Here is a 72,089-nt window from a genome sequence, read left to right on the forward strand (position 1 = left end):
AGAATAAACATTACTGTGTTAAAATCTACTTAAAGAAAAACAAAAACTTTTTATTTATTTAAGTGTGTTTTTCCAGGACCCATCAGCTCTAAGTCAAGTAGTTGTTTCAATCTAGCTGTGGAGGGCGCAGCTCACTGGCCCATGTGGGGATTGAACTGGCAATATTGTTAAAAGCACCAGTGCTCTAACCAACTGAGCTAACTGGCAGCTCAAAAGCTACTTTTATTCCATTATTTCATTTGATCTAACCCAATATACTAGAAAGGACAGGTATTTGTATCTTTATAGTTGAGAATTTAGGGAGGTTAAACACCTTGCCTAAATCACAGAGCGGCTAGTGAAAGATTTAAGTAAATATATTTGTTTCCATGAGTTTGGGTTTAGGGTTCAATCCTCACTGCACTCCTGAGCTGTGAATCTAATCCAAGCCAGATACCTGGGAAGGCCTAACTCCAGCCTAACTCCCACCCAGTCCTTGGATTTTAGCAACTCTGGAAGTTTATGTCCTCTCCAAACCAGCAAAGCACCTGTGATCCCTTCTTCCTTATTCCAATAGTACCCCCACTCCTTTCTTCCTCCCAGCAACCTCCAGAGGTCTTTCTGAAGTTCAGAAAAGTCATCTCCTAAAACCTTCTCCACGCACATTACTTTCCTTTGAACCAGCTCCCTGTAAGTATGTAGGTGATGGATCTGCTAGCAGTTTCTGGGTGCGGGCTGGGATCGTGTCTTGTGAAGCCAAAGAATGGAAACACGGACCAGGGAGAGGCAAAAAGTTTTAAAAAGAAGATAGTTTATTAGAGGCAGGAGAAGAGGTTGCAGCTCCCCAGCGGGAGGGGTTCCCGAATGGGGGTGCCCCAGGACTGAGGCAAAAGCTCTTACTTTTATACCTTCCCTTGCCTGCTTGGGGAAGGGGAGCTGTTTGAAGAAGGGAACTTGTTTGAAGAAGGGAACTGGTGCCTTCTAATGAAATTCGTCTACCAGGTTTGTTCTGCTTGCCCATCCTAAAGGAATTAGCAAAGTAACCCACTCTTATCTATCAGATCAGCTCCATTTGTCAGGCCAAAAGGAATTTTATGATTAACCTCAAGGCCTTGTTACATTATGTCATGGAGCCAAGGAGTGATTTCAAAACCTGGAGTTTTAGGATATGCTCTTTGTTTATTCCACCAGGGACCTCCCTGTCTACCTAGGGACATGCTAACTATCCTGTATCATAAGGACTCTGTCTTCCCCCAGCCTCTTAAAATTCACTTAGGAACTCCGATTTATAAATGGATACTTGTCGTTTTGCCCTGTGGGGTCACAAGTGCCGATGTCCTGTCTCCCAAACTGGCTTCTTTTCCTCACTCAGCGTTTTCCAGATAATCCAGGACGGCAATGGGGGCGATGGGATGGAGTAGGTAGGAGCTGTCCTGACAGAGATAAATCAATACTGGAAGGGCATTAGTGAAAGAGGATTGTGGAAATGCTTGGACAACAAGATTAACAGATCTAGCAGAGAAAAATCCCCTCCTCACTGTGGGAGGACCCCAGCTCTTGCCGTGGTTGTGGGCCTATGATCTTGGTCACGTTCATTTCCTTACTCGGGGCCTTCTCCCCCGCCCTCCCCCAGATCAGACCGCTGGGCTAGTCCTTTCAAGCTGTGATATTCTGGGATTCTCAGGCCTCAGTTTTCCCCATGGCGATGGAGGTATTTACCCCTTCCCTGCTGGGCTCACAGGGAGCTCGGTTGTCCTTATGGGCGGGTGGGGAAGGCTTGTACAGAAGAGTGGAGCCGGGATCTGCGAGCTGAACGAGGACTACAGTGGCTGCACTTCCCTTAACAGCACTCTGCACTGCCACGAGTCGAACCCATTTTTCCTAAACACTGCGCGCTCTGCCATCCACCCCGCCGGTCTCACCCAGGTCCCAGAGAGACGGGCGCTGCGGACTGACTGGCCTGGGGACGATTAGCTGTGGTGTGAGTGCAACCATCTTGGGAGCTCTGTGTGAGTCTGCCCGCCCCCGCCCGACCCCCACCTCGCTGGGAGGCTGGCAGAGAAGCCTGGCTCTCTTTGGGAGGAGATGGAGCTGAGGCAGGTGCTGGAGAAAGAGGAGCAGGGAAACTTTTGTTCCCGGGCATAATAACAGAACCTTCTGCAAATGATTCTGATTCACCGTCTGAGTTCTTCAGCATCTGCCAGGGAGGGGACAGACAGGCAGAATGCATTGCTTCTTTTCCTCCCTTCCTGGTATTGCCTGTGCGGATCCATCAGTTACTCCTCCGGCCTGTGCGGCCTGAGGAAGGGAACAGAGGAGGGTATCCTCCATACCCTGCCTCCAGAATGCTACCCCCACCCTCCGCAAGACACACTCCCTAGAAGATTTCTGTTCATTTCTGTACCTAACAGTGGCTTCTGGACAAGCTGAACGTAGGGATTGCCTCCTTCTGCAGCCCTAACTCACTTCCTCCAGGAGGAGATGGGGTCAAACGTGCTGTTCGGCTCTTAGGCTCTGTAAACGAAATAATCTCAGGTCCTTCTGTTCTCTCTTGTGATTAAGATGGCCTTAACATTTCCTCAGGACAGGTTTCTTCCTGACTCTCGGCCCTGACCTCCCTTTTCATAGAGCATTTACTTTAGAAAAGTTTATTGTAAATCCTTTCTCCTTCCCTTTGAGATGTAAATCTTCTCCCAGCCTCATTCCAGTTTTACAACCCAGGAAAGAACCTGAGAACTCTGTCTCTAAAATGTAAACATCAGGGAAGATAGCGCCCAATCTCCCAGTTTCTGTGAAAGGGTAGGGGCCCAACTTCAGCGGTGGGGGTGGGGAGGCCCTAGCTTCAGGGTGTAAAACTACCTCCTGTCATGAAGATACCAGAAAGTTTACTTTTCTACTGGGGAAGGCCAATTACCAAACACAGAGTCTAAGATTCCCCCCATCCCAGCTCTTAAAAACTCGTAGCCCTTTGTCTCCACCTTGCTAGGTGTCCAGATTTCATCTATGCTCTATGTTCTCTCCTCTATTGCTGGCAATAGTTTTGTAAAATCAACCTCTGTCAACTCATTGTGTCTGGTGTGACTTTTTTTCCTTTATCACTCATGGTTACGATTTCCCTCGAATCCCTCTCTTCTGGTCTTTGCTGTCTTGCAACTTATTAGGCAACCGAGCAATACATTACTGGAAATATGTGTGTGTGTGTGTACTCTCCCACTCTACTAAAATTTTCTTAGGGGAGGAATGTGTCTACGATGTCTGAACCACAAACTGCCTAATAGATCACTGTAGGTGTCCAAGCCCTGTTTGTTGACAAAATGTTCTCCATCCAACCCAAACTATGACTGTTCGTTCTCTAGAAACATGGCAACGTTTTTAAATATTTTTATTTAATTGTTTTCTGCCAGCAGAAAATACTGTGATTTATTTTTATTTTTTTGCAATGGTCATGAAGAGGAACTCTGAATCCCACTCATCTCTTTTCCTGTGAACATACAAAATTTGAGATAGAGGGAGAAGCTGTTTTTCTCCCCCCTCTTTTTCTGTCTCCCCACCCCCCCCCACACACACACTCCAGTTCAAGCCATTGCTTCTCAGTCTAGTTGTGTAGGACACAGCTCCCTGGCCCATGCTGGTAGTATGAGACTTGTGTGTCCCCCCCCGACCCCCCAGGCAGTCAGTCCCCGGTTGTTGGTCGGTGGGCTGCTCACAGAAGCTCACCACAGCTCTCGACAGCTGCCAGCCGCTCACGGCAGCACATGGTAGCCCACAGCAGCACACAGCAGCCCGCGGCCATGGCAGCTCATGGAGGCAATCCGGCTGCTCACTGCAGCCCAGCTCCAGGGAGAGCCGTTGTTCACAATCTTAGCTGTAGAGGGTGCAGCTCACTGGCGTATGTGGGAATCAAACCAGCGACCTCGGTGTTAGCACGGTGCTCAAGCCATCGGGCCGGCCCTAAGAAGCTGGTTTTAAAGAGGAAGCTGCAAGTGGATCTCCTAGGATGAGGCCTCAAGAAGAAAAGTAGGACTCTGGTGTTGTGGAAGACATTTTGGAATTTAATTGGGAGCACATAGGGCTGTCTAGAGGCTCAGAGGGAATCCCACTGTGGGTTGCACCAGGTTTCAGAGCCTGAAAGTGGGATTTTTTTCTTCCTCATTTAGCTTGAACCCTTTGAGGTGATTCCAGTAGCAACCCGTGTTCCTCAAACTTCATCGTCCTTAAATCCTCTAAAGGCCCTAGGCAGTGTCAAAGCTTGGGAGAAAATTAAGTTTACCAGGTTACCACTATCCACATCACGATTCCAATACCCACATGGTAGAGAAACCAACACACAGAGAAACGAAGTGAGGTGCTGAAGGTCTTTCTCTGTGCATGCAGTTTATGACTGTATCAGGATGTAGACTCCAAGTCTCTCAGTCTAGTCTTCTTTCCCACTTACCATGCTGCATTTCTCCTACTGAGTTCAGGAGTTTGTAAGGCCTCAGAGCAGGACCTGGGTGTTGGAGGCAGTACCACCTCCTGCAAGAAGAGGTGGGAATTAGGCTCTTTTATGAAGCCACTGCTGTCAGATCATGTGCTGCTGTGGTGGTGGAGAAAGTCTGCAAAGGGAATGAAAAGGAAACACATCATGCATTTTTGAGATAAGTTTGGGTACTGTGGTTGGTAGACACTTGCACACCCCACCTGTGGAAATGTTTCTCACTGTTATAAGTAATATTTAAAGTTATTAGCAGCAGCAGAAGCATCAAAGAGTCGTGTGACAGGCTTTCCGTTCTTCTCATCATGATGTGAGATTTCTAGAAGTTTTCACCTCCTATTTATTACACTTATAAAAGTATACCTATACTTCCATACTTATTCTTTTCTATAGAATGCTGAGCACTGCTGGAGAAAATTATAAAACCATTGCCAACCCATGTTCTGCACCTTGAGTTCAGCCCTAACATTATTCACTGATTCTGCTGTTAGTACATGTTTCTATTAAAATATTTCTCTTATCCTTTTGCCATAGTGCAATTTCATATCTTTACTAGGTACCCTTTTCAAATTCCCTGCTTCACACATTTAGTGCTTCACACAATAGGAAAAAGAAAGAAACCAATAGGTAGAAAACTCTTGACTTGGTTCCAAATGACCTATGTAACTGTATTCATACCTAGCACCCTTTTTCCTTTCCTCTAATCTCAAAGTTCTGCACCTCTAATTCTTGGCCAAACCCTCCAAAAGTACCTTGGATCTCAACTCATTCTAATTCTCCAGTGACCTTAGATCATCATTCTCCCTTGCCTCCTGAACCATGACCTCTCCACCTTATTGATTCTTTCCCTTCAGCAGATATACCTGCTTAGACCTTGCCCATATATACATGCTTAGACCTGCTAGGAAAAAACAAAACACTCCTCAGAGTCTCTTGACTCCTTTGCCTACTTTATTTGCATAATTTCTTATCACTTTAATATTAATATTTTAAAGCCCTGTCACACAAATAAAAGTACTCTTATCAAAGTTCCAAATCATTATCTAGTTGCAAATCCAGTGAGACCTTTGCATTCTCCTTCCTACTGGATATTTTATGATGTATGTTACTGAAGTCTACACCCTCCTTCCTGAAACAAACTTCACTTGGCTTCTATTTGAAACTTTCTCTTTCTTTCTCTCTTTCTTTCTTTCTCTCTTTCTTTCTTTCTTTCTTTTTTTTTTAAAAATATTTTATTGGGGAAGGGGAACAGGACTTTATTGGGGAACAGTGTGTACTTCCAAGACTTTTTCCAAGTCAAGTTACTGTCCTTTCAGTCTTAGTTGTGGAGGGCGCAGCTCAGCTCCAGGTCCAGTTGTCATTGTTAGTTGCAGGGGGTGCAGCCCACCATCCCTTGTGGGAGTCAAACCGGCAACCTTGTGGTTGAGAGCCCCTGCCCCATGTGGGAATCGAACCGGCAGACTTCGGTGTTAGGAGCACGGAGCTTCAACTGCCTGAGCCACCAGGCTGGCCCGAAACTTTCTTTTTCCAACTAATACAGTCTCTCTCTGTCTCTCTGTCTCTCTCTGTCTCTCTCTCTCTATATGACTGGATATATATGTATATGTATATACACATATATATACATATACATATATATCCAGTCCTTCATGGAATCTTTTGATCAACCCATAAATATTAATGTTTTTAAGGGTTCCTTTTTCAGTTCAACTCCTGACTACGCATATTTTCAGGGTTAATTATTATTTCTCATGCCTTCACCCATTATAAGTAAGGCTTGAATTCCAAAAACCTCTCCTCAAATTCATATATTCATCTGCCTCATGGACTTCTCTATTTTAGTATTTCAGAAGTACCTCAACTCATCATAGCCACATCCGAACTCATCAAATTGTTCTAAACTTGAAAATAGGCAAACAAGATCACCAGATGTCCTTTCAGTAGAGTTAGTCTTGAGTTTCTATTTACAGGGCTATTTTACTACTTTGTGGTGGCAGAGAGATTACCTTGAAAATTTGTGCTGAGTAGAGATGCAAATAATTTCTTTTCAGTGTGACCAGTATTCCCAGAGATTGGAGTTCATGGCATGGTTGGGTATTACCCAGTTTGATAGCCAGATGGGCAATCTCTTAGGGTGCCTGTATGTAACTGGCTTCTCAAATACTCTCTAGACCGGTTTAAACATATTACTAATAGCCTTATTAATCAATGAATTGAATAAAATCTTTGAACATGTTTATCTTATATTTGGATGAGAGTCATTATTTTGTCCTTTTGAAAATTATACTTTAAAATATTTGTATTCCTTGAGGCGGCCAGATGGCTCAGTTGGTTAGAGCGCGAACTCTGAACAACACAGTTACCAGTTTGATTCCCACATGGGCCAGTGAGCTGTGCCCCCTGCAACTAAAATTGAAGACAATGAGCTGCCGCTGAGCTTCCAGAGGGGCGGCCGGATGGCTCAGTTGGTTAGAGCGCGAGCTCTCAACAAGGTTGTCAGGTCAATGGGATGGTGGGCTGCGCCTCCCGCAACTAAAAGATTGAAAATGGCGACTGAACTTGGAGTTGAGCTGCATCCTGCACAATTAAATTGAAGGACAATGACTTGGAGCTGATGGCTCTGGAAAAACACACTGTTCCCCAGTATTCCCCAATTTAAAAAAACACAAATATTTGCATTCCAACTTGTTACTTCTACTGCATTCTGTTCTTAATAAAAGGACATTAATATTCACTTAGTCATCCAAGAAAAACACCTGGAAATTTCTCTATATTTCTTTCTTTGCCTTACCCCCCACCTACTAAACACAAGTCTGATTAGTTCTAGGTTTAGCCACTGTATATATTAAATATCTCAAAATCTCACTCTTCTTCCCCTCCATTCCCTGTACTCTTGTCTTATTTCTGATTATCACATTCTCCTCAATCTTCTGTGGTAGACTCTTGAATGATTTCTCTTCCTCCATTGGCTCCCTATTCTGTCCATTTCTTATACTTCTGCCAGAATGATCTTTCTCAAAGATAAATCTCGTCATATTATTCCTTTGTAAAATCTTAAGTGGCTCCCTATCTTCCTAGATCAAATCAAAATACTTAAAACAACATAGAAAACTTTGTTTCAAAATCTGTTTTCTATTTATCTTTCCTAGTCTTAATTTTGGTCTCTCCCACATATCCCCTTTCCCCCACTAGGCACAAAGTGTAATTTCTGAAGATATTGTGATTTTCTGTTCCTCTCCGCCTTTGAACACATTTTCTCTCTAACTAGGATGTCTATCATCGTCGTCCTCTTCCTCCTCCTCCTCCTCCTCCTCCTCCTTCTTCCGCCCGTTACCCTTTCCCTGTTTGACTCACCTGTCCAGATTTACCTAGAAATGCCATCCTCTGGGAAATTTATGTTTTTATTTCCCTGTGGCATTTAATGAAATTAAATCAAAGTAATTGTTGATTTTCCTGTCACGTCTTTCACTGAACTATGAGACCTAAACATCCCGTGAGTGATCCTGCTTAATCTGTATAATATTCCTCTTGCCAGTGAGTTTATAAGAAAGCAAGCAGTACCAGTGACGAAGGTAGTGAGGGTATTTGGCCCTTAGCTCAGAGGGTTAGGACAGATCCAAGTACAGGTCGTAAGTCTTGCTCTCACCCACAGCTATAGTCTCAACTCCTGCATACTCAGGGCAGTGTGCTTTTATGAAGAGAGCACTGATTTGGGAGTCAGGAGGCCTGAGCTCTAGTTCTGATACTGATATTAACGAACTAGTTGCATGATCTTGCCAAGTCATTTTCCTTCTCAAATAGCCTATATAAGACTTGTAGGAGGTCATATCTCAGAAAGAGCTGTGTACTCACTTGAGATACTTTCTACCTGAAGGGCTGGGTAAGGTAGTGGATGGAGCTGGGGCTTCTGCTCTGCTCACCTGCGGGTGCGATGCTTACACTGCAGTCTACGTGAATGCTGACCTAACGTTGTGCGGCTTGACAGCCTTGGATGGAGCCTTAGAAATCCTGGGACACATTTGAAATGAATAACTCAGGAAATGAGCATTATGCAATGCTGACAGCTGCCTGCCACAGCTCTAAAGAACAGGGCAGTACAGATAAAGGGAAAGCCAAGGAAAAGAAAATACACAGAGGTGAACCGGTAAATACAAATTAAAAAGCCTCCGTTGTGAAAGAGGCTTCTCCCCACCCTACCTTTTCTTAAAGCACATTTCTTTAGAAAACCTGTAAGTTCTTTATTTGTCTCTTTGAAATGTATGTAAATCTTTTGTAAAGGCTAAATACGCCTCTTGCCACCTTTACAACCCAGAAATGTCTTTCTCAAAGGAAGCTATTGCTTTGAAATGTAATCATCAAGGACCATAGCGTCCATATCTCCTGTCTCCACTTAGGTGCCTGGCAACAATTTGCAAAACTACCTTCTGCCATAAAGATGGGAGAAGTTTTATTATTCCTTTGGATAAAGGCAATTTATCCACAGTTATCAGGTGAATCTAGAATGAACTATGTGTGACAAATGGTGTTGTCAAGTCTTCTTACTTGAGAACTAGTTATTGTTTCTTTTGACAACATGTATGCAATGGGTCTTCTAAGAGGGGAGGTTTCTCTCTGTCTTTGCGGTTTTGTTAGTGGATTGCCTGTGAGGTACATCAGCTTCTGGTTTAATGCTTATTCAACAATAAAACTGTTTTCTTTCTCTTATTCCTTTCTGGAGAGGTTTTCTGGGGTAGAAGAAGATTTTGTTTTTAATCATATCTCCCCAACAGGTGCAAAACAACCTTAGTAAGAATTATAAATGAGGCAAAACAATAATTGTCACAGTCTCACAATGTCCTGTCTCCCTCCCTTCTCCTTTTCCCATCTCTCTCTATCCTTCCTATGTAATGGTCCCGCTTCAGAATTTATTTTGATATAAAAATAACTGCCCAGTGTCACCATCTATAAGATGGGAAATACTCTCACTGCCAAGAACAGAGTTGACCATAAAATGAAACCTCCTGTCTCCATATATGATCGCTTCACAAATAGAATATATATTGGCCCATGCTACCTCAGATCTGGTAAAAGAAACAAACAACAATAAAAAATAAAAATAAAAACCTTCTCTTTGGCCTTGCCTTTTATAAATGTGGTAAAAGTCAAACGGTTTAAATTTCAGCAACAGGGCACCAATAAAAGGGCTGTGAATATGAAATTCTTGAATGTGGTGCAAATTATAAAAGGAATGATGAGGGTCATCCTTTCCCAGGAACTTAGAGAAAGAGTAAGACTTCTCTGGCAGTGACTAAATGATGGAGTGGGAAGGAAGAAAGCTGATAGCTGAGGATCAGATCCTCTTTTAATAGAAAAGGTGTCCTTGTACTAATTACAGAAAGGCACTCACCTCCTGGAGATAAATTAGAAAAAAAAAAAGGGGACTCCCTCTTAGGAGATAAAGACCCTTGAGATTTGGGGTGGTAAGCTCAGTCGAGCTGAATTTGAACCCCTACTTGCCTCGTTAAGTGGGTATCTTTGAGCAATGTGAGGACCTTATAAACTGGACACAGCGGCTGGCTGGTCGAGTGCCGCTACCTCTTCCTACCCTTGCTCACATCCCTTCTATGCCTGATAACCAGTCCCAACCACGTGGAACTTGATACAGATTTCCTGGGAGATGATGCTTCTCTAGGAGATAATTACAGACCCTGGAAGAGGCCCAGAGGGGTTGTTTTTCAGAAGGACTGCCCCACCTATCTTTGCCTATGATGGTGGTGAGTGAATTTCCCTCTTTCGTATTTCTCACAGTCTTTAACGTTCCCCCCTTCTTGTGATCTCTTAGAGGATGATAGAAGAGTGGATTGAGAGAGATAGTTCATAGATTTGTGAAAAGTTGATTAAAGAAACTCACAGAAAATTGGAAAGATTTGGCAAACACTGTGATACTCATCTCAGGCACAGATTGTCGTCAGTGGAGATCTCTCATTCTTCTAGAGGCATAAAAGCAAAATTTACAAAATCACTTCCTTATTTACCTGAGAGATTAAGTGCATTTAATTTCCAAAGTTACTGTGTTTCATTGAATCTGATAAGCCACCGTTTGTAAGACTTATAATTATTTTATATTCCACTATGCAAAAAAGAAAAAAATTAGACAATTAAATTGGCTGACGCTGGCTTGTAAGGCCCATTCTGTTTGAGAGATAGTAAAATCTGGGAAAATGTACACCTTAGACTAAGTGAAATAACAGCATCTCTAACCACAATTGCTGTGATGAAATCCCATCAGTGGGGTAGAAAATAGGATCTGGTAGCTTATTTGAATTGTATAATTCCTAGAAATACTTCTTCCCTGGCATAACCGTATAGATTCTGCATGAAGCTCGCTATGCTGAACATCTTGGTATTTTCTTGTGCGAGCCTGACATCTGCTGGACAAATAACACTTGAGCAAAGTACAGTAGTCCCCCCACAACATCTGCAGTTTGGCTTTGCATGGTTTCAGTTACCTGTCATTAATCGCAGCCCGAAAATATTAAATGGAAAATTCAGAAAATAAACAATTCATAAGTTTTAAATTGTACGCTGTTCTGAGTAACATGATGAAATCTCTCCCCATCCCGCTCCATCCCTCCGGGACACAAATCATCCCTTTGTCCAGAGCCTCCACACTGTAAACACTCCCCTCCTGTAGTCACATAATAGTGGCTTTCTCAGTGATCAGACTGACTGTCAGGGTATTGCAGAGCTTGTCTTCAAGTAACCTTTGTTTTACTAAATAATGCCATATTCCCATAACTTTGATTACAGTATATTGTTATAATTGTTCTATTTTGTTATTAGTTATTGTTGTTAATCTCTTACTATGCCTAATTTATAAATTACTATGACTAATTTATAAATTAAACTTTTTCATATGTATGTATTATAAAAAAACAAACCAAAATATGGTATATATAGATTTCAATACTCTCAGTGGTTTCAGGCATCCACTGGGAGTCTTGGAATGGATCCCCCACAGATAAGGGGGACTACTGTGTGTGTGTGTGTGTGTGTGTGTGTGTGTGTGTGTGTGTGTGTGTATAATATATATATATATATTTATTATTATTATTATTATTATTATTCCCTTATTTGGTAGGACAAAACTAAAGTTAAATGATTTCTGTAAGATCATTGAACTAGTATGAAGTATATTATTTGGCTCCATATTTTAAACTTTTTAACCACATATTGCTGCCTTCTGATATTTACCTCTTTTATGAATGACATACTGTATACAGTCTATAAACCTGGAGATGAAGGTAATGGGTAAGAGAGAAATAAAAGAGATAAGGGCCTGAAACCACAGAGAATTAGAATTAAAAGAGTTAGAATCATAAAGATCTCTGTGATTCTGGACTAGTAACACTGAAATTTTGGAGTATTAACCAAAAATGCTGTTGGGCAAGGAAATGCAGTAAATAGTACTAAAACATGCAAAATAGATGAAACTCTAAGCAAGATTTATTTACTTACTTCAAGAAAGGTTTCAGTTCCTACTATCTTGGAAAAATCATTGTCCCTGATGCCATCTTCTCTGTGGTCCTAGGGCATAGGTGGTATAAAGTACAGGAGACCAATTTTCACTTAGCTTAAATAATACATCTTAAGCCAAAATGCTCAAAAGTATAAGGGATGCCTTCAAAAGTGTTAATACTAAAAATTCACATCAAGAGGAAAGACATTTGAGAGAGAGAGAGAGAGAGAGAGAGAGAGAGAGAGAGAGAGAGAAACTGAGAGACTCTTACTTCTTGAGTCTTTGGCTGCAAAAGTCTGGCAGAGGTTGGGGCTCTGGGCCTGCTGGGCCAGCAGCTCTCCTCCTTTTCACTGTCGCACTTCACCTGAAACCAAGAACCCAGTAGAACTCAGTCAGAGCCAGTGGTGGAGAAAGGTGCATGAAGGAGGCTGAGTGTACATGAGGGACTTGGCCTCTTTTCCTGTGGCAGAAACCTGATAGTGAGGAAGGCAGCAACTGAGGTGTAGCTCTACTTGTTTTTTTTTAAATTTATTGGGGTGACAATTGTTAGTAAAGTTACATAGATTTCAGGTGTACAATTCTGTATTACATCATCTATAAATCCCATTGTGTGTTCACCACCCGGAGTCAGTTCTCCTTCCATCACCATATATTTGATCCCCTTTACCCTCATCTCCCACCCCCCACCCCCCTTACCCTCTGGTAACCACTAAACTATTGTCTGTGTCTATGAGTTTTTGTTTCTCATTTGTTTGTCTTGTTCTTTTGTTGTTTTTGGTTTATATACCACATATCAGTGAAATCATATGGTTCTCTGCTTTTTTTGTCTGACTTATTTCGCTTAGCATTATACTCTCAAGATCCATCCATGTTGTCACAAATGTTCCTATATTATCTTTTCTTACTGCCGAATAATATTCCGTTGTGTATATATACCACAAGCTCTACTTTTAATGAGAGGTAACATACATGCAAATGATATTGCAAGTTATCACTGTTTTCCTTTGTGGCAAAGACTGGAGAACTTTTCCAAGAGACCCTAGCACTTGATGGCAGTACTGTACACTCAGGCAAGAGGAGTCCTGAGTTTTTGAGAGTCCATGGGGAGTTGATGGACCCAGGGGATGTGCCCACTTGGACTCTACACTACCCCTTCTAGACCATGCTCTAGTTACCCAGAATCCCAAATATGCTGCTCAAATGGCTCCAAACTGGCTTCAGTGAACTGCACTGGTTTTGCCTCTTGTCTGTTCTCTCAAGGACCGTCCTCTCTCTTAGTGTACGCACTCCTGGGCCTGAGTGATGACCAGTGGATGGCAATTTGTGTGGGTAGGGTGGACACATTTGGATATGCAGGCTGGGGTGTTCACTCACATGTGTGAAGTCCCTGATGGTGCAGGGAAGAGCAAGGGACAGGCCAGGGGCTGGGGAGTGGCTTTGCCTATACTGCCACGTTCTAGCACAGAAGTCTGAAGAGCCTGAGAAGTCTAGATTTGAACCTAGGCTTCCAGGTCTTTGTGGTTACACATTTGTCAAGATAGAAGAGAAGAGATTTTATTTAATGGTGTTTAGCTTAGTGTATAACTGACCTTTACTCTTGTGTGGTTCCCATAAATGAGGGGAGAGGAGTGTTTAATAAGAAACTTCAAGAAGATCAGATCAGAGGAGGAATTAGAAAAGCAGTTCTGGAAACCGGGATGTTCTTAAGAAACCAGGCCTATTTCTCTTTCTCCTTCGACGTTAACTCACTCCCATAGGTTTCTGAATGTAATTCGAGAATTGGCATGGCTGATGAGGACAGGGAGCCTGAATTCCCTTTACCCAAGGACAAGAATCTAGAGCCTTTCTTTGCCAACCTCTCTCTCACCTCGAATCCACTCACCTTCTCCAAGTCAAAATTGTTCCACAGCTGTTGGGTTAGAGATCGGCGCAGGTATGGTCTGTCTTGGCTCTCCTTCCATTTCTGCTGGAAGATGGACAGGTCCAATGATTTAACTTTTCTGTCCATGGGATCCTTCTGAAACAGACTCTTTCTTGCTCTGCTCTTCCTTTTCCAAAAAGTGTCATCCTTGGCTGAATGGGCTTCCTTATTGGTGGCCTGTAGACTCCACAGCTCTCTCTTTACCTGTGCAGGGTCTGTGCTCCACTGTAGATCTGCTCTGGATGGAGAATGTGTGCAGCAGGGTGTCTTGGGGTTAGAATGCAGGGTTTGTGATGGTGCTTGCATTGTGGACATCCCCAGCTGTGTTTCGTCTTCAGGGCAGAGGACACACGGGCACATGGAAGAAGAAGTGGGCAGCTTTGGACGGATGACGGGAGGCACAGGATCTTCCTGTGAGCCTGGCCCAAACTCAGGGTCTTGCTGGAGAACCAGCTTCTCTCCTCTCACTCTGTCCATCACTTCCCACACCACTTGGTCCAAACTGTTCCTTTTGGGGGTATTGTGGGGTGATGATAGCCGATCTTTGGGGCAGGTATAGAGGCACATTTTGGAGATGGCTTTCCGGAGGCGTTCTCTGGGTGAGTGAGGTTCTGGCTCTGGGCCCAGAATCTTGATGGATGGCACCTCAGTTGGGTTGTAATTCCAGAACATGTGGGATGGTGTGAACTTTTGAACAGGTGTCTTAGACACATAGGAGTAGAGACAGAAGAAGGCATCAGCAGTGACAGCCAGTGTTTGCACCTGCTTAAACCTGCCTGGATACAAGGGTTGAAGACGGTGAGTCATCAGCAAATTATTTATTTAATCTCCCCCTTCAATAGCCTTCCCAAAGCTTAAAATTCAGACAGGAAGTGCCAATTTTCCCACTAGTATTTCTCCCATTTAGATTTCTGACACCCAGAAGCCCCTTTCTTGACTTCCCATCACAAGCAGTCCAAAAATCAATTTTATGCAGGCTGAGAAATGTCTGTATCTTGATTTAGCATATCCTTTCTGATGTCAGTAAACAATGGCCTCTATCACTGTGTTTGCTTTAGAAGACAAACATGATAAAAAATAGTGAAATCAACATTATTTTCTTAGATAGCAACAAAACTTTAGTGTTACGGAAGACTTCATGATAGCAACAAATTTGAGGAATAGCAATGACTCACTAGGCAATAGATGGGAGTAGAGAAATTTAGATTGACTCTATCATTTCTACTAGACCTTTGCTTCTCAAAATAGTCAGTGGGCTGGCCTGGTGGCTCAGGCGGTTAGAGCTCCATGCTCCTAACTCCGAAGGCTGCCGGTTCGATTCCCACATGGGCCAGTGGGCTCTCAACCACAAGGTTGCCAGTTCAATTCCTCGAGTCCCACAAGGGATGGATGGTGGGCAGCGCCCCCTGCAACTAAGATTGAACTCAGCACCTTGAGCTGAGCTGCCGCTGAGCTCCCAGATGGCTCAGTTGGTTGGAGCGCGTCCTCTCAACCACAAGGTTGCTGGTTCGACTCCCGCAAGGGATGGTAGGCTGCGCCCCCTGCAACTAGCAACAGCAAATGGACCTGGAGCTGAGCTGTGCCCTCCACAACGAAGACTGAAAGGACAACAACTTGAAGCTGAACGGCACCCTCCACAACTAAGATTGAAAGGACAACAACTTGACTTGGAAAAAAAAAAAATGTCCAAAAAAAATGTCCTGGAAGTACACACTGTTCCCCAATAAAGTCCTGTTCCCTTTCCCCAATAAAATATTTAAAAAAAAAAATGTAGTCAGTAAGTAGTCCAATAGCATCAGCGTTGCTTGGGAACTTGTTATAAATGCAGAATCTCAGACTGTATCCCAAAGATTTTAACAATATCCTTTGGTAATTCATGTGCACATCCATGTTTTAAAAGCACTGTGATAAACTATGTATCCATTAAAATGTCAGCTTCCTGAAGGCAAGAATCCTATTCCTCTTGTCTAATTGCTGTTCTTACAGAACTTAACACTTAATTATGTGTTAAATTATGTGGCACATACAACAAATTCAATGAATAATCTTAAAACTTTAGTGTGATTAAGAATCATCTAAAGTGTTTGTGAAAAATATTCCAACTCAGACTCCTTGTTTTAGCAAAATCCTTGTTGGTGCTTGGGAGTCTAATTTTACCAAACTTTTAACTTGACTGATACAAAGACTCTGAAACCACACTGTCAGAAAGACCATCATGTTTTGGGTGTAGCAGAACATAATTTGAAATATATTCTAACATATAGAATCAAATAGAGTCTTTTATGCCTCATCAAGGTAGAGAAACCCTCTCATATCTTTTCTTAGTATGAAATCCAGACAACGTAAATCTTTGTTTCCCAAATGTAGTCTCAGGATCACACAGAAGAATCATCTGTGTGGTTATTTAAAATAAATATTCCTGAATCCCTCTTTCTCTGAATATGAATGCTTTATAAACGCCTTGTGCAATTTAACTTATTGAACTTTGAGAAGTGCTGTCCTAACTGGAATTGATTTTAATGCCATGGCTATAAATGGGAACATTAGAAATTACAACTGAGAAACAGAAAACAAGAATGAGATTTAGAGACACTTCCAATTTGATTCAGTTAAAGGAGAGAAGGGCAGTAGAAAGCAGTGGTGATATGAGGTCTCTTGAAGATTATTTCAAAAGATGCCAATGTCAAATTATCTTCGCTGAAGATAACATAAAAACAAGAGACAAAGGATCAAGTGAGGCTAATCAAGAGAAAGCAGGATTTGGAGTTATTGATCCCTATTGTGAATGTCTGGAGGCTGCGGGGGAAGAAGAGCATGGATCTGTGGTAACACTCACTGGCCAGCATGAGGCAAGGGTCCTCCATCTCGATCCTCCGCACCTGGGCCTTCAGGAAGAGCTGGAAATCAATGCCCCTGGCCTGGGAGGGGGTGGTGAAAAATCGGGCAGGAATCCGAGAAGTGTCTTTGTGGTCCTCTTGGCCAAAGCCCAGACTGAAGAGGACATCTTCTGCATCTTCTTGCACCTTGTCCAGAATCTCAGAGATGCTGAAAAGAGGGAGTTTGGATAAATAGGGGCAACTTTGAGGCACAGGGTAATCCAGAGTTTCTTTGACTTTGAGAAAGGCTTTCATTTCTCTGAACCTAAATTCTCTTTCTGAAACATGGGAATTATAATCTAACCCTGGTTTAGAAATGGAATGAGGTGCTATCATAGTACTTGGAATAAATGATTACAGGTGAATGAAAATTTACTATGAGAGGATTTGAACAATCACAGGCAGTATAGATGCAAAGAAATCTTGTGGTTGTTATTAACCAGGCAGTTCCCACTTGCACGTACATACTACGATGCAGCTGGCTCTGCCAAGTGCTTTGCAACTTGCCACCTGGTTTGCCCTTAGTGGTTGTGTGGGACAATTAAAGAATGTGTGTATGTAGGGAACATAAAATTCATTTTATTCTCACTCTGAGGGTAAAAAATTTTCAATATGGTATGTTCTCACTTAACGTATTTAATAAGTTCTGTGACTTTAAGCAAAGTGATGTGTAATGAAACCAAATTTACCATAGGCTAATTGTTATAAACAACAGTTAAGTTCCTATGGCATCTCATCAATGTTATAACAAAACGGCATTGAACAAAACGTTATTTGAGGACCTGCTGTATAGGTTATGTTCAAAACCTGATTTTGAGAGACAGAGCCCTTTGTATCATCGTTTTCAGTACAGAAGCCCTGCATTATAGAAGATCAAGTTCTCTCTCTCTCTCTCTCTCTCTCTCTCTCTCTCTCTCTCTCGCTCTTTTTGTGACACCAACCGTATCTACATTGGAATTTGTATACCACCAGGCTGGGTGACACAAGAGCTCAATAACGATACATCCCAAACAGTAGTGGGGGTGAAAGGGGATGTGAATTATTTGAGACTTTGAATAATCACTGTCACTCTTCAGAAAGGATGTTGGACTTTTTGATCCAAATAGTGACCATCTTGTTTAATTAATAGCTGGATAATTAGAATCCCTGGCTCTAATTTTGTGCTCATCACCTAAGTGCTGATTTTATCTCCATAGTCTCAAATTTCCTTACCTGAACTGTGGGCATAAGTCTGGATCATTGGTTCTCAATCATGGCTGCATATTAGAATCACCTTGGGGGGGGGGCTTTAAAAAATGCAGATACTTGAGTTTTATCTCCAAAGATTTAATAGATTTAATTGAACTGGGGTATGGCCAGGGCTAGGGCTCAGTGAAGACAAGTTACTGAAGATAGTTACATGGCTAATAAGTCTCAGAACCAGGTCTCAAATTCAAACTTTCACTCCAAATTCCAGACACTTTTTTTAATACCACACTGGTTTTCACCACTTTCTATTTTGTTTTAAACTCATTTGTGTGTATATTTTGTTCACCCTATTGGATTGTTGAGCTTCTGGGGAAAATTTTATTGCTTCATTCAATCAACAAATAAATCAATTAATCAGTACATGTATTGATTGTTTATTGAGCACTTACTATAAGTCCAGAAACTGTGATGGTACCAATACTACACCTCCTGGGGTATAAAGTTCAGTGGAGAGACACCTGTTATTTTACACACAGCATCCTGCTCTAAGCAGTAGATTCCTCTAAATCCCCCATCATTATTGAAGCAAATATGGTCATACTTCTCAAGTATGTGACGGCATAAAAGATCCAGTAAGATATCTTATAAAAAATGGGCAATGGTTCTCGGTTCCATTCTCTTCTGCCTCTCATCTACCCCACCCTTCCATCCCTGCCAGACTTGGTACCTACCTTGAACTAGTCTTGTTGGTTCCACCAGTCATGCTGCTGGAAGCCAAACTGCAGCCAAGATTGAGTAGCTGGCAGGGTCGGGCAGTCTTCAGGAAACTCCTGCAGGATCAGAGATGAATCTTGTAAGCAGTCTGCACCCTGGCTCCGAGATGTCCCCTGTTGGGCGTAGTCACTCCCTGCTGGGTACCTTTGAACTATCTACTGTGAAAACTCAGTGAATGGCCTCATACCTGATTGGAAAATCTCACTCTATTGTGAATCTTTAGCTCTTTGTTTTTAGTCTCTTTGACTCTGACACGTACCCCAGTTCAGCAGCTCTTGAAGGAGACACCATTCAGCCTTGCTGCACCTTACACTTACCTGGAGAAGAGTTTGCCACTGGTGGCCAACAGTGTGGCTGGACAAGGAATAGAAAGGCAGAGAGAAAGTTAGAAGGGAAGATGAAAATCACCTCAGCTGCTCTTCTGAACTTAAAACCCAACACTTTTTGTTCCCCTCTGCCACAACTATGAGATTGCTTAGCCCCATGAACCCTGCTCTTTATGACGGTATATAAAGATGATCAAACACAGACCTGGAAGCGAGACAGATATGGCAGAGTACAACTGGACCCAAGCCTCTGAACTTCTGAACCATGAGTGGTGTCAGAGTTCCTCTGTCCTGAGGAGTCATTCAGCCCTTTAGGCTAGTGTTCCTGTCCCACCATATGAGTTTCTACAGGTGCCAGGAGACACTAGGAGTTTGCTATACCTCCATGTTTTATTTAAGCCCTTATCTTCCTGAGTGCAGTCTCTCTCTTATATGCAGTACTCAGGCTGCTCTGGGCTTCTTACATAAAAAACTGTTTCAAAGATGTCTAGGCAGCCACTGTTATGGTGATTTTATATGTTACCTTCCCAGGGGCCAAAGGAAAACTCCAATGATGTACCAGTAGACATCCTGATAGGCTGGTGAGGAAGCATGTCTGGGCATGTGATGTTTTCTGAGTTTCAAATTAGATCATGTTGTGATTGTTCTTTCTGTACGCATAAGACCTCAGGATGGGCTGCTTCTTTCTGCAGTTCTCCCCCTTCCATTCTATCCTCGATTCATCCAATGTATGGCCTCTTTCCTGATCTTAACTGCAGAGAATTGTGCCACTTACCCTCTGCTCCAAGGGTCAAGTCATCTTCAAAGCTGGTTCCATGGCTGGGGCACCCTGTTAAGTAAGAAGGCAAAGGTCACAAAACAATCAGGCTTGAACATATGCACACACACACACCCACCTGTAAATATGAATATCTACAACCTCTCAGTCACATCAGACATCTGCATGTTTGCAAAACTACCCCAGCTATACATATATAACTTTAGAAATCACATTGATATTTCAAGTCAGAAAGCATCACATAAATGCTCACCTGTAATTAACCTGTCCCCTCTATCGCATAGTCATGTACACAATCCTCTGCCAAATAGTAAGCACATGGGGGTGTATACTCATGCAGATAAACACACATTTTATAAGGCTCTTTTCCTATAGCAGTGATTATTAGCTGAGCAGCTACTAACAGAAGATAACCTTTGAGTGCTGGTGAGCCTGTGCGCTCTGAGCCAATGCTTCCTCAACCTTCTGGACCTTCTGGACTGCCTTGTGACCAGTAATAGGTGTTTTGCAGACAGTTACAAGATAGTCAGCATTCTTATGCATACATATGATGTGCAGATACACACACACGCGGCCATATCACTATCCAGGTAGAAGAACATAGAAGAAAGAACAGAGTCTGTACTCACCATTGCACATCGGCTGCCCTGCTTCCTCAAAAAACCCTTCTTCAGAGTATCTAAAAACCAAAAATAATCTTATAGATTAAAATCACTACATTTTCCAAGGGGGTTTTCCTCAAATATGTCCCACAAGTTCACATGATTTTCCAACGAGAGTCAGTAGTATTTAAACTGCTCTTAAGTTGAAGAAAACTAAGACAGTGGTTGTCTGGCCGACAAACTCATGGAGGCAGTCGGGGGAGCTGGGATTGGAACGCACTGTATTGTGCTGTCGTTGCCCTGACCACATCATTAAAGTCAGCTTAGCAACAATTCTCCGGGTTATTCCTAGGGAGAATAGGAGAGAAAGAATATAGAAGTAAAGCCAGAGAAATACATTTATAGAAGCAGGGGTTTGGGTGCATAATTCTACATCACAAAAGCAAATATTAAGATTTAAAAAAACTTCTAGGGGATCATCTTATCTGCTATACCTCCTTCCTTCTCTTTGAGCCACGTTCTTGCTGAACATCATGTCTTTCAGGAAGCAGCAAAAACTGTATCTTGGTTAGAGATTATATTTTTACATTTTGAGATATGGGCTTATCAAACATTTACCATCTCACAAGAAGAAAGAGAGAAATCAGCATAAATGGTAGTCAGAAACAACTCAGTTTTCTAACAAGGAAAAAATTCTCTGTCTAAAACAGGTGACTGAAGTAGTCTGTGAAAAAGCTTTGAACTAGGACCAGAGCATCTGGATTCTAGTCCTGGCTCCTTGCTGTTGCTATGTTCTCAAATGTACATGTGGGGATTTGGATGCCTAGATATTATTGTTATCGAAGTCCGCTTTGAGCACTGATGTGGTGTGAGTTTTATAGTTTGCTTTCCTAAAAGTTTTAAAATGGAAGTTGCACATGATGCTTTGAATGTAATCTCAAATGGAGGCTGGAGCAGAGATTTGTTAAAGTGAGTTATTGGGAAACTGACTGGAGCACATCCATTGGAGGGTCTGAAACGAGCCTTCTCCTTTAGCAGTCTCCAGTGGTCCAGATAACTCTCAGGCTATTGGAGAATCACTTCATGAAATGTTTTATAATGGCAAGGGTTTACTAATTAAGCATCTGTAGATCAGTTGTGTTTATATTTTACAAAATAAATCCACACACACACACACACACACACACACACACACACATACACACACACACTTTCGCTGGTACTTTGCTTTCAATAATTTAAAAAAATCAGCCAACTTTTCCAAAATCTAAATTTTTATATATTTCAATGAAAAAGACTGTACATTAAGGTACATTATAAAAAGTGAAATGATACCCAAGCTAATTAAGAATGGGTAACTCTAATTAACACAACTCAAACTACAAATGTATACTTCTCTTCCTAATATATAATATTATACATAAAATATTATTTTATTATACATATAATATTATTACATAAAAGTATATTTTAATATAACACTACTGACAAATGTTAGTATATACAACATTACAAATATTAGTATAAATTAATATTTATTATCACTACTAAAAAACACTATGGTAACCAATATAGTCAACTACTAGAATACTGACATTCAGTACCGCATTAATGCTTGTGCTGTAGCTACACAATAATGCAGCTAAGCTCCTAAAGCCAACGATTATCATCACCACAATACAAACACACTACTATTGCACTTCTGGGTATGTACTCAATGGAAATGCCAAAATATGTTCACCAAAAGAAATAATAATATTCACAACATTCATAATAACCCACAATTGGAAGACCCAAATCTCTAATTATTTATACAATGGATAAATTTTATGATAAATATACAATTTAATGCTACACAACAATAAGAAAGTATGACCTATTGCTACTTGCCAAACATGGATGAACACCATAAACATAATGCTGAACCAAAGAAAGACACATAAAACAGTACATATTGTATGACTATTTACATAAAGTTAAAAAACTGCAAAAGTTGTCTATCACGTTATAGGTTAGGGTACTGGTTACCTTGGTAGCAGGGTAATGAATGGAGGGAGACAGAAAGGGACTTCTGGAATACTGGTAATTCTGCTGCAGGTTTTAGGTGTGTATTCTCTTTTGAGAAATTCCTTGAGCTATATATTTAATACTCGTTTAATTTTCAGTAAATATTTTATACTACAATATGGTTTATATTAGTGTTCCTTTAACAGCTTTGAGGTAGAATTGATATACAAAGAACTGCACGTAATGTGTAGAGTGTGATGAGTTTAGACATATGCAAACACCTGTGACATTGTGGCCAATCACGGTAACAGACATATCTATCTAACAGCTCCCAGAGTTTCCTTTACTTGAAGTAAGAACACTTAACACGAGCTCTACCCTCTTAACCAATTTTGAAGCACACAGTACCATACCGTTAGCTATAGGCACCATGCTGTACAGCCTGTATCTAGAACTTGCTTATCTAGCATGACTGCAACTTACACCTACTGAGTCGCACTACAATTCATATTAAAAAGAAAAATACTAGTGATATGCATGCTATACTTCAATCAAATTTATATTAAAAGATACCACTGATAAAATTCCTTGTTTATCCAAAGAAAAACTTGCTACTATTCATTCGATACAAGTTTTTGTTGGGTATTCACCCTATATTTCTCTTCTCTAGTTGTGTAGTTGCAGGCATGCCCATAGTTTGTATTTGAGAACCAGCCCAGGATGACCCTTGGGACAGTAGGCTTTTCTAGGTGTATGTGGGATCATCACAGAAGTGTAGACATGGGCCTGGATCTGTTGATGCCTTCTTACTAAGCATGTTGATTTGAAACTTCACTGTCATCACCTAACTCCCAGGCCTTTCATGAATTGTTGCTTACGACACAAAATCAATGACTAGGGACGGGATCCATAGCTGCTCCTCTCTCTCCATGTTTGCATTGAAATGTCCCTCAGTATCATTTCAAGTCTGAAGTACAAGAGCCAAGGTACTGCTCTCCTGTATACCCCATTGACAAAGAGTAGGGAGGAGGACTGCATTGTGAGAAGAAGCATGTGGCTAATTTTAGCTTCTTCAAACGATTTCCATAGATTTTGCTTGCAGAGATTTAAGTTGAAGTCCACACAGATGATTGTTGGGCTCCCAACGCAAACTCTGATGATTCATAAGCAACACATTCATGACCTAAAAAATCCCCCAAGAGCTTAAGAGGAGAAAGAAAAAGGAGAGATATAGTCTGTAAAGATGTACATGTTCTAAACCTGAAGCAGAATGGTGTGCCATTAGATTCAATTATACCGAGAGACACTGACACTAGATTACCCAGGAAGTTGGTAAATTTTCTTGGAAAGCTTGTCAGAAACCAAAACCTTCTTGCTATCGAGGGTGTTTGGCATTGTAAAGGAAATGGAAACTACATGGCCTTAAACAAAATTTGAAAAGGGCCTCCTAGGGCACCTGTAAACAGAGTAGACAGAAAATCAGTGAAAATGGGTTCCTGATCCATTTTCTTTCCTCTGTGGTCTTGGCAGACTAAGAATCAAAGAACATGGTAATTCAGAAGGTCATATTTAGAATGCAATTCCCCCTGTCTTCTTCATTGCCTATTATCAAGATCAAGTATTCTCTCACTATCATCAATCATCACATCCTTTAATTTTTCTGATTCTTCCCATATAATTAAAAATATCACATACTTACTGGGGAGGATTAGAAAATACAGAAAATTTGAAATATTTTATGAATTAGTCCCCTTCCAGAGACAAATATAAGCATGCTAATAGACTTTCTTATGGCCTTTTTGAAGTTCAAATATTGAAAAACTTTTTTATACACAGAAAAGTAAAGAAAATATGACAGATATTGTAGCACCTGCCACCCTATTTTCACACATGTAAACATTTTCTCATATTTGCTTCAGCTCTCTGTTAATTAAAAAAAATATTAAAGATATAACTAAAGTCTCCTTTTACTCCCATTTCTTCCTACTTTCTTCCTTTCTAGAGGGAACTACTATCCTGGAGTTGATGTGTTTCACTTCTGGACATACTTTTTGGATAAAGTGGTAGACAGAAAGATAGGTAGATAGATAAATGACAGATAGGTAGATAGATAGATAGATAGATAGATAGATAGATAGATAGATAGATAGATGCTAGATAAATAGATGGATAAACAGACTTATTCTAGGAAATTTTAAGGTACCATAAAGCCCCTCCTTTATAAACTTCACTACTCATATACTACTACAGAGCATAAAGCTTGTACATACTTGTACATATATTATATCATTTAAATCTCAAAAGAAACTTTATTATTTTAGTTCTCCACTGTATAGGTGAGGAGTCAGAGATAGAAAGCATTTCAGTTGTTTGCTTACACTTGTTTACACAGATAGTTAGCAAAAGAATTAAGTTCAGATCCTGGAGTATTTTCATTTACCAGGCTACCTTCTCAAGATGTTTTGTTTCAGGGTTTATCTTTGTAGAATATAGGTGAGGAAAGGTGATTTCTGGAGTTTACAATCTTGTATTTCTATGAATTCATTCTTTTCAACTAGCGTGTTTGAAGTCAAGGAGCATATTTTAAACTACCCTCTAGAGTCCAGACCAGGGGCGTCCAAACTTTTTCAACGGTTTTCACCAAGGGCCATATGCGGTAAAATACACCAACAGCCGGGCCACTCACTCGAGGTGAAGTACCTATTGCCTCACCTGGTTTATTTAAGTAAACTACATATATTTTTGGAATTTGCTGCGGGCCAATTAACAATGGATTGCTGACCGCAGTTGGCCCGTGGGCCGCAGTTTTGACACCCCTGGTCTAGACCATTCAGACAGTCAGTCAGTGCAGTCTGTAGCTATTGATGTGAATTGATAAGACTCAGGAGAAGTTAATGAGATGAAGACATTAATTGAGACAACTGGTTCTGTTGTACAAATCAGGTGAAGGATTTTAAATCCTAGGACAGTTCTCACACACCAAAACCTGCAGACATACCTATTCCCACATTCCTTTACTTCCCTATACTTTGATTAACCTTAATTGACTTTGAAGTCATTGAATTGTGAACCATTAGGATAATAAGGATAACATGTTTTATAAACAACAAAAACACAAAGTAAATCCTTCCTGGCATTACCTTCTGGGACATAGTTGAAATAAACAACCTTGGATTATTCAGTGCTACGTATTTCCTACCAAATAAGCAAGGATGGGTTTATGTTATATTAATGGATGAGTTTAGATTAAAGCCTACGTTAAGCTTAAAACATTCCTTTAGGGGAAATAAAGAGCAGACAGGAGTTATAAATTCTGAGAATTCATTATCACACAAATGATCAGACTTAAATAGGTCACAGAAGCTTTCCCCTCTGTGTCTGGGTAGACTGAGCCTAAAATGATACAGGCTGATGGGTTGTGGGGTCTCATATTTTAAAGTGTTTCTGAGGAAAGAAATACTACGTTTTGCATTGAAGTACCTGCTCCAATTCTTCACTGCTTTGAATGACTGAAAACCCCTTAGCCCCTCTTCCTGCGTTCTGCAGTAGAAATAAATAACAATAGTGATGTCTTACTCTGATCATAAGAACTAGGTTTCTAACTCCTCTTTTGCTACACAGCATTAGACTTCAGTCTGAAGGGAAAAGCGATGGCATAGGGATCTGGAACTAAGCCTAGCCATTTCACATAGCTACAGATTTCCATCATTCTTGGCTTTAGACTAGATGCAACATGTATTTCCAGACCTCCATTCTAATGTCGTCTCAGACCAGAGTTGTACTTGAGTCACAGCCCCAATGCTCACACTCACCTAAACCCTCACAGTCCACACCCCCACCACCAATTGTAACCTCACTTCTAATCATTAGGTCCAAATCAAACCCATTCCCTGTTAGCATGTCCAACCATCAACGACATTCAACCCCATTGCACCCCTAGCACTTACCCACAATCCTGCAGCCAGTCTTCAATCTTAGTGATTGGATTCCCTAGAAAAGTCAGGCATCAGATCAGTGTGAGAAGTGAAGGCAACCAGACTTCTTCCTTGTAACTCACCCCATTCTCAAGTTTATTCTTATATAAGCCACATCATGAATTCTTTTTTCCATAAAACTTTTCTTTAAGATATGAGAGGACTATACCCATGTATAAAAATGCTGGGTATTTCTTCTCTCTCTGCCTCCCTGCCCCTTCCTCCCAGGAACCTGGAAAGTGCCCAGGATATCAGGCCCACTGCTCTCTTCTTCCCCTAGGTTTAGGAATAGGGGTGGACCTTCCAAAAACAAAAAAACAAACAGACAAACAAACAACAACACACACAACAAAACAAAAAGCACAAACAAGATCTAAACATTTTTTTTACTCTCATGGCTATAGTCTCATTTGAACCTCAAAGAAGCTCTGAGAGGTGTGTAGAAAAGGTACTACCTACTACTATTTCAATGAAACAAATATGTCTTCGAGAAGTGAGTGACTTGCCAAAGGTCACACAGCTTGTTAGTGAGTTTTAGCCAGAGTCCTGGCATTCGAGTTGAGTGTTACTTTATTATAGACAAAATAAAACACCCTGTAACAGGCACATAGAATCCTGACCTTGAATCCTACAGACAGCTTCTCAGGATGATACAAAAATGTGCCTCTTTCTTTTTCCTAATCTCATGCCTGTCGCTTTCTCACATAATTCATGTCTTATATTACTTTACCCTCCTCCCCTTAAATTCACTGAAGCCAGTCAAAATGAGCCTCCCTGAGGGCCTAGCCGAAACAAGGGACCCACTGCCCACAGTCTGCAGACCTGAGCCTGATGCCGTGTTTTCCCTGCAAGACAACGTGGAAGTCTGATGTCGAACTGCCTCTTACCTTCCTGAAAAACGTCATCCAGGCTGGACGGCTCAGGATCTGGGACATCCTGCAGGGCAGCTGCAGCCTCCTCTTCCAAGACCTGGGTCTGCCAGTGGCGGCTCTGACGGAGCCAGGCCCGTCGCTTCTCCCAGGATGTGGGGCTCAGCACGGAGCCCTCCATGGCCTTGGTTCAGAATTCAGGGCCTCCTGCCACAGTGATGATGTCCTGAGAGTTGAAACACAGTGATACTCCCTCATCCTCCGTTTGGAAACCACCACGTCCTGGGTTGCCCCCCACCCCCTTCCTGGCTGTACAGAAGGGAGCATGAACCCTCTCTCCCCATTGGGGAGGTGGAAGGAGATTCTAGCCCTTCCTCCACCTTCCAAAAAAAGAAATGCCTGAAAACTCTAAATGCCAGGGCATGTCTTTCAAATCAGTAAGTCTAGAAACGTCAAACATCACATGATTTAAGGAACATTGAGAAAGCTCTTCTGACTTATAGAAAAGCTATTTCTCATGATAGCTGGAATATTGTATTGGAAAACCTTTTCTTTAATCTAAGGACTTTGTCAGAATCTTCCACTAAACTCAAAATATCTTTACATTAGCAATTTATAAAATTTACTTTATTTGATCCTTATAAAGATATATGAAGAACTTTCAGATCTCAAATGCTGAACAGTTTCTCTAAGTTCCCACCACCAGGATGTCATTCTAACTACAGTCATTTGGGATATGATTTGTTTTGTTTCCTGTTTTATATATTAGTGTTCTCATAGGACTTTTCTCAGGGGAAAAAAATCCCACAATAAAAGCAACAAGGAAAGCTTGCCTTGAGCAATTAGCAGTCACCACCTTCAGGATCATCACTTTCTACTTTGTCAGCTTGGGTTTACCCATAGCCATGAGTTAATTTTCTAGTTCATCAATGAATTTATATTTCATTTAGCACTGCCTAATCAACAGCTCTGTATTTTTCCAAAAGGTGAATTCTGATGGCACTAGTCACATATTCAAAGAGGAAGAAAAAGGGGAGGAATCATTCACTTGTCCAAGTACAGCTTGAAAAAACTGGAGGCTAGTGAACATTCATTAGTTTATATCTGTCCTCTTGCCTCTTTCCCACCTGCCACACTCACGACCCATGACAGTGAGTCAGTGGCAATGGGACACTTGCTCTCCGCTGCCCTGTCCCTCTATTCCCTGGAGGTGCCATAAGCGACTTCGTTGTCCAAGCCACACTTTAAACTCTTGGAGTAAGGGAAAATAAAAATAAGAAAACAAGAAGAGTACCAGTTTCTAAAGACTTCTGTTCCTCAAACTTTAGAAGCAAAATCATTAGTGAGGCATTCAACAATTTAGGCACTGAAGTAGCTACTTTTGAAAAGAACAACCTGAACACAAAACACATTCCTAAGGTAATAAAATTGTTTTGGATGCCTTGCTATAGATGAAACATAGCCAGAGAAAAACAATACACAATTACTGTTGCTTATTCTCAATGATTTTACTTCAGGTCCAGCCTAAGACACATTTTTCTCCAAGGAGAAAGAGCAGTTAGCACTATAAAACTTTGTTAACCTTGGGCACCTGGCCCTTTGTCCACTGCCTATGCTTTTCAGGAGAAATTAAATGATTGAATTAAGCTTCTGACATAGGGAAGCCACAAAGAAGGGTAGCAGAGATAACTTGTCATTTGGTAAGAGCTGTTTGAGATGATAAAAAGGGGATGAAACTGCCACTAGAAAGATTTTAGGAGAAGAGTTTAAAAAGCCTTGATCAGAGTTTATTTACCTAGCTCTGCATCTCTGAAATATTTAATTAGTTGGTGTCAGTGAGACGAGAGAAGAAAATGTCAAAGGCTGACGTGCCTATTATCTTCAACTCCCAGAGCAAAAGGACTTCACCTAAATCACAAAAACATGTCAGCTCACAAAAAGAACATTTTTGGTGATTAGGAGTATTTAAAAGTAAGGCAGGAAAGCAGGAAGGCAGGAGGGCCAGGGAGAAAGGAAGAGAGGAAAAGAGGGAGGGAGGGAGGAAGAGAGGGAGGAATATTTGACTCCCATACTTTATTCTGCCACTTGCTAATGGTATAACATTGGAAATGGTATAACAATCTCTGGTCTTAGTTTCTTAATGAGGACACTCTAGCCTAGTACAGTGCCAGATTCTCAATAATTGAGATGACCTTTTTACTTGGGTTTCAGCATCCTCTGTGATATGAATCTATTCTACATTCTTCCCACATCTTTGAACATATATTACATTCATATAGGCTAATTTTCCCTCTGCCCGCCCCCCAAATGTTTATCTTTCTCTTAACCCTAGGTTTTTCTCATGTTCTTTACCACCCCCCGCCCTCCACCCCCTCAGCCTTCTGCACACTTAACCTGCAAAGGTCAGCTCTTAACCGACTTTCTCCATGAAGCCAGGTCTGGCTTCTACAGCCTACAATAGTCACTTTTCACTGAGTTCCTTCCCTGCTTGATTTTCTTCTTCATTGTTCTTATCACTAATATACTTTATATTTTATTTGTTAATCTAATTTATTATTTACTTTTTTGATTAGAATATAAGCTCCATGAGGACAGAGATTTTTGTCTGGGTTGTTCACTGCTGTGTCCCTAATGTCTAAAACGAAACCTAACTCATCGTAGTTGCTTAATAAATACTTATTCTCTAAATGAATGAATATTTAGTAGGTGACTACTTCTCCTAGGAGCCTAGTGCCTTACAGAGTCATCATAGATCTATTTTGTGAGATTAGCTTCGACACTGTGACAATAAACTTATAATTACGTGTTTACTAAGCATGTAAAAATGTTTTCGTTTGGAAGTTGGAAAAAAGAGATGAATTTGAGAGTTATTCTATAAGTTGTTTCTTCTCTCGGTGTTTCTATAATTGTGAGCAGAAGTTATAGTTTCTTAATTATTTCTATTTGCTATTCTGTCCTGTGCACAGAAGTTTTACTTAATGTAAATACCTAAAAAAAAAAAAAGCCCATGAAAACAGAATCCTCAATGCTTAAGAGTTCCAAAAAAAGGCTTACAGATAGATGGTTATTATAGTAATGACAACAAGAAGGCTAGCCAAGTTAAGGACTCTGCCTACTGACAATGACAGCCATTTTCTAAGCAGTGTGGGTGAGAGTGGAATAATTTCTTCACTTGAAAAAAGCAACAATGGTCTCAAGTCTGAAATAAAAGAAGCAAGGCTATATCTAAGCTAATCTTCTCAATTGTGGCAAAGTGGACATGGAAACAAAGAACTGAATAAGTTAATTTTCCTCAATCTCTGCCACACTTGGGTTGTAGAGACCTGTTCACGGGATGTATAGCAATATTATGAGGCAGGGAGAAATAGAACCATCTGGTTAGTGGTAATAGGAGGAAGCTATGCTGCTGGGAGATAAGACACAGGGTATGCTTTGTGGAAATCTGGAGGAAGCAGCAAATGATTATCAGGCAAGCACATCAGCAGTGAGAGTGTTAGAAAGAATTGAAGGAGGGGTGCATACAGCTGTCAAGATGACACCCTTGAAGGCCTTGGGTCCCCGTGTAACAGAGAGAAGGGCATGGAGATATTTCCTCCAAACAAGTCATACAAAAACATACACCTATATATACAATGAGGTTTGGTGCAGTGAAGAGTACTGACTAGGAATCAGAAGACGGGCATTCTTCCAACCTTTGCGTCCAATTAATTGATTCCTGGCAAGTCAGTTAGGTTTTCTGTCTGGGCATTGGTTTATCTTCTAAAACATGAATTGGTGGGACTTGATGTTGTACAAATTTGCCACCAATACCAATGTTTATGAATTTCTTCTATTTGAGTATGAAATATTTGTAGGAATAATACCTACAAAAATGCATTTGTATTGTTTTCCCCATAAGGATTAAGAAACGGTCCAGTGGCCTCTGGAGTTACTTTCCATTTAGCAAACTCCCTTTCAAATTGATACTGACTTACGGGGTTCCTGGACTTCCAACTTTGACTGACCCCAGAAAATGGTGAGCCTGAGTGAAGGAGGCTAAGAAGGAGCCCAAATGAGTATGATTCAGTCAGGTGTGTCTCACTGACCTCCAGCACTTCTTGAACTTTTCTGCTTCTTTGCTTTAGCTTGTACAGTTTCATCCACCTTCCTCACTACCCAAACAAATTCTATCGAACCTTTGAAGGCCTACTCAAGTCATCTCCTTTCTGTTCCCTACCTCTAGCAACCAGCACACTTGCTTATAACATATTTAACAAAAGATAAGTGGCTCTCTTTGCTATCCACCAATCCTTGTAACCTGTACCCTAAATCCTGTCTCAGGGCATAGCACAGTATCTTGCAACAGAAGGGGCTCAGTAAATGCTGTATCTGTAGAGAAACAAGAATCACACTGGTGCTGAAAAATTATCCTTATCTACTATATATCATAGGACAGGTGCTCCTGACTTTCCACATGGTCTCAAATCCTAATATATAGGTATATTTTGTATACCTTGTAGTGAAGAGAAAAAGCATTGGGGCATAGTCATGCCAATCCTTTGTTGATATAATATAGGGGTTATGTAAGTCTAATTGAATTTATAAGCTTAAACTATCAAATTTTCCTATCTTCAGAAAATATTTCCTAGAGTTTTCCATTCTAAGTTTTCATTCCTTGGTCAAAAGTTCCTTCTGGAATCTGAGTACCACCTTTTTCAATGTGGTTTATATTATAATCTTATATTTAATCTATCTTCTATGAGGATGGAATTCTAAAGCCTGTGGATATCTTCTCTGACATTCCCACTAACTGCTTCCCCAACCCTCCCCCCAAAAAACAACAAAAAACTATCGCTACTTGTCTAAATCACCCCAAAGCCTTACTTTTTCCTTTTGCTATCATTTCCAGCCCTTTGTCCTTTCCTCTTCCTGACATTTCACTAGAGTTCCACTTCCCAAATATTTCTCCACAATCTGTCAAGTGTTCTGGAATGTGACTACAACCAAATAAAATAGGACAGAATTCTCTCTGTTCTGAGGATGTTATAGTTAAAAATAGAAATTGCAACAGATAGGATTGAAGCTAGACAAGAGAAATCACCTCTAGAGTTTTAATATTAGGGAGCTGTCAAGAGCTTTAAAATGAATATCGTTGGACAAAAATCATCAGCAGAAGCAGTAACTTTAGTAGCAGACCTTTATGGGTATGTTATTATCACTACACTGAGAACATCACATACTTCTAGTCCCTGTTTTCTAAGGAATGTAGTCAGAGCTTCACTATATATTAACATAAGCAAGTCAAAGCAATAGGTACTCACAATAACTCATAATACATCATAAGATGTATTGAGTACCTTATATGTATCCATAAAACCTTCCCGTGAACGACTTCACTTAATCTTGCCAATCACCTTTGAGCTAATTATTGTTATCTGAAGCTCAAAGAGATATGTGACTGGTCCAAGGTCATATATTTACGATCTTGCTGACATTTAAACTCAGGTTGGTTGGGCTTCAGTTGTACAGTCTTTCCACCAATAATAGAATAAGAAAACCCAAGATCACCATCCAGGTGTCAGCAGTAAATGTAATCTGGATAAAGGAAAGGAGAAACTATTTTAGTAAATTGTCCTTTTCATATGCTAATAAACTCTCCATTTTACAGTCTAGCGTAGAAGAAGCAGCATAAACCAAAAGTAATTTATACTTGGCTTTGTGACTAGCTTAGGGAAGGCAAGGTTGCTTTGTTTGGTTATTAGCATGGTTCTCCTTGACTCCAACTAGTGATTATGAAGCAGTGTTGCCTTCCTCAAGCTTACAGAGTGGGTTAGCAGCAAGGGCCCAACTAGGTTCCAGTTGAGAGGAGAAAGTCTACCCGGAACTTCACATTACCTTTCGATTGTTGTGGCATTCAGAATATTTACCAGCAGTGATGGGATGGCACAGACCAATCAGAGTTGATGCCAGTCACAGCCGCGTAGCTGTGTCCTACAATTCCATGACTAGCGTGGCACTGAGTCTTTGGTGCCAGTCTGGGGAATCTTAGGGGAGGGCTGTGATAACAGGGCTGGTCATAGACACTCAGAAGGCTTGGAGCAATAGGTATTTATCATAATTTGGTGTGGACATATTTTAACAACCAGTACGGGCCAACAAATTTGTACCTGCTAAATGTCAGCTCTGCTTACAGATATCTCACCATGGGAGTATTTTTAAGGGGCTCGGTAAGGGTGAGTAACTCTTGAAAAGGAAAACTGTAGAAAGAGCATGAAATAAGAGTAAGCCTTGTTTGGAATCACAGTTCTGTCTACTTACTGCATATGTGTCCTTGGTAAAATTACTTATCCCCTCTTAACCTAAGTTTCTTCATACATAAAACAGGTAACGTACCAAACTTGTTGGGTGACGTATAACCAGTTGATGTCTATTAAGTCCCTGATGTATAAAGGAGGTGCTTAGTAAATGACAGCTATTGTTATTAATCTTCCCCAAGTCTAAACCATTCACTAAAGTTGGATCATTTTCAGGAATAAGGAAAGAAGGAAGGCGTGAACAACAGGATACAGTAGTGTGTGTAAAATACAGATGGTGAGAGAGGGATGTTGCTGTAAAGCGCAGATGAAAAATAAGCAATAACTGGGTCCTTCACTGTTACTTAACGTCCAAAGGGATCAGATAGATCATCTAATCCTGGTCACTCATTCTGCAGTTGAGGAAACTGAAAGAGAAAGAAAAAGAGGTGAAGATGGAGAGAGAGAGAGACAGAGAGACAGAGAGAGAGAGAGAGAGAGAGAGAGAGAGAGAGAGAGAGGTTTACCCGAAATCACGTAGAACATCAATGGTTATAAATGTGACTCACACTCACAAGTTCTGAGTCCCAGGTGTGTGCTTTCTTCCTCTGTATCAGATAGCCTTTCTCCTGCCACTCTTGGTTTCTAAGACCCAGCCCCAGCCCCAGGTTTTTCTTTAGCGTTCTTGGCCTCCTCCCAGGAAAATCTATCAGACAGAGACCTCTCTTCTCTTCTGTCTGTATTGTTCCTACACCCCAAGCAGTGCCTGTGAATTGGGACTGAGAGTAAAAACAAGCGTGGGAGGAGAGAAAAAGGAAATGGACTTTCCATGATGGGGCCCATAAGACCTTCCACATCTTGTCCGAACTCACAACCAAGACACACATCACCACCATTGCAGAAGGCCATGGGAAACCCCAGGATAGCCAACATTTCTGTTTGTAGATGGGACAAACCCCACCTCAAGCCAGACTGACTGCCCCCCACCCCCATTCTACACACCCCAACTGCAACACCCTTTTTCATGGCTTCAGAGATAAGGAATATTTTCCTAACTTTGAATTTTCTTTTATGTCACTGCAGTTTGTAAGATCATCAGAACAAAAATTATCCTGAGTATAGTGTTTGAGCATTCTGAGACTTCTATGGTTTAAGGGAGCATTTCTATCTATTTCAGGGAAAAGGGGGGATGTTATTTGATCAATAATACCAAGAAAAATGCCAATTCATCAACATAATTCTTTCCCCTTCCTTTTTAATCCCCTCTCTCCCAAAATAAGTTTAGCTGAATAAATACTGAAAGAAGACCATCTAAGACCTCTTTTTCTCTCCTTTCGTTTCTTCCTTACTTTCACCTCCCTTATGTGGATGAATTTTATGCAAGGCTTGTAAACTACTACAGGAAACATTAAAGTTGTATATTTGGGAAAAAAAGTCATCCTATGCTCTCATTGTCAGGAGACACTACATTTTTTTCATCTGGATGGGCTCTAAAGACATCAAAAATAAGAAACATCAGTTCATCTGACTGGATTACAGATAGCTCAGCCGAAAAATGAGAGAGAATGTGCAGATTTCTTGATCATCAAGTTAGTTCGGTGAATTCATATCTTTAATGCTTTATTTCTATTTCCTTGGTAATAAAGATCTTTCTCTCCTGTACTCATTTTTATTCTTCTCTCTTTTTCTTTCACAATAACTGAAACTTCTCTTCTTCTCAAAATCTGTGTTCAAGCCTCTCTGCATTAGGCCTGGATGTAGGCAGGGCACAGAGTACAGGGGGTGCCAGAAGACTTACTTTGGTATTGTCCTTTAGGTGGAAAACAGCACAGTTGTCAGTCATCAAGTGGAAGTAAATATCTGATCTTCTTCCCTTACTGTAAACCAGCGTGGACCTTGTGAATCGTGATCTGAGCTGGGTCCACACTTCCTCTCAATTCTCTGTTAGAATATGAATCATAAACCTTGAACTAGAGATGACTGTGTTGGGTCTCTATGGCCACAACATAGTGCTTAGTCACAGGACTCCATCTAACGTTCAGAAGACCAAAGGAGTTATAAGAAAGTGTTCTTAGTAAGGTTGGAAAGAGTTGCTAAATTTCCCGGAGTGCACGTGGATAAGAAATCATTTGATAGATTTCTTTCTGCCCCCTTTGTTATAGATTCAGCTTATCTTTGATAATATGCAGAGACAGATAATAAATCCGGCTTACCCTCTTCTTAATAATAATTCATGTTAGAGGAAAATCACACCAGATCTTTAGCTCTGATCACTCAAGCCTAACAACTGTTAAATCTGAAGCTTGAACCCATGAGTTGAAAGCTTCCAACTTCCAACCTCCTATCCTTGGCACAGCCATGTATTGTCTAGAAAGTCCCCTGGCCTCTCTACTGGGCCATTTGTGGTAGATAGAGTCACTAGTACTTCTCTGGGTATCTTTTCCAAATCCTTGTGTTTTTATAAAGCCCCTTCTCTGGAGCTCTTTTATCTTGTTCTTGTTCTGCATTGGGGACCTACCTCTTTTCCACCACCCACTGGTGAGCTCAGTAGCACAGCAGGGGCCTGGGAAAACCCCAGTGTAGTAGATCTTTCCAGTCCTCTACCCTCCCTAAAACTCATGTAGTTGATGACATGCTCAGCCTGGCTACCACTGCGGCAAGGATGTTGGAGGAGCAAAGAATCCATCCCCCCATCCCCGAGGATTATGTAGGTCATTCAGTGGTCCACATATCCATCTCTGAGATGTACAGCCTGAAAACCAGCACTGACAGGTAGTAATCTGTCTTGAGCCTTCCAGTTAATTTGGCCTGAGGTTGTCCAATTGTGTAAGTTCTTCATATGTAATCCCAATATATCTTGCTGTAGTTTATCTCCTCAACGGTTTTGTTCTATGGCTTCTGAAAAAAGAGTTCATACCCACAAAAAGAAAAATTGATTTATGTGAGGTAGTTCCAGTAGTGAGAGTTATGGACACTAGAACGAGACCTGCAGTGACGCTACGAAACTTTTCTCCTGGAGAACCTTTCAAAGTTAGAATCAGATTGAATTTACAGCAAACGTCAGTACAGCAAGACAGAGAGGAGCTTCTCAAGTGAGAAAGGTAAACAATTTTAAATATTGATTCAGGTCCTCAAAGGAACCCATGTTTTGTGACCCCAGAAAGAGTATTTTTCTGGTAATACGAAGGAAATAAGACAGTAAAGGAACCTCCTTGTTCTGAGAGGCACAATGATGAATTTTTTAAAGTTGAAGTCAGGGGTGTGGGAGATTTTCTCCTGACTTTTCCCTTTTCTTCACAGCCTGATTTTTCTCTGATCTATTTCCTCCTCTCTCTCAACACTACCCTAAATCACTATTGCCTTAAAATCGAGGTGGGAGTTGTACTCACCAGTTTGCTGGTAGAGAGCTGAGTTTGAGGTAAAGCGGTTATCAAAGCTGGGCCAGGCCCTTCCCAGGTATCGGGACTGAAGTGAGGACAGTGAGAAAATGTCATATTGCATATTGTACCTTTCTCTCTATCCTCATTAAACTGCTGTTGCAAGCTTGAAAGGGGAAGCGGAAATGAGAAAACACATACACAAATGCATAGTCCCCGCCTCTTACCCCAGCCACATCCTTCACTTTAGCTCAGGAGGCTGAAGAACAAAGTGTCTGAAGTCACAGAGCTCACCACTAGTGAGCCCTTCCCGTCAGAGAGCTGCCTTGGTCTTTCCAAAACAACAGGAGATCTTTTCCTATTAAGGGAAAGGTGCAGCCCATTTAACGATGTGCGATGTACGTATAGGAAAGTCTTCCTTCCATATAACCAGGATCCCACTGCCGCAAATAAAGCTTTCTGTCCCCAGGAAGAGAGGTGTCTAAAACTGATGGTAAAGCTCTCTCTGGAAAATTAACTTACATTTATCTCAGAGAAGATGCTTACAGCCCTATCACACATTTCAGAGGGCTCTAAGCCAAAATGGATCTGTTTTCATAATTCTTTCACACTCTGGTAAATTCCCTAGCAGCTTGTTTTCAAATACTGCATACCATCGTAAGCCACTTTTATTCTGAGTTGAATTTTAGCACTTCATTTTTATGTTCAAACCACTTCAAAGGTTTCCTCTTTTTAAAAGCAAATGATTGTTTTCCCAAGGAATTTTTAAACCTGGATTTTTAAAAATCAATCACACTCTGGAGATGTCTCCAATTTATTGGCTTTCAGTTCCAAGAAGCCTTATTAAACCCCAAAAGGTTTCCCTAATCCTCACTTTCACCCTAACTAGCATTCAGAATGGTTGATCATCCCTCTCCCCACTTCTCCAATATCTGCTAATACTATTTCTTCTTTTTTAGATGTTGCACCATTCCAGCTATCTCCTATCTCTCTTTCCTTAATCTAGTCTGTGTCTTTTCCTGTATCATTTATTTAAAAATATTTATCACGATATTTTTTGTACAAGACACACCTCTAATATGCTAAATGTGACTGATTTTTATATGTTCATTCTTTTATTTATAGTTTTTTGACTATAACTACAGTTGGATCTCTTTTTACCATGTCTCCAAATTCCATTTCCAATTGCGAACAGGACAACTTCATTAGATAGCCATAGTATAGTTACAGTATGGTGGAAAGAAACCTAAATAAAATTCTTGCTCAGCAAATTAAGTTCTCCAAACATTGTTTTCTTTAAGGATAAGATGAGTAAACTCATAATTCTCTCTTTAATACACACACAAACACAAATATAGCACATTCATTTACATGTAGAGATGAAAATGTCCAACATATTTCCAAGTATGTAGTATATATATGTGTATATATGTATATATGCACATATGTTTTATATATATGTGTGTATATATATATATATATATATATTTTTTTTTTTGGAGAACTACCTCAAAGTCAATAAGTAAAAAACCAAACCTAGCTCTCCATGGGTCTCTTTATTGCTGTTCTTTTCTGTACAAATTAACTGCAAAAACTAAACTAATGGAACACTTAAAATTATTTTTAACCCTAAGTTTCTGAAATTCAGTACTTTCCTTAACAGCTCTTTTCAATGTGTTGGGGATAGGGAGAGCACCACCTCTAGAGGGCGTTTGTACACATGTGAGGACATTTTCATTTTTAGAGCAAGAGAAAGCTGCTGCTGCTACTTAGTGCCTGAGGACCAGAGAAGCTGAATGTCTTTGAAGGCACATGCCTGTTCAGCATAAGGAATGATTGTCTCAGCCAAAATATCAGCATATTAATGAACACTGGTAGGTTCATTGTTAGGAGAGTAGGTAGGCTTCAGAGTCAGGCTCTGGCACTAGGTGGCTTTTTAGTCCTGGACACATTAATGAACATATCCAGGCCTCAACTTCGTTATCTGCAAAATGGAAATAATCTACCTAAAGGAGGGGTTGAAAGCTATAGAATAAAGGAATGTAGAGTTTTTAGTCCAGGGTATAACTCATGAAAAATGCTCAACACATTATAGCCATTTTTTAAAGGCTCTTTAATACAATGCTTTCAATTGTTTTCCAGCACGCTATACATATCTGTAGCTATCAAAATGACCTTATTCATTAAAGATGTCATTTCACAAGAAAATTTCTAGAGATTTTTTGGTTAATTTTAAAAAGTGCTATTTTGATTTATTTTTCAAAAAAAATGTTTTCTTCTTTATAAGCAGTTGCTGAAAGTCAAAGGTGAACGCTACATGATTCCTAGGAGAAGGAAGTCCAGGGTTATTTGTCTATGTTTGCCTTTTTCCTCAACTTTAGAGTTTCTCTCATTCATTCATTCTCTCTCTCTCTCTCTCTCTCTCTCTCTCTCTCTCTCTCTCTCAGCCCCTCCCCCCCCCCATACTTCTTCCATCCTTTGAAAACATTAAGTGTCTCTATATCATTGACATTGTTTGGTTCTCTGATCATATATTTCACATGCATCCTGAAAACATCCAACTGCCCTTTTTGTACAAATGCAGTTCAGGATTTCAGAAGGTTTTTATGAGATTTTGTTCATTTTTACCCCCTGGTTAAAAGTTAAAACGCTTATACTAAATGAGATGATGAGTTAGATCTCTACTGCCTATATGATTCAACAATTTAGTGCCTCATCACATGGCCAGTTTGTCATTCGAGGGTGCTCTCCCTCAGGCTTTATGGAATTTAGTAAAACACTGACTTGAGAGTGAAAGAGCTTTAACACTTACTATATGATAGCTACTTAATTTTACTCAGTATCAGTTTCCTTGTCTGACAAATAGAGAAATATTTTCTGAGATTCTCTTGCCTCTAGAAATCTATAACATGTACACACACTATTTTTCTCTTCTCTCATGTGACTGGTTTATTATGGAAAATGAAAATATTAAGTGACAGATCTTTGGTAAGCAATCATTATAAAGGTAACAGTGAATGCATTAGAAAAAACTCCTGTCCACTGCAAAGCCAAGCAAAAATTGCTTTTGAATGATATTGTCCCTCAGACATGGAACATGATAACACTGGTAAGAACATTTTCTGAACATGGGTGTGTCCATCAAACAGATGAACTGGAATTGGGCATAAGTTCTAAAGCTGCAGACGTGAGAGCTCAGCTGGCAGGTTGCCCAGCCAGACCTGGGGCAGAGCCAGGACAGCTACCCAGAGCGGCTGTCCCACGACACAGAAGCTGCTGCTCACAGCCTGTGCTCTGGGCCCAGCAGCTGGGCCCCTAGGCTCAGGCCCAGGTGCACGTGATCTTCTTCCATTTCAGTTCTCAGCTTTCTCCTCTCACAGACCCTGGGGTTTGCAAACACCCAGTTTTCACTGAGCCTGTTCCTTCAAATTCTTGATGGGAAAGTTTGAGTGAGTTTCTTTCGTGTACCAAAGGCTCAAAAGTGGGGAGAGAGAATGGATAGAATCCTAGCGGAAAATTTGGTGGTGGTTTAAATGATCAAAGGTTTTCTGAACTTTCTCCAGACAGAAAAGGGGCCCGCAATGGCGTGTATTGTTCTCTCCACATCTATGTTCTGAAAATAGAAGATTCCAAGAAGTGGGATTTGCTAACTTTTCTAACCCATTCTCCTGATTCACTCAACTTAATTGTAGGGAAGTTCTTTCTTCTGTTTTGCTACGTCTTCCCTATGTGTAAGTCCAGCAGAACTGAAGAGCAGTCTGTCACAGGCCTCTGTAGAGGGTACTCCTTTAGAGGTCTGAAATTATAATGCTATTCAGGTTGTATTTTATTGGGTATGTTCTAAGTGCCAGAAATAAGGTAGACCCAGGGGATAGACAGAAAAATGCTATCCCTTAGAGGGCTCACTCTTTCGTGTGACTAAATAGTTTGGGGAAATACATAGTTAGAAAAAAGACAAACCTGATTCTTTAAGGCACAACTTCTTGAAGCTTTTAATTAGCTGCTATGAGTTGTGACTCTTTTAGGAGAGAATTTGTATTTCCTAAATTTATTTATTTATGTATGTATGTATGTATGTATGTATGTATGTATGTATTTATGTATGTATGTATGTATGTATTTTGAGGGGCTTCCCAAAGAAATTTGTTTGGGGAAAGTTGTCCTCTGCTACAGCCGCTTCAGTTCTGTCTTCTTAAGATTAAGTAATGATGTTTATGTCTTTCATCATACTCAGATGGTTTGAACACAGGATTGTTTGACTGCCTAGTGAGCCTGCGTCGTATCTTCTGTCAAGCCTGTTTAATTTAGAAGCACAGGACCTCTCTGGGGCCTCAAGTGTGATTCACACAGTTAGTGCTCAGTGTTTTATATGACCATCAAGGAGGACAGAGCTGGGGCTCATGGGATGTGCGTATAAGTACGATGGAAGAGAAGAGATCTGGGGATTTAGTAGGATGGGAATCAGCGGCCTTTTGGGGCTGGGACGACATAATGAACTTGATGTAGGACAACCTCATGGACTTGAGGAACAAGAAATGTGGAATACTTCTGAGCTTAGTCTCCTTATCTCTAAGAAAAGAGGCTTCACGTAGGGTTCCTCTTTATACCAGGTACCTGGTACAAAGTAAACTCTCATAGCAATGGTATTAGGTTGGTGCGAAAGTAATTGTGGTTTAAAAGGTTACAAACAATTGCAAAAAGCTCAATTACTTTTGCACCAATCTAATATGATTGGTGGTGGGAAAAAAAGAGGGAGATGACAGAAAAGCAATAAACATTTTGGGATGAAAGAGAATTTAAAGTGGGTTGAATCTTGGAGAAATTATGGAGCAAGTGCCAGAGGGTTACTGATCTCATGGATTTTGGGAACATTCAAAATTGGAGTCTTGAGGTCCGGCACTCTAAAGCTTTAAAAAGGATAGGCATTAAAAGTTACAACAGCAGGTAAAATTTTAAGGTTGCTGTACATTTGGGATAAGGGGAAAATGTAGGGTGAGTGTGGGGTTAGGGCTTAGAGGCAGAACATGAGACCTTGGGTTACAGTGAGAAAGGGGCAGGAGGCAACAGATTGGAGGAAGGGGTCGTTCTTTTCTAAGCCTACTGCCTTCTCTCTTCTCTACAAAAGGGAAGCCCTGAAGCTCTGAGGCCATTTCACCAAAGTTAGACTGCATCCCCCAGCCACAGTGGACTAGAGATCCTGGTGGACAGAGTGGACACAGGGGTGGGAGAGGGTGTGGGCCAGAACCCAGTGATGGACTTGAGAACAACAAACCAGGATTTCTGGAAAGACGTTAAAATGTCTCACCAGTGTTGTGTCAGTTGATCAGAGGAAGTGGGATAACTGTCACCTTCTGATCAGAGAGAGCGCTGCAAGAGGGGGAAATGGTATATGTGTCAACCCCAGCGTTTGCTATGCACAGGAATCCCAGCTCCAAGGAGAGTTCTCTTTGTTAGGTTTAGAGGAAAAGAAGGAGGACGAGGTAGAGGAGAAGAAAAAAAGAGAGACTGAACTAAAGAGAAGCACAGAGAGAGAAGCTGAAAGGAAGTGATTCACACACAAGAGAAAGTGAAACTGAAGCGTAACCACCCAAACTGTGAAAGGCAAATCGGGCTACCTCAGGGGAGAAAGCATCTCATCTTTTGCAGGCACCTGCCCTGCCATGACCATCCTCCCCCTTCTTCACCGAGGGAACACCTCCCTCCTCTGGAGTCCCCTCCTGGCCTTACCTACTTGGACTAGCAGCTTGTCAGGCCTACCTTAGAAAAGTAAGAAAGTAAGAGTAAATGAGAGGGTGGATATGAATGAGATCTCTGTGTTCTACAATTATATACTATCATTTTTGTTATACTCATGATGAACTTTTCCCCTCAACTTCCTTCAGTAAAGGAGCGAGGAGTCAAAAAACCTTTAGGCCTTGCCCCATGTCTTCCCTGGATTTCAGGTTCCTTACCTATAAAATGATGAAATGAAAATAAATGGGGCCGGCCCGGTGGCTAGGGCAGTTGGAGCTCCGTGCTCCTAACTCCAAAGGCTGCCAGTTCGATTCCCACATGGGCCAGTGGGCTCTCAACCACAACGTTGCCAGTTCAATTTCTCAAGTCCCGCAAGGGATGGTGGGCTGAGCCCCTGCAACTGACGGAGGCTACTGGACCTGGAGCTGAGCTGTGCCCTTCACAGCTAGGATTGAAGGGACAACAACTTGACTTGGAAAGGGGTGCTGGAGGTACACACTGTTCCCCAATAAAGTCCTGTTCCCCTTCCCCAATAAAATCTTTAAAAAAAAAAGAAAGAAAATAAATGATCTTTAAAGTTCTTTCAGTATAGTATTTTTTGTTTCTGATAATACTAGCTACCATTTATTGAGTAAATACCCTGTAAAACCAATTAATCTATCTTCACTCTAGTCCTCAAAACAATCTGTGAAGTGAATATTAATATCGTAACCCATAGATGAATGAGACTTTGAGCAGAATCTCTGTGTGCTTCCTGACTTTTCCCATTCTGCAAATCTCTACGCTCACAGATGCTCTTCAAACGAATGTACTCCTAAAAGCCACCAGGTGGCAGGCTACGCCCATTGTCTGAATTCTGCTTGTTCTCAGGTGGACTCAGAATACTGCACAGTTCAAAAGGTTGACGTAACCCAAACTGATGAGTTAACCCAGGAGATTGGACGCATTTATGGGATAAGTAGGTAAATGAGAGTTTCTTCCTTAGATTGAATAATTTTTATTAAGGATATCCAGGGTTGAATAGGATTTCAAAAGGTTAAGGAGTGAAAAGGAAACTGTCCTCGCAGGGGAGACCTGAGTGAGCACAAATACTGAGGTGGAAAATAGAGGGTATTTTGAATGTGTGGGAAAAATCAAGTAGCTTAATGTGGCTATAAATGTGAGTTCTGTAATAAAGAATGAGTAGAACATAAGATTGTTAACACAGTTTGACGTTAAATCTAAGAGATTCTTGAATGTCATATTTCAGGGTTTGAACTTTGTTTTATTTTGTAAATTCTTCTTTTGAAATAATTCCAAATTTATGGAAGAATTGTAAGAAGCATCAAGAGAACTCTGGTCCACCTGTGTGAGGACAGAGCTAGGAGTGCAGTTTCCAGGCTCTTGGCCTCAAGTGGAAAAGTGCTGGCTCAGGTAGTAAATGGCCATCAGCTGTGGCTAGTTGGCCGTCAGCTGTAACCAGTGAGCCATTGGCCACTAATATAACTGCCGTGGCTACGCTAGCAAAAATGAGAGGCCAGCAAGAAGATGGTGGCTGGCAAGTGCGGAGTGTGGATTGTGGATCGTGTGGCTCCTGCTTCCTGTGTCTCCAACCCAGCCGCCAGCAAGAGTATAGTGGTGTGACTCCCCTACCTATGGCTCTGTGGGTGTTCCTTTTTGGCCTCACCATGTCCTGCGTTCTTATGCGGGGAGCGGGACCAGAGACCCCGCATGACACCCTGCATGACAAATGGTGCAGCCGAGCAGGGTCTCCCGCATGACAACCTGTCACTCTGATTTACAATTGTTAATATGTTGCTTTCTCACACTGTCTTTTTTCTGAACCTTTGGGACCAGTTTGCAGATCTTATGCCCCTTTACTTAAAAACAAGGACAAATGATTTTTCACACAGTACAATTATCAAAATAGGCAAATTTAACGTTGCTGCAATATTATCTCATCTATAGACCTTATTCAAATTTCATTGTTTTCCCCACAACGTGCAGGATGACACACTGCACATAGATTTCATGTCTCTTGCCTGCTTTAACCTGGAACTGTTTCTCAGCTTGCCGCTGTCTCTCGTGACGCTGACGTTTCTGAAGAGCATAGTCCTTCTGTTCTGTAGCACGTCCCTCAGTTTGGTTTGTTTGCAGTTCCGTGTGGTTAAGTTTGGGTTAGGCCATGCGTCCTTCTCAGTGCATCACACCAAGGAGGACACGGTGTCAGTTTTCCCATTATTGGTAACACAGTCGTCTTCTCCTTCTGTTCTGTGTTGTTTCTTACTGTTATCACTTTCCTTTTTAATTAACAAGTGCTTTTTAAATATTTTGAAAGTATGTACATATTCCACTCCACATCACATTTTTAATTTCCCCTGACTAGTTTTAGTATTTCATTTTCTTAATGGTGGAGAGTAAAAAAGATATCAAAACTATATTGAGTAGGGTAGGGTATATTCAGAGACATGTTTAGAAATATCACTCTGGACAGTGTGTGTGTGTGTATGTGTGTGTGTGTGTCTTCTGCCTGGAATTCTGGCACTGGAGTCCTAACTTGCTTTGGGAAATCTTTTACCCTTCAGTCTAGCACATAACAATCTTGGTGGATTGGAGCGCAAAAAAGACACCCTTTTGCAAGGCCAATGCAACCTGGTCTCAGCGCACGCACCCTGATTGTATTTGCCCCCTTGGGCAGGCACCCAAGGGCAAGGCACAATCAGTGCCATCCCAAACACAAGGACCTACAGTTCTGGATTGGATTTGGGGAACATTAGAATTTGGGAGGGAACAAACATGTATTAAGGTCTCACTACCTACCTACCTACCTCTCTTCTTGGTGTTCTTCGTCTCACTGAAATCTCACAGCAACCCTTCAAGGCAGGCATTAGTTCTTCCAATGTACAGATGAGGAAAATGAGATCCAGCAGTCTCAGTAGGAGGCCAAGGTTTCATCCCTGATCTGTCTGTTTCTGAAACCTGTATCATATCTGCTGCTTTATAATTTCAAATTCATTGCGGTGACAATACTCAGAGAAATCCTTGTCATTACCTCAGTAACTGATATAATCAGATTCTTAATATACATTTTCCTCTCATTCTCATGACAACTTTGTTGGAAATATAAAGCAGATATCATTTGTCTCGTTTTATAGATGAAGATGTTGCCCAGACAACTAGTGGCAAAACCAAGCTTTTGGACTTTCCATCAGAAGCTCTTTCTTTTTTTTTTAAGATTTTATTGGGGAAGGGGAACAGGACTTTATTGGGGAACAGTGTGTACTTCCAGGCCTGTTTTCCAAGTCAAGTTGTTGTCCTTTCAATCTTAGTTGTGGAGGGCGCAGCTCAGCTCCAGGTCCAGTTGCCGTTGCCAGCTGCAGGGGGCGCAGCCCACCATCCCTTGCGGGAGTTGAACCGGCAACCTTGTGGTTGAGAGGATGCGCTCCAACCAACTGAGCCATCCGGGAGCTCAGCGGCAGCTCAGCTCAAGGTGCCAGTGTTCAATCGCGGGACTCGAGGAATTGAACTGGCAACCTTGTGGTTGAGAGCCTACTGGCCCATGTGGGAATTGAACCGGCAGCCTTTGGAGTTAGGAGCATGGAGCTCTAACCGCCTGAGCCACCGGGCCGGCCCAGAAGCTCTTTCTAATTAGAGCATGTGTGCGCCTCTAAGGAGATAGGGGAGGATTTTGGAGAGTGAAGGAGAAGCCGTAAGGAATAAGGATCGAGGAGGTAGAGGGGGAGAGAGGGCGCCTGTGAAATCAAGGCGCTTCTTCTGGGTCCCTGGACATGGCTGTGGAGCCGCCCAGTGGTGCCCACAGGCTTCAGAATGCAGGGCACATCTCTCCCCTTTTTTGGTCCTTTTGCCAGGGACTCTAGAGAAGACCCACTCATGGGTGCAACGCAGATGCTGAGCAGCTGAGCAAGCAGGCGGAGAGGCCATCTCCTCCAGCCAACTTGGTTTTCCAGAGGCTTTGTGAGCATAGCCTTCAGCTCTTCCTCCTTTGGGAGGAGAAAGCTGGCTTCCCTCCCCTCTTGTTCCCAGTGGCTCTCAAGACCCCAGAAGGAGGTCTTTGCTTGGGCAAAGAGGGCTGAAGGAGTAACAAAACATCAAAGTACAAAAGAAAAGGAAGAACCAGGCTTCTTCTCTGTGTCTTTCTTGTAAGACAAGAGGCCCCTAAGATAGGAAGAGAGCAATTTTGTAGGCCCTTGCAGGGAGGGCGAAAGTTAAAAGCCACAGGGAAAGTTGACTCTGAGAGTAAAGAAAAAGATCCCCAATTAATAGCTACATGTCTTCCCGCTCCCCAAAATAACAGGCTGAAATGTGAGGGGGACTGGTTTAGGCTCGAAATAAAGATTTCTGTGTATCTTTGAAGTCTTATGTCACTCATGGGGTGGATAAACCTCACAGATCCATCTTGGACAGAGGGAAGGGATACCCAAAGGGGCAGCGTGTTTCACAGGGAGACAGTGATTAAGAGATGGGCTGTTGGGATTTTAATCTCTGCTCTGTCGTTAAACAGTTATTTGAGTTTGGACAAGCTATGTAGCCTTGCAGCCTTAGTCTTCTCACATAACATGAGACAACACTAGTGCCCATCTCACAGTGTTACTGTGGAGTGTAGACATGTAAAGCTTAGTATATCACCTAATACATAGTGAGTGAAGAATTTAGCTATTATTATCACACTTCTTACTTGTAATGAAAAGAACATTAAGTTGAGGGTGAGAAAAATGGGTTTTCATTTCTGTTTCTTTCAAGATACCCAGTTCTTATCCTGGTAAATGGTATCTTCTTCTTTGCCCTATATGCTCTCTATGCAGAAAGGCAATTATTGTGTGAGATTTGAGTTCTACTTCCAGTTGTGATACTAACTCACATTTTGAGCTAATGCATATATGTCACTACTCTGAGCCCCATATGTAGATGGAGAAGATAAAACCTATTTTGGATTGCTGGTTATTAACATAGTGCTTAGAGAGTTGATATAGGAGATTTTTCTGTGAGTGAGTGCCGAGATTGTGAAACCGAAGAATGGAAACACGGACCCAGGAGAGGCAAGGAGTTGTAAAAGAGGATAGTTTATTAAAAGCAAAGGCTCAGAACTCCCAAGAGGGAGGGGGTCCTGAATGGGGTGTCCCCTGACTGAGGCAAAAGCTCTTACTTTTATACCTTCCCTTGTCTGTTTGGGGAAAGGGAGCTGGCGCCTTTTAATGGAATTTGTCTATCAGGTTTGTTCTGTTTGCCCATCCTGAAGGGATTAGCAAAATAACCCATTCCTGTCTATCAGATCTGTTCTGTTTGTCCGGCCAAAAGGGATTTATCAGATAATTTAGTAACCTCAAGGCGCTGTTACATTTTGTCCTGGAGTGAAGGAGTTATCTCAGAATCTGGAGTTTTAGGATACGGCTGTCTTATGTTTATTTTACCAGGGACCTTCTTGTCTGCCTAACAACCCTGTCTCAGAGTCAGATAGGCCTGGATTTGAATTATACTTCCCATATGTACTAGCTGTGTGACTACAGGCATCATATTTACCATCTCTGAGCCTCAGTTTCCTCAATTATTAATTAGGGATTATAATATTAAGCACCTTGTTGAGGTATTTATAAGGACTTTTTAAAACAGTGAAGTATAAGCTACTTAACACAGAGCCCAGAACAGAGTAAGCACTCTGGAAGTAAAATTAGTAGCTGGTAGCTTTTTGGTATAAATGAAATCACCTAAGAAGTATCCTTTTAATCACATTTCTTTGCCTATGACAAAAAGGAGACAACAAATGCTCAAATTTAAAAACCTTATTCTGCTTTCCCCATTTAGACAGACCCACTGAAAAAGTATCTAAGAATACTCGTCCAGAATTCAGCCATAACCTGCTCCAACACTCCCGCATCCTTCCCTCCACAGTAACCAACAGGCTCATCCATCAACTCTCAATCTCACCTTTGTCATGCAGAGTGGACTAGCCCCTAGCTACAAAGTCCCCTCTCCCCAAACACCAACACACACACACCCTGCACAACACACACATAATTTCTCAAAAGCCAAATTAAAGTCACCGTCCACCCCTGACAGAAGCCTCTTTCCTATTCCCTTCTCTCAGGGGAATCCTCACTCTCCATTGACACCAGCCTTCCCCCTCCTCCCATCCTCCAATACAGGCACAAACCGGTTACCATCCACTTCTCCTCCCCTTCTCCATTGCTCAGTAATTATATTCTCCACCTCCCAGTGTCATGCTAATACAGGCTCCTGGCACAGCTGCCCAGATTAAATTAGAGCCCAAACCAGCAGGCTGACTAATTATATTTTCTGGCCTGGAATTCTCTTCCCCCACCTTTGGGGTACTGGGCCAATGAAGAGTAAATGAGCACGGCCAATATTTGCTGAGGATATTTGACTCTTCTTGCCTGGGTGGTTTTGTCCTCCCCAACCAATCTGCCCCCTTGAATTAGATTAGACCAGAATGAGAGAAGAGAGTTTTACTCAAAGGACCTTCCTAAATCCCATCCATTCTCCTGCTGCCTAGCTCAGCTGGGACTGGCCACCATCATCAGGCCAAGTAATGAAGAATAGCATGGAGCTCTTTCTTGAGAATGAGATTCTTCTGCTACCTTTGTGGGTCCTTTTGCTCTTCCCAACTCCAAAGTCTTTCTTCCAAATATTCATTGCCACTTGTCCTGCAGTGATTGTTGCTGAATTCTCTTACTACTCTCTCGTGTGGAAAAGAATGCTAGTCCCCTTATGGAATACTGGGTCAGAGCCTATCCTCCCACTTTTGTCTTTCCTTATTTGTGGCTGGAACATAAATGTTTCAATTTGCCTAGAGACAAAGTTTGCCAGTCCTTTATTTCTTTATTCCCCTAATGTTTATTATGCACTTAACCATATGCCTCATAGTGAAATGGATGTTAAAGAATGTAAAGGTCTAATTCCTGCTTTCAAGAAGAACAGGGCCTCATGATAGGTCTAAATACGTATAGATGTGCAGATACGTCTTTCAAAAATCTGTATGGGATGTAGTGCTGGCACAAGAGGCTTGGGGTAGCACGCAGAATGGGCATTATTGAAGAGGTGCCCCTTGCGTGAAGTTTTGAAAAGTTGTTCAGAAAATAACTAAAGTTAGGGCAGGAATTCTGGGAAGAGAGATCAGAGATATAGAGGCAAGAAAGGCAAAGCAATTTCATGATCTGCAAACATAAAGGATAAGACAAAAGAAGTAACCAGAGAATGAGTCTTGAGAAATAGAGGAAGGTTTTATTTCTGTATCTTTCTGGGCCCCAAATTCATGTCTTCTTAGCTCAGGGAGAACAACTCCACTTCTGGAAGACCTGAGCAACCCCAAGTAGGGCTCTTTTCTTTGCTATCAACTTTCCTCCTCATATTTGCTTGCAATAATCCCTCCCACAAATAATTGTCCTATTCTTATATGACTATTTCCTTTGGAGGTATGTTTAAGCAAGAAGCTGAGATTTTTAAAGAATTGAAGGGAAACATTCTGGCAGTAGAACTGCTAAAAAGAAAACAAAACAAAAAAAACCCCAAAAACTTCTGACTGGATTTTGAATATTTTCCTATATAGTCACCAATCTCCTTTACCTCTTAATTCATTTATTTGCTAATTCAGCATATTTTTTTCAGGCCCTTTTCTATGTCAAGCACTATTCTAGAGATGACCCAGCGTAGACAAATAAGAGAGTCCTTCCCCTTGGAGAAATCAGTCTAGAGAGGGATAGACCAATACATAGATAATTAAAAAGAGGGTACATGAGAGCACAGAGGAGGTGCATTATATTGGTTTCCTAGGTTAGCTATAACAAAGTACCGAAAACTGAGTGGCATAGCACAACAGAAATTTATTGTCTCACTGTTCTGGAGGCTGGAAGTCCAAAATCAAGCTGCCAGTTGAGCCATGCTCTCCTGAAGCCAGTAGCGGAATCCTTTCCTTTCTCTTCCCACCTTCCGGTACTTTGCTAGCAATCCAGTACCTTGGCCTGGGCATGCATCACTCCAATCCTTTGTATTCACATGGCATTTTACCTGTGTGTCTCTGTCTTCACATGGTCCTTTTCTTAGAAGGACACCAGTCATATCGGAGAGAGGCCCAGCCCCCTTCAGTATGCCCTCATTTTAACTTAGCGAATTACATCTTCAATGGCCCTATTTCCTAATAAGATGACATTCTAAAGCACTAGAGGTTAAGATGTCAATGCATCTTTTTTTGGAGGGAACACAATTCAACTTGCATCAGATACCTAACTCTTCCTAGGTATATCAAGAAATCTCGTAGAGGTAAGAATGATTGAACTAATTTTTAATTCCTGAGAATCAAATAAAAATTAGCCAAATGGGTGATTTGTGGTTGATGTTCTTATGGAAGAAATAATATTGGAAGATGCATGAAGGTATAGAAAAGGCGTGTGTGAAGAATTTCCTGCAGCAATAGAATGCAATATTTAGAAATAAAGCAGTGAAAGATGGGTATGAGAAGTAAGCTTGGATCAGATAGTGACAGGCATACTTTATCCCCGTGTCAACTAGATGCTGTGCCTTACTTATAGACTGTGACTTACTGCTCTGATCACAGAAAAGTGATCAGAGGGGGCTTTAATTGTTATGTGATATGGGAAAAGGGAGGTGGTAGATTGCTCTTCCTCAGTGACTGAAACGGCGCTCTTAAGGCCTTCCTATCCTCCTAAAGCTGGCATGAGTATCATGTCTGGACTCTTCTGGAATAGAAGTCCCAAGGGAAAGAGACTCTTATTCATCTTCCTTTTCCCAGCTCTCTGCACAACAGCTGGGACAGTGTGCATGCTGAATTTATTTTTTATTTTTATTTATTTTTTATTTTTTAAAAGATTTTATTGGGGAAGGGGAACAGGACTTTATTGGGGAAGAGTGTGTACTTCCAGGATTTTTTTCCAAGTCAAGTTGTTGTCCTTTCAGTCTTAGTTGTGGAGGGCGCAGCTCAGCTCCAGGTCCAGTTGCCGTTGTTAGTTGCAGAGGGTGCAGCCCACCATCCCTTGCGGGAGTCGAACCGGGAGTCAAACAGGCAACCTTGTGGTTGAGAGCCCACTGGCCCATGTGGGAATCGAACCCGCAGCCTTCGGAGTTAGGAGCACGGAGCTCCAACCGCCTGAGCCAACGGGCCGGCCCCACATTTTTGTTTTGAATATTGTATCAGTCAGGGTTCTCCAGAGAAGCAAAAGCAATAGGCTATCTATCTATCTATCTATCTATCTATCTATCTATCTATCTATCAATCAATCAATCTCTATCTATCTATCTATCTATCTATCTATCTATCTATCTATCTATCTATCTATCTATCTCATCTATCTATCATAGGAATTGGCTCATGCAATTATGGAGGCTGAGAAGTCCCACAATCTGCTGTCTGCAAGCGGGAGAACCAGGAAAACCAATAGTGTAATTCAGTCCCAGTTTGAAGGCCTAAGAACCAGGGGAGCTGATGGGATAAATCTGAGTTTAAGTCCAAAAGCCCAAGAACCAGGAGCACCAATATCTGAGAGCAGGAGAAGATAAATGTCCCAGCTCAGGCAGAGAGAGCAAATTCACTGAGAACAGCTGAGAGACCAGTCAGGAGACTTAGCAATAATTCAGATGAAATCTATAATGACTCAGACCAGGGTAATGGCAGAACTGGTGGGATTCTGAGCACATTTAGAAAGCACAGCCAATAGAAATTTGTTGACAGATTGGAAGTTTAAGAGAAAGAGACTACACAAAAATGACCTCAAGTTCTTTGGCCAGAGCATCTGGAAAGAGGGATTTTACCAGTAGTAACTGAGATGTGAAAGCCTGTGGGAGGAGGTTTGGGGGAAGATGAGGAGCTCAGCTATAGACATGTAAGTTTGAGATGTCTCTTAGATCTTGGTGATATCAACTTGGTGTCTGATATATGGGTCTGGAGTCTAGGGGGTGGTCTGGACTGAAGATACATATTTAGGCATCATCACTTTTTGCAAAGATGGCTTTAGAGTATAATCATACAGAGTTAGATGTAGGAGATTAATATTAGTAGAGTTAGTATAGAGCCAGAAAAGTAAATTATAGAAGGAAGATAGAAAGCATTGGGGCTTCAAAGTCTGTTCTCTGAACCACCATGTTGGATTTGTTTCAAAAGATTTTACATTCATCTGCCCTAATGGTGTGAATGTATCTCAAGAAAGGGTTTCTTGAGATTATATGGTGTGACTACTAACTTATTTTAAACTGATAAAACATACATTTTTTTAACCTAAAAATAATAATGGAAATAAATATCAAGCACAGCCTACTGCCTAAGTGATAACCATTGTTAAAAGTCTGTTGCATTTCCTTCTTGCCTTTTGTCTTTGAATATTTGAAAATGTTGGATTCCTCAAAAATTTTACCCAAATAACCTGTTTATAAGACAAAGCTTAGTTTCTTACTTCCCACAGCAAGAGAAATCACTATCTTTTTAGAGTTGTAAGAGTGTTTTTTTATTTTGTTTTTGGAGGGACTAGGGTCGGGATATTTATAAGGTGGCGGTATAGTTTAAGAAGGATCTTTCAATGTGAGTGAAGAGGAATGGATAAAAATAATGACATAATAGTTTAGGATTGGGAAAGAAAGCAAGGCAAGGATTATGAGGTGAGTTTTGAAGAGTCTTGGGTAGTAAACAGTCATTTGGTCCTATTATTCAATGTATGTTTAATATTTTCTTTTTTTAGCAAAACTCCTGAAATAACAGTAAAGTTATTTGAAATATATTTCCTCCTGGGCAAGGGCTTCCTGAGTAGGGAAGCCAGGTTAATGTGGACAGTACGCTGTATGGGTATAGAAAGGCTTCAGTTCTTAGCATACATTGTAGGAAATTGAGATCACATTACATACAAAATTTTGTATATCATATTCTTTTTATTTACTTTATGCCATTTTTCTATGCCTTAGAAATCTGCTGTAAACACAGGTAAAAGCTGCAAAGTTTTATCTCAGGAGTTCACCTAAATTGAATTAATTATTCTACTGAGCCCATTTCAGTTATCTCCTTTCTTAACTTATTTAAATAACACTGGGATGAATTTGGCATTATTTCCTTTAGAAAGATCATTTGAGGTGAAATTCTGTGATCAAAGGATTGCTGTCACATCTTAACACTAAAGTGGCTATAAGTGGTTTTAGGTTGTTTCCACATAAGCTCTAGTCACGAAACTCAAGCCATCTCAGTGGGAAACCTCATTCAAGTCACTCTCCCTATGGGTATTTTCTTTCTTTTTTTCATGTACAAAATAATTCTGACGTTCTGCCCAAGGGAGGAAAAAATAAGGTGGATATTTAGAGCTCTCTGCAAATATAGGCTTGCTATTCTCTATAGCTTCAAACTGCCAGAATCTTTAAAGCTAGCACTGTCATGCCACACATTTCCCAGAAAACAAGTTATTGAAATATTAACCGCAGTCAAAAATGATAAAATGAATAAATCTGCTGATTTTCCTCAGCACTCACAAACAAAGCAAAGAAACAAAACACCTTAGGGTTTTCACCTTAAACAAATAAACCCTTGTGAGTTCACTTACACATAGTATGTAAAATGGATTACTCTGGAGCTTTAGAGAAAAATGCACATAAATGCCCATTTCCCATTTGGTGCTGAGTTAATAGGAATATCGTGGAAAGCCACATTTGTTTCAAGGCATAGGTCAAATTCCACCTCCTACTGGAATCATTCCGAATGATGAGACACCTTCTCCTCGAGTCCTGGAGCACATTTTGCACTCATCACCGTCTTCCTGATTAAAGTCATTCATATATGTGAAGAGCCTCCATTAGACTGTGAATCTTTGGGATCCCTGGAGTGCTTCTTATTTTATTATCTTTGTGTCTCCAGCACCTCATAGGATTTGAACAAATGGATATTTGTTGAATGGGATATAATTTTGGATTATCTACAGTTTGGGATTTTCTGCACCATTGCCCCCTACTGTCAGTGTGCCTAATCCTGAATTTACTGATAACCCAATATACTGTTAGATCAGCAAGTCTTAATTATATAGCATCGGGCATCCCAGTAGGAAGAAGGCACAAAGCAACTTCACTTGGACTGTCCATTCTCACTGACTTCTGTGACTTCAAAGGCTTTCCTTGAGGGGGTGGCAGGAATCAAATTGAGTGAGGGTGGGGAAAGCAGGGAAAAGAAAACCCTCAAGGGAGAGCTGAGGTGAAAAGAAGAGGGGTAAGGGAAGTTTGCCTAAATCTTTCACAGCTTCCAGAGAAACTGCCCAGAGAAGGGGAAGGGGAGGGGCCATAGCTGGAGGCCAGTAAGGGGATGTTGAAAGGCTGACAGATGGAGTGCTCCCTTTGAGGGCTCTCTAAGGACCAACCGTTGCAAAGCTACACAATGTACAGAAGTAAATCAAATTGAGGAACATGTGCACTAAAGAAAGGGAAAGACGGGAGGGGAAGAGGGCACACAGTAAGGAGGGGGCCGAGAGAGTGAGATGGAGACCCCCTTAGAGCCTGAAGAACAGAGGACAGAGGGAGTTTGGGACAGAAAAAGGAAAAGGAAGACATATCATGGGAGGCTGGCATTTTTTTGGAACAGTTAGGGAATAAGGGGAATGCTATGGACAGGGAGGGTCAGAGAGTCATAATATCCCAAGCCTCAGGGAACTTGGATAGGCATTTCAATTATTCTCAAATCTAGACAAGACTAAATTCTCAATACCACAGGTAAATACCTGTCTGAGGGTCGAAGAAAGCAATATCTAGGAAAAGACTTCACCAGAACACTTAACAATAGGTGGCAACTCTCCCAGCAAATTAGTGTAGAAGGTTCCCAGAGGGTAGTTCAGTGGTTGTAGCCTGGCCTCAGCTGGTATCCACAGAAAATATTCAGAGCCTTAATTTCGCCTTTAAAGACATTAAATCCCTTCTAGCCTGGGGGAATAAACAGCTCCCACCCTTAAAGCGGGATTTGGGCTTCCAATGCCTGGATTCAGCTGGGGCAAGGTGAAAGGAGTAGGGGCTGAATACCAGGAGGCTGAGCCTATCTGGGCCACAGGATGGGGTAGAGAGGGGTTTTGTGTTAGTCTCTGCTTTTTAACCTCTCCTCCCTCACCTTACCTTTCCAGTTCTCATTTTAATCATTTTTATTTATAAAGCCCCCACTCTATCTCCACACCCATCCAACTTCCTCCATGATGATCCTTTTCAGTCTGGGGTAGGCGTGGTAACCTTTTTCCCCTTAATGGTGGAGAAAACTAAGATGAACAAGGAAGAGTGAATATCCCAAAGTCCAGGAATGGGCAAGTTTCGAACTTCAATATAGAGTGTGGGTAGGGTGACCGAACAATATACATTAGGGCTGGGATCTCTTTAAAAGTGAAAGGGGCTCTAAATATAAGGAGCGGGTATTAACTGATCTACAACAGGTGCAAACCGTGACTGTATTAAGCAAATCAGAACTTATGGACACCCCGGACATGAATAAGCGGGCATATAACCTATAGTTGCGTTTTGTCTGTGTGAATGTGTGTGTGGGGCACTTGTGTGTTTGGGGGAGGGAAGGGGTTGGCCGTGGACACTGTTCAACTTGCCACAGAGCATCCCTCCATATGGTAACTACCTAGGACTATTACTTACCTTCATCTAACCAATGTGACTTGTTGGAGGCAGCGGGAGGTTAAATTGTTTCATTTTCATTCAAATCTAACCTCCTAGTGCTGAAGGATTAAAATAATAGAATAATAATCCAAATAAATAAATAAAAGGGACATGGCCATACGCAGACTTTCAAAGCACAGCATTCATCTTCTGGCAGTGTGATCTTGGGCAAGTTACTTGCCCTTTCTGTTTTGCTCGCTGATATACCCCCAGTGCATATTGCACACAGGAAGCAGTTAAATATTTATTTATTTATTTATTTAATTAAAGTTTATTGGGATGTCAATTGTTAGTAAAGTTACATTGGTTTCAGGTGTACAATTCTGTAATACATCATCTATATATCACATTGTATGTTCACCACCCAGAGTCAGTTCTCTTTCCACCACCATATATTTGATCCCCTTTACCCTCATCTACCACCCCCCTCCCTCCTTACCCTCTGGTAACCACTAAACTATTGTCTGTGTCTGTGAGTTTTTGTTTCTTCATTTGTTTGTCTTGTTCCTTTGTTGTTTTCAGTTTTATATCCCACATATCAGAGAAATCCTGTGGTTCTCGACTTTTTCTGTCTGACTTATTTTGCTTAGCATTATAATCTCAAGATCCATCCATGTTGTTGCAAATGGCACTATTTCATCTTTTCTTATGGCAGAATATCAATATTTATTGAATGTATGAATTAGTGGACCTCATTCTCCACATCCATTAAAAAAAAGTGATAATACTGTGTTTCCCCAAAAATAAGACCTAGCCGGACAGTCAGCTCTAATGCATCTTTTGGAGCAAAAATTAATATGACCCGGTATTATGTTATATTATATTATATTATATTATATTATATTATATTATATTATATTATATTATATTATACCCGGTCTTATATTACAGTAAAATAAGACCAGGTCTTATATTAATTTTTGCTCCAAAAGATGCATTAGAGCTGACTGTCCAGCTAGGTCTTATTTTCGGGGAAACATGGTAATATCACCCATCCCAAAGAGTTGTTGTAGCAATTTAGTAATGCAGGTAAAGCTGTCAATTCCATATAAAAATTCAGAAAAAGCTGGCTGTGTTTCTAAAGTAGATGATATATGCAGACTACTGATGCGGTAACTGTGTGGTATAGACACTTTGCCAATGTCAGTTTCCTCCTCTATCCCATCTTTTCCTCACACTATAATTCTGGTATCTTCAAATACTCACCTTTGAACCCCAAAGTATTGTATTTCTTTGTGTGGCCTGATTCTCTGCCCTCCTAGCTCATACCAGGATTAGTGTCTAGAAATAAAAGTAGTTCTAGCTGAGGCAATGGGAGGGCAGGAAGAAGGGAAAAATGTCTGAGAAGCTCAACCAGACCATTGCAGTTGAAAAATCATTGAAGAAGCAGAATGTGAGTTTAGGAACTGAGCTAGGCGAATGTTTCTTGTATTCTTTTGGTATTTTCGTGCCCTTAAAATTAGTGGGAAAAAGGGAAAACCCCATCTGGAAGATGAGTCTCAGGCTAGTGAACAGTATATGTCCTGCTGCTTTAGCTAGTTCCCACGTGATCTTTCAACATTCTGCTTGGTTCACATCCTAAAAGGTTTTATATTTTATTTTCAGAAGAAGGGTTATTCTCTCTGTTCTGAATTCATAAAGTACTGTCTCAGAGCATGAAATCTGAGGAAGAGTGGGGAGTATCTCTCCTATTAGAGGAGCTCCTGGAGACCAAGCTGCTACCATCTCCTCATATTACATTATCAGTTGTAGTGGTAAAAGCCTCTTCTAAAACTGAACCTCAGGCAAGTGTGTTATGGACAAAACTCGATTCTTTTGAACATATACTGGACAATGAGAAAGCATTTGAGGATGCCATGCTGCCAACTGCTTCAGGCTGAGATACCCAAAAGGCCACTGTCAGTCATTTTACTTTTGGTATCCCTCCTGGAGTGTCTAGGGAATAGATTCTGTATGTATACATAGCTAACTATCAGTTACCTGCTTTAAGAATGTCGCGTAGTGGACATAGACTATTAATATCCAAATTTCAGCACCATCCTTAGTACACCATCACTTCCTTGTGACTTTGGGCAAATGACTTAACCTCTCTGTATTCAATTTATCTGTAAAACACAGATAATAATAATAGTAATAATAATAATAGCACCTACCTCATAAGACTGTTGTGATATAAAATAAATTAATATATGCAAAGCACTTACAACAGCATCTACATATAGTTACCGTGCAAAATGTCTGGCTGTTTACCGCACAAAAACCAAAACTAAAGAGGTGAGGTTGGTGGAAAGAAAAGCAGCTTTTATTTCAAAATGCCAGCATTAATGGAAGACAGTGGATTCCCTGTCACAAAGACTGCCTTCCCACTCTTAAAATCGCCAAGACATTTTATAGGTGCGCCAGGAGGGTCAGAACAAAAGAAGAAGTTGGCCAGGCAATTTCAGGAAAAGCGTTTCCTAGAGGCTGTTCTGCCTCAGGGTCAGGAGTGAATCTCATAGTGATGCAAAAAACCCCTCCCAAGTTACCGGGCCAGGTGTGCACACTGGTCCAAAGTGAACAGAACGACTGGAATTGGTATGCATAGTAAATGCACAGTAAACAGAGTCATCAAGGTTTGGTGGGAAGGGAGGGAAGCAAAGGAAAAAAAACTTTCAAAAAGTCCCAAGCCAAGCCACTGTCAAATCGAATTACATCAGAGGTTTAAATTTCAAAAATAAGGTCACCGTTACAATATGGTAAGTGTTCTATGAGGATTTACTATAATTATTGCAGTTAGTGACTAGTTTCTTCTTATTGGCTTCTACCTCACTCAGTTGATGAACGTTTAGGAAAGGTGACATGATTGGAGCACAGGCCTCACGGAGCAGACCCCTGAATGTTGCTGTGGATGGATGCAAGGGGACTGCCTCTGTAACAGTGTAGTGTCAAGTTGGAGGAATTGAACTTTGGCTGTGATCTGAGAGTGCAAAGGCAGTGTGCTCTGCTTGGTCCACCCAGAGGACTTGGTTTTATACATCTTTTTATCCTAATTTTTTTTCAGTAGTGTAAATTAAGGCTGGATTCGTAGGAAATTCCCATTGTCCTCCACCAGATATTTCTCAGGGCCTAAGAACCACATGATTGAAGCTTCTTAAATTCAACCGAAAGTTTGCTCCTAAGACATGGCAAATGCTGCTGGGGCTGAATGTCAGAGGGCAGAGTTGGTGGGAGCTGGTGCAGTGATCTTTTCATGGAAGAGTTATATCATCCTATCCCCTAGTGTGTGGGCCAAGGGGGCTATCAGGTCCTCCCTGAAAATGAGTTTGGCTATGAGTGGGGAATGAGATTGTTAAAATAGCATATTTTGATATCAATTTCACCTTCATAAGTTATATGTAGAATACATTATTAATATATAAAAGAAAACAATGTTTCTTGTACAAAAAGAAAACAACCTCCTTTGATAATTACCCAATCTTGATCTACTTAATCTCAGTACTGAGAGTACTGAGGTATCTAGAGAAAAAGATTCACTGTTATCAGCTTGTGTGTGCGCGCGAACAATATATCTATTATTTAATGTATACATTTTAAAAATTAAGTATATCATATTGTACCTATAGTTCTACAAATTGTTTTATGTTTCTCCCCACAGCATGTTAATACATAAGATACATTTCTTGTTAGTATATGTAGACCAACTCACTGCAAATTAGTTTTTATTATTCAGCTAAACCACTGGTTATGTAATATATTAATACAATGTACTTTTTCACTATTAAAAACAATACTGTGGTGAACATCACTGTTTCATACATGGCTCCTCGAGCACACATGTAACTATGTTAGAAAGACAAAGAGAAGTGGAGCTTTTGAATTATATATTTATATAATTTGTTTTTCTGCCTCTGCCACTATACTGAAAGTTGGTTAGAAATGAGAAATCTCATTCATCTCTGTATTCCCAGAATCTTGCAGTGCCTAGGGCAGTATATGTGCATAAAATACATGTTGGATAAATGGATATAGTGTGGTTATCACTGTAAAATAAGGAATACTTGTATTGGGGCACAGAGACATGTCATCTACAAGGAAATCCTGATACTAGTTTTTTCTCGATTTCTAAGGGTTGAAAAATCAGATTTAAATGTTTAAGACAAAACACCCGTAACTACCATTTATTGAGCATTTGTTAAGTGCCAGACTCTATACTAGGTACTTTACATACAGTATCTCAAATTTAATGAAATATATACTCCTTAGAGCAAATTTTATATATTCCTCAGAGAAAGTTTATTGGATAAGCATTATTACCTTCAATTTGCTAATGAAGAGACTGAAGCCCAGAGAGATAAATAATTTATCTGAAGCTGCGTGGTTAGTAAATGGCAATGTTATGATTCAATTGAATCCTAGAGGACTTTGCTTTTAGGAATTGGGGATACTAAGTACAGAGAAAGATGCTGGGGCAGATGGTATAGAGCAGGGGTGTCCAAACTGCGGCCCGCGGGCCAACTGCGGCTCGCAATCCATTGTTAATTGTCCCGCAGCAAATTCCAAAAATATATTTAGTTTACTTAAACCAGGTGAGGCAATACGTATTTCACCTCGAGTGAGTGGCCCGGCTGTTTGTGTATTTTACTGCATATGGCCCTTGGTGAAAACTGTTGAAAAAAGTTTGGACACCCTGGTATAGAGCTTTCAAAAGTGCAGAAGTTTTCCAACAAATTTTTTACAAATGCAGGTCATTTTTTTTGTAACTGGAATGAATCACTCTGTATGTCCTGTGAATGCCCAAATGCACATACCTTGAATGAATGGGGTGGAAGAAGGTGGAGTCAGGTGTTCTTCCCAAAAGAGACCAGGAATCTGGGTGCGGAGAAAACACCACGGCTACTGCCTGATTTCTAGACCCACTTTTGTCACTAACCTGGACCTTATTCAAACCTGAGGACTCAAAGACTGCTTATTTTTGAATGGGCTCGTGTCACTCAGTCTCAAAGGGGATGAGTCAGCATCCCCTTTAGCTATGTCAGCATCACTGAATGTTAGAGCCAGAAGGAACCTAAGAAATCATAATCCAACCTGATCACTGAGTGATGAGGTGAGAGAGCTTAGATCACTCACGGCCACACAGTCAGGGGCAGGCTAAGGTTTAGAACACAGGTTTCCTTACTCCTAAGCTTTTTTTCACCCCCCTGCATCTCAGAGTTTTGTAAAAGAATGAAAGAGTTTGCAGTTGTAACGGAGGGGGTCATTGAATTACCCAGATGCTAGTCTCCCGTCTATTCAGAAACTCAGCTGACACCTTTGTTTTACTTCAGTCTTTATTCAGAGGGGATTCATGTCACAAATCACTTTGTTTCAACCTGTTTCACAATTGATTTGGACCCTGTATCATTTCCCTCCTGGAGCACTGAGCTTCTCGAGGTCAGGAACTGTGCTTCCTTTTTACCTTCTGCCCCCATCCCTACCCCCACCCAAACCCGGTACTAACCCTTGGAGATCAGCTTTAGGATCTGCTGAAGTTTATCCTGAATATGGGCAGGCATATCTTGCTTTTTGGAAGTTCACCGTACTCCTCTCCGTAGTCCCTGATTTATGGCTCTGGAACTCCATTTGTTGGAGGTATTGGTTTTAATTCAGCAAAAGCTAGCTGTCTCCCGAGGGAAGGTGAGAAGGAGGGACATCTGGGGATCATTAAGGGTCCGTGGCTTGCAGCTTAGCACCCCAGGGCCTAATGTCAGGCATTGGTCCCAGGTCTTCAGTGTCTGGTCCAAGAAGGCCTGTCTCCTTCGGGGGTTGGGATTACTGGGAATACTAATTAATTCATTAGTGGGATTGATGGATTATCAAGCTGTCTCCTGGCAGAGGGGCCTGGGATGGGGGGCACAGATTGCTGCCCATAAATCTGCCTGTTGCCTCCCTTCTCTCTGGTTCAATGGCTCCCGGGGCCGGGCAACTGAACACTGGTACATTTTCCCCGCCCAGCAGATGGTTCTAACAGGTTAGCTCAGAGCTTTACGAAAAGCTGCAGAAAAAGAAGGAAGGGCTGGGGATTGGCCCTCTGGCGCAGGAACCCTGTGGGGGGAGAGAATGAATGCAAATGACCTGCATTGAGACCCCGCCCCCTTTCCTTTGCTGACTGCACCTTCCTGCTCTGAGTTGAACAGCTACTAGCTGTATAATCGAGGAGTTGTGATGAGGGTGACTGATGAAATAGATTCCCTCCCTCTCTCTGCAAAAGGCAGTTCTTAAAGAAAATGTAGCGTCCTCCTCAGCTCCCTCCTAAGGCTGCATGCGCAGGCACACACACGTACTCACAATCGGATGTGTTTTAAGAGTTAATCCTATTGTGTCCAGTCCCTTACATCTGTCAGAGAAAGCAAGGAGCCCCACAAAATATTCTGTCCCCACCCTCATCTTTGTCCCAATATGTTCACCTTTCTGCTAATCCACTACTCCTCCCTACCCTCTGAACATTGCACAGGCAGGATACCAACAACTCCAGCATCATCAACTCTCAAATATCCATGCATGGAGATGGCTTTGGAGACGCAGAGCAGGGGATCAATCCATTCTGTTCATGCCCATTGCAGCTCTATCCTCAACACTAATTACTTCATAGATAAATTTCCTCTGGCTGAAGAGTGGATTCTAATTGGTTTTTCAGAAATCCATCATTTCTAGCATGTGTTACTTAATTACTCTGAAAATAAAGTTTATTTTGCTGAGTAGGTATTTCCTGGATAAGGATACAAAAAAGATTAGTAAGAGTTAAAAGATTTGTTGAAGTTGAACACCTTCTTATGAAAACTGAAAAAAAAAGTGTTAATTTTTATTTTCTGTCAAGGACAAGAGTCATATGACACCTATATCAGAATTAAAAAAAAAAAACTATTTCAAACTGCAGGTATTTCTTTTAGCTTTATTGGCAGTAAAACTATTTTTTGTTTTAACTGTACCTTTCTGTGCACAAAAGGCATATTTATAACTGTTCATCTCTATTAGACACATGTGCTAGTTACATTGGTAGAACAAGTGATTTCCAAAAAGGCTGGGCAATTTCCTCCAGTCAATTTCAAACAGAGGTTGAGTTTGGACTCAGAATTCTATCTTACCACTGATAGAGAAAAACTTAAGTGATCAGACCATTATACAGATGTGAAAACTGATGCTGGATGTGAAGTTGAATTATTAGAGATCATTCAGCCTATTGCTTAATCTAAGCATGCTTTCCTTTCTTCCTTGAAATCACTACATCGTGGAAATCCTTTACATCTAAAAATGAACTCACAATTATCTATTTGATTTTGGTCAAGATTTACATAAGGTAGTGTTTGACAAACTGTAAAATGAAGATTCCACACTTCGACTTGGTAGCTTGGTCTACAGTTCTCTGTCATAGAGCATATCAATGTATTTTCTTTAAGTCTTTCCAGATGCACTTTACTTTTTGTCTTCTAGCAACTTAGTCTTACTTCATAATACCACAGGAATTTTAGGAATTATGTGATCCTTCTTTAATTTCAAGTTCATTACCACTCAGGTGGACTTTTACTACCTGAATATTTAACAATATATTTTTAAAAAACAATAGTGGACCCCAGTTTGTAATTCAAAGAGCTAAGTGTCCTTAAAATGAAAGATTTCATTCATTTGCTTTTTGTTTTTATAAATTTCAAACAGAAAAGTTGAAAGAATAGTACCACAAATATAGATATAGCTTTGTCTATATTCAACTTAAATTCACTAATTAAAATAAAAGAGTTTTAAATGGGAATAGTTTGACATGTTGAAAAGAAGGGAGAGGAAGTTATATCCAAAGACACCAACCCACATATGTAATGTAACAGTCAATGTTGTTGTGTCCTGGGCATGTATCTTAGTTTTTGACTCTTCAGATGTGGGCCAACATTTTAATTTGCCCTTCTTAGCTCTCTCTCCCCAAGTCTATTTCCAATTTTCTTTCTGCATTCTGCCCACATTGTTCCACTCCCATTTCTTATCTTTTTAACCACAAAAATCTTCAGTGCTCTTTTTCTTTACTCATAACTTCGGCAACTCTCCTTCCATATTCCCCCTCTATAAACCTCTATCCCCACTTAAACAAACAAACAAACAAACAAATAAACGAATGAATGACTAAGCTGGACCTGGTCAGAGGGGCCCTCTGAAGTAGGTGTGTCCTTCCGCTTGGGAAGGGGAGGAGTTAGTTTGCGGCCAGCATCACCCCTCCCTGGTCAGCTGGGAAAACAATCAAAACTGCGGCAATTCGGAGGCTGGGGCCAGAGCGCAGGAGCTGCCCAGAGGCTGTGGTTCTGAAAGTGCCACTCCAGGAACTAACCAGGGAGAGGAGGTACTGAAGACCCGGCTAAACAGCGACAACAGGGGCATTCGCCCGAAGACGTCCTGGGGGAGCAGGCAGAACTCCAAGGAAGTAGCAGCATAAGTAGCAACCAAAGAAACCAGACCCAGTGGCATTCCTAAGAAGCAGTGGCCCGGTTTAACATGGATCGCTAAAAGCACCTCATTCTCCTATGATCTGGATTGTCAGAGAGACTTGGCTTCCTGAGTCTCCTCCAGGACACAGATTCACAGAGTTCACGCCAGGGACTGCCACTGACAGAGGTGAGCCAGAGGATGGGGTGGCACTGGGGCTACTGAAGTTTCTGTGGGAAGTTCCCACAGACCCAGAGGAGCGGTTGGGGTGATGCAAGCCTCTTCTGGGCTAAGTGAGAAGGGAGTAAAACTTGGGAAACTTGGGTAGAGAAGTGGAGAGAGTCAGAACATTTTGGGATAGATATTAAAATTCTAATAATTTCACTAATTCCCATAGCACCTGTCACCCAAAGTGAAACTCAGATACTCTCAATCATTTTTATAGAGATTATAAGTCTACCCCAACTCCTGTCAAACCCACCCTTCCATTTTATTAATGCAGAAAAAAATGTCCAGAAAGTTTAAGTGCTTTTTCAAGGTGGCTCAGCAAGGAGGTTGGAAGAAATTGACCCAATTCACCACTCTACTCATAGAATTTTAGGGCTATGCAAGGAGTGGTGGGGGGTGGGGAGAGGAAGGAGAATGAAAATAGAATAGGGAAGGAGAAGATATTGGAAAGACATGAGGATATTCTCACCATTGCTTCCATTTGGTCTGCTAACAATCCTTAGACAGTTGGAATACAGTGGGGGAAAATTTCCTTTCCCTCAGTTCTTTCAGATAGGAAACCAGAAGAGAAAGATCGTACACGTTTATTTTTGCCTCCTGCTCTCACACATCATTCCTCCAACCAAAAACTGTATTCAGAAAAATTCTAATAAATGTAAATTGCCTCCCTCATTTTTGGACACAAGGACCAGAAGTGAAATGTTGAAGAACAAGGAAGGAAAACTGAAGGATTGAGTAACCTCTGTTTGCAAAGTTCACCAGTAGGATCTAAGGCTATGGAAACTGAAGTATGACGGAGCTATGCTGCAGAAGGCGTGCATGTGGGTGTGCGTATGTGTGAGTGTACAGGTATTAATCAAGAGGGAAAGTGCTGGAGTATCAAAGTTTGGATAGGAAGAGCACAGAACAGCCTACTGGCTGTTTCCAGCCAGTACAACTTGTGAGCATCCTGGTCTGCATTCTGTCTTTTCAGTGCAAAGACTCTGCAACTCGGAGTAAGGCATTGAGTCCATCTGGTCCTTAGATTCCCTAGAAACTGGGCCGAATAGTTCCCTTCCTGTTGTATTTAGGAGTTAGACATAGAATCAGGAGGTGAAGAGTACAATCAGCTTTTAAGAGGAAAGACACTGTGTAATCACCACAAATACATATGCAAGTGCTCCTTACCCACTTATTCATCAGCTGAAACGTCTCCACAACAAACAAAAGATTAGTAAAAGCATAGGACGAATTCCAGGACATTTCCACATGGTAGTAATATCAATGACCTCAGCCCCAACAATGAAAGTATTAGGTAGTTACAATTGCCCAAGCAAAATATTTTTCTAGAACAGGTTGCAAACTGAAAAAAAAGGAAAAAAAAGTGGGAGAAAATTTTGAATTTGAGAGAATTAGCTAAACTTGAAATTTCATGGAACGATCCTAAAGAAAAGGGAAAATTCTGTTATATTGTGTAAATGCATAAGGAAATCCAAATTCCAAGTTCAAAGGATAAAATGGGCTTTATAGGATTGGAAAGTGTTTGAAGGGTCAGAGCCAGTATTTCATTGGTTTTTGTCATACTGGATTCTGCTTCATGTATATTTTGAAAGATAATTTGTTTTCTAGGAGTTGGGGAAACCTGAAAATTGTGTATCACAATACTTTGTGAAATAGTGCTATAGACTTTTTCATACCACTTCTAAAAAACTAAAAAATTGCCAACCCTTACATATGCACAATAACTTTACAAAGTACTCATATTTGCAATATCTCCTTGCCTTTCATAAAAGCTTCTAAATGAGATATGAGAGACAAAAATGTTATTTCCATTTTGCTTTAAGGGTAAAAGAATTCAAGTAATTTTTCTGTTCCCATTTAGTAAGTGAATGACAGAAGAGGGTCTCAGTTTCATGCTTCTTTTAATATACGTCTGAGCTGGTTTATTAACAGGCTAACCGTCATGGTAGAATTAGGTACCTCTTCAGGAGAGAACCAGCTTGGTTTCCATGATCAAAACCCAGAACTGCTCGAAACACATTTTCAGCTCTAAAACTGGATATTTGTCTTCCCTCTCCCCACTAATCTTTTGATACATTGAAGATATTTAGGTGGAAAAATCAAAGGAAAGTTTTTCTTTTTATCTGTGAGGAGTCCTGGCTCTTACTTCGATTTGAGAGACACTTGATTTTTCTTCTCAGAGCTCTGGAACTTAATTCTGGTAGGAAAGTCATGTCCCCAATATTGTTTAATCAAAGACAAAAGGAAAAATAACTAGTGCCAATGGTTGTCTGTATTCCATTAGAATCTTCGTGAACCTGAATATTCATGTAACTGAGTAGGAGCGTCCAGCCAACTGCTGGACAAAACAGAACGAAAGAGGTTAACTTCCCTCTTGAATATGGTGGAAAAGTTTTTTTCAATCTAGTAGAGGCATCTGTTTCCTCACCCCTTGCAACATAATAAAAGCTTTGCTATTTAGTTTCATTGGGGGGTTAAAGGGATGGGTTTATTAGGGAATTTTTTGAAGTGGAGGTTGAGATGAAGCAGGCTTTTGTTGGCATAAAAATCAATGCTTAAATTGTGCTTATGCCCATTTTAGTCCATGTGGCCAGAAAAACTCATGGTGAAGTTTAGAAACAATAAGACCTAACACTTGATGTCTGGCACTAGTCAAAGTCTTTGAATAGGTTAGCTCATTTTATGCTCACAACAATCCTGTGAGGTAGGACTATTATTATTGCCATTTTGAATAGGAGGAGACTGAGTCTCAGAAAGATTATGAAACTTGGCTAAGGTCACATATCTAGTAAGTAATCCAGCGGAAACTTGAACTCAGGTCATCTGACTCTAGAGCCTGCTCTCTAGCCACATTGGGAAAAAGAGTGGGCTATTGAGCAGTTGTCAGACGACCTTCTGAGCCAATCACAGGAGTTTCCATGTAGATAACAAGAGACACAGTGGTTAATATAATCTACTTTTACTATTCACCTGTGAGAAAACAATTTTGATTTTTGAATAAGCAAACATGTGTAAAGGGATTAGATAAGAAAACCCAAGAATAAACACAAGATAAATAAATATATGGATAATATTTGATAGCATTTGAAGTTTACAAAAATCCTTTCCCATATTTTTATTTGTCTTACAAGAACCATGTGAAATATATTATATCCCAATTTGATCAAAGAGGAAATGGAAGATCAAAGAGCTTATTAATGTGTTTGATATCAATAACTCCTGATCCCACTTCTTGATGGGGGTGAGGATTGACAGAGCTTGGCTAAACTCCGGAGGTAGGGAGGTGAGGATGTTAGAAAAAAGATCAACTAGGAGGCTAGAATGGGGTCCAGTTTAAGGGGCAATTCAGGACACTCACTCTTCTTTCCTCTCTTGCATCGTCCTTCTCTCCCTTCTTTCCTCTCCATGCATGTAAGTATGGCCCAGTGATAATGATGATGATGAAGAGGAGATGAGAGAAAGAGAAGGAAGAGAAAAAGAAGGAGTGGGAGGGGGAATAAGTGGGTGAAAACAACAAGAAAAAAATTTGGAAGTGGAAGGAAACCTGGAATATGAGAGTTAAAAGGCACAGCAGAGAACGCCTAAACTAGTGTCCCTTGGGATAATGGCCACTTCCTGGTGACTTAGCTCTACTGATCCACGTCTCCTGAAGTCAAAGTGCCTTTTTGTTTTTCCTGTAGCTATGATGGAAGAAGGAAGAGAAAAAAACATAAAACCCAGGATTTAAAATGAGAAGAACTGATATTATGTCCTGCGCTACCAGCTCTATGTCTTTGCATTTCCATCTCTGAGTCTACCTGACCCCCAGTGACATCGACTATAAAATGAGCACAACAATCCTTATTTCCCTCAGAGGTTTGCTATAAGGCTACACAAACGTAATTATAATTACGTGTGGAACATTAGGTTTCCCAAGCCCACTCCATCCTCTTTGGCCTCAGAGTGCACCTGCCTCTGAAAGGTCTGTGTTACTTTAACAGAAAGTTAATTAGGTCCTTCACCCTCCCTCTGGATATCTGCCTGAGTTAGAAGCGCAGCTCAGCACACAAGCTCCATCATCCATATTAAAAGTGGGATTTTCTGACTTGGCCTGGGCGGCCAGTTGACCAATAGTTTCCAACGTGTGTTTTCAATAAAGCTGCTTACCCAGGAAGCCTTATTAAGTGAGTAAGTCAAGCTGACATGATTTCCGTGCTGATTAACATGAAACCTAGGCTGTTTTTGCAATGCAGTAACATTAATTATTTATAGGAGGTAAATGAGGTTACAAGGAAAACAAGCTCAGATTACCAGAAACAAACCAAATCATATATTTGTATTTTTAAAAGCTATGTACTAATCCCTGCATTCATTGATTTGAGGCTCAAGCTTCAAGGACCAAAAAACATTTATCATGCTCTCCCCTTTCTGATACACGAAGGTGATAGAGGGTTTAGCATTTCAGTGGCTGGCTGGTGAACTGGTATGCCCCAGTGGAGCTTATCAGATGCTTTTATTTGGTAAATTATATACCTAAAAATCGCTCAACAAATCTCAAAACAATTCAGCCTCTTCCAGAAATGAATGCAAAATGTTTGCTAAAACACCAGTCTCTTTTGGTTTTTAAATTACATTTTTTTTTTCATAAAGAATTCCGATTAAAGAGTATCTGTTAAGTGAATTAAAGTAGTCAGACTATTTCCGTGCTTGTCTGAACTAGTCCTCCTCGCTTAATGTTTGCAGTCACTGTGTTCTGTTACATTTAGCATTTGTTCCAGATTGTTCATTTTTAATAAAGTATTATAATAGTTGCACTAAAATAATCTTAAATAGGTTTGGTAGACCTCTGCCTTGTAATTCTAGCTGCTGCCATATCCTTGTCTGATGGTGTGAGATGCGTGTGCAATGAAAAGAGTTCTCACTTTAACACATGGGCGAATTTGAAAGATGATCAGTGGGAACCCTCCTTTTTTCCTGATCTTTTTTCGACACCATGTCAGTAACACCTCTAACACCACTCACATTAGACAGACCACATAATGCTTGCTGAAAAACAAAACGCTCTTCTGGTAATGGTGAGAGAACTATTTCATGGCCACATGGTGTACCAGCCAGCTGTGGCATGGCTCTTTCCTAGGAGATGCTTGAAGTCAATCGTTGGCAGCGTCAGTGGGAAATGTGGGATGCTACAGGTTAGATATATGTGATATGGCTCTAAAGAAAGGCTGAGCAGTCCTTTGTGGAACATAGAAGGTAGTCTGAATAATCTCACTACCGTTTTTCATTTATTCTATGATATAAATATACAACAGTTTAGTTACTTAATATGCCTTTAAAATTTTGCAATCATTATAATTCTCATATACCTTTTTATATAATTATCATTACATTAGCATCCTTTTTCACTTACAGAAGTTTCTCTATTTGGGCAAATATGTTTTGACTGGTTTACAGGTTATTTTTGAGTAAAATATCCATGAGGTAAAGAACCTGAGGATAAAAAGAGTTAGGCATTGCCACTGTAATGAATAATCAAGTCAATTTCCTTTTTCTGTAGTTGATTTTCTTATAGTATGCCATAGCTAAATGAGTGTCCTAAGCATTTATTTGAGTCTTAGATTAGTTATGTAGAATGGAAGACTTGGACTAGATAATTATAAGTTAAATCCCAATACAAATACTGTGCTTTAGATCCAAGGTATGAAAAGAAAATTTAGTTTTAAATCAAATCAAATATTCACAGGCACTAAATATTGCTGTTTCCTTTTCCAGAACCTAGAAATGGCAAAAACTTATGTGAAACCCAAGGACACGTCAGAGTTGGTCAACACACCATCCTGGATGGACAAAAGTCTGGGCTCTCAGAATGAGATGAAGGAGGAGGAGAGAAAACCAGCTGCTTATGGGTTGCTTGGCAGCTTAGCTGAAGAGCATGACAGTATTGAGGAAGAAGAAGAGGAGGAAGAGGATGGGGAGAAGCCTAAGAGAAGGGGTCCCAAGAAAAAGAAGATGACAAAAGCTCGTCTTGAGAGGTTCAGGGCTCGAAGAGTCAAGGCAAATGCTAGAGAACGGACCCGGATGCATGGCCTGAATGACGCCCTGGACAACCTGAGGAGAGTCATGCCGTGTTACTCTAAGACCCAAAAGCTCTCCAAGATAGAGACTCTTCGACTGGCCAGGAACTACATCTGGGCTTTGTCTGAAGTCCTGGAAACTGGCCAGACGCCTGAAGGGAAGGGCTTTGTGGAGATGCTCTGTAAAGGGCTCTCTCAGCCCACAAGCAACCTGGTGGCTGGATGTCTCCAACTGAGCCCTCAGTCTGTTCTCCTGGAGAAGCAGGAGGAGAAATCTCCTATTTGTGACTCTGCCATCTCTGTCCACAACTTCAACTATCAGTCTCCCGGGCTCCCCAGCCCTCCGTATGGCCATATGGAAACACATCTTATTAATCTCAAACCCCCAGTATTCAAGAGTTTGGGCGAATCATCCTTTGGGGGTCATCCCCCTGACTGCAGCACGCCACCTTATGAGGGTCCGCTTACTCCGCCCCTGAGCATCAGTGGGAACTTCTCCTTGAAGCAAGAAGCCTCTCCTGACCTGGATAAATCCTACAGCTTCATACCACATTACCCCTCTGCAAGTCTAAGCTCGGGGCACGTGCATTCAACGCCCTTTCAGGCTGGTACCGCTTGCTACGATGTTCCCATAGATATGTCCTATGATACCTACACCCACCATGTCATTGGGGCTCAACTCAATACCATCTTCACGGATTAGGGCAATAAGAGCAGCATTTCGGATGATATGGAGACGTTTCCCATAATTAAAGTGGTTGCGTTGAAGACCTAATGACCTTAAAGGAACCCTATTGCTATACGTGTATCACACATAATAGTCCCCGTCTGTTTAGGCCTCCTTACATATGTCACACTCTTTTCTCATCAGCTTCTCAAATTGTATTGATTCCTTTATTTAGTGCTCTCAAGTGACATTATTTGATCGTTTACAATCATGTGGAAATAGAACAGAAGCCCTAGGTCCTATTCTGGTGGCACCAAAAACTTATCAAATGATCTATGTCAATTAATTTTCCCTTTCTGGCCTCCGTTTACTTACTGGTAAAATCAGGCAGTGTTGTAAGTCTAGATGATTTCTAAAGTCCTTCACAGTTCTGAAATTCTATG

At 41.0% G+C, this 72,089-nt stretch overlaps 2 protein-coding genes across 2 annotated transcripts; one reads left to right on the plus strand and one right to left on the minus strand.

The window, feature by feature from the left end:
• Positions 1 to 3,552: 3,552 nt before the first annotated feature.
• TESPA1 (thymocyte expressed, positive selection associated 1) lies at positions 3,553 to 37,075 on the minus strand. Its single transcript, XM_033118636.1, is given in 12 exon segments — positions 3,553 to 4,494; positions 12,223 to 12,264; positions 12,267 to 12,315; positions 13,834 to 14,648; positions 16,709 to 16,917; positions 18,668 to 18,766; positions 19,028 to 19,064; positions 19,812 to 19,865; positions 20,444 to 20,493; positions 26,371 to 26,413; positions 27,285 to 27,492; positions 36,928 to 37,075. Coding segments are annotated over 11 exon segments (1,599 nt in total). The 5' UTR covers positions 27,448 to 27,492; positions 36,928 to 37,075; the 3' UTR covers positions 3,553 to 4,456.
• A 27,525-nt stretch (positions 37,076 to 64,600) lies between these two features.
• NEUROD4 (neuronal differentiation 4) lies at positions 64,601 to 71,682 on the plus strand. Its single transcript, XM_033118314.1, has 2 exons — positions 64,601 to 64,887; positions 70,678 to 71,682. Exon 2 carries the CDS (start codon positions 70,687 to 70,689, stop codon positions 71,680 to 71,682), a length of 996 nt encoding a protein of 331 aa, XP_032974205.1. The 5' UTR covers positions 64,601 to 64,887; positions 70,678 to 70,686.
• The last annotated feature ends 407 nt before the right edge of the window (positions 71,683 to 72,089 follow it).

The sequence above is a fragment of the Rhinolophus ferrumequinum genome, chromosome 10, assembly GCF_004115265.2.
Source record: "Rhinolophus ferrumequinum isolate MPI-CBG mRhiFer1 chromosome 10, mRhiFer1_v1.p, whole genome shotgun sequence".
Taxonomy (NCBI): Eukaryota; Metazoa; Chordata; class Mammalia; order Chiroptera; family Rhinolophidae; genus Rhinolophus; species Rhinolophus ferrumequinum.

Coding starts and splice junctions, on each gene's coding strand:
- NEUROD4 (XM_033118314.1), top strand. CDS start 70,687: ATGGCAAAAACTTATGTGAAACCCAAGGACACGTCAGAGTTGGTCAAC.